The following is a 72089-nucleotide window of genomic DNA, read 5'->3' as shown; positions in this document are numbered from 1 at the left end:
GGTGGGCATCCTTGTCTTATTCCAGATCTTAGAGAAAAGGCTTTCAGTTTCCTGATTCCATATAATATTAAATGTGGGTCTCTTACATATGGCTTTTCTTGTGTTGAGGTATGTTCTTTCTATACCCAGGTTTTAAAGAGTTTTTATAATAAAGGAATATTAAATTTTGTCAAATGCCTTTTCAGCATTAATTGAAATGATCATATGGTTTTTGTCCTTCATTCTGTTGCGATGATGTGTCACATTGATTGATTTGTTTATGTTGAATCAACTTTGTATCCCTCAGATAAATCTCATTTGGTCATGATAATGATATGTTTAATGTGTTGTTAAATTTGGTTTGGTAATATTTCGTTGAGAATTTTTGCGTCAGTGTTCATCAGAGATATTGGCCTATAGTGTTCTTTTTTGATGTGTCTTTGTCTGGTTTTGGCCTCATAGAATGAGTCGGGAAATATTTCCTCCTCCTCTTTTTCAGAATAGTTTGAGTAGAATTGGTATTTGGTAAAATTCAGCACTGAAACCAACAGATTCCAGGCTTTTCTCTAATAGGATAATTTGTACTATTGCTTTGACCTCATTACTTGTTATTGGCCTATTCAGATTTTGGATTTCTTCATAGTTTAATCTTAGCTAGTTGTACATGTATAAGAATTTATTCATTTATTCTAGGTTTTTTAATTTACTGGCATGTATTTACTTATAGTAGTCTGTAATAATCCTTTGAATTTCTGCAGTATCAGTTGTAATACCTTCTTTTTCATCTCTAACCTTATTTTGTTGTTCTCTTGTTCTTAGCTACTTTTTCTAAAGATTTTCTCTATTCTATCTTTTCTAAAAGCATCTTTTTCATTTTGTTGCTCTTCGTATTGTTTTCATTTCAAATGTATTTGTTTCTCTTCTGATCTTATTTCTTTTCTTCTACTAATTTTGGATTTTATGTGCTCTTGCTTTTCTAGTTCTTTAAGAGGTATCATTAGGTTGTTTATCTGAAGCTTTTCTACTTTCGCGATGTAGGCACTTTTTCCAGAAAACTTTTCTCTTAGTACTCCTTTTGTATTTCATAGGTTTTGGTATGTTGTATTTCTAATTTTACTTTTAAGTTTCTCTTATTGATTTTCAGTTTTATTGCATTATGGTCAGAGAGGATACTTGATGTGATTTCAAGTTTTTTGAATGTTTTAATACTTGTCTTTTGGCTATATATGGTCTGTCCTTGCGATTGACCCATGTGCTGAGAAGAAGAGTGGGTATTCTACAGCCATTGGAAGACAAATTATGTAAATATCTTGAAAAACTGCCTTTGAAATTTATTTAGAACCCTAGAACACTTCATATTTTGGTGCTGGAGCTAGCTCGAACTCAGGTTCCAACTGTCGGGATGGATAGCTAGTGTAAATGCTCCCTTTATGAGCTTTGGCTGGATTCTCTCTTGTTTTCTGCTGTCGTGTCTGGACTTGGTTCCTCCTGGTGGATTCATGGTCTCACTGACTTCAAAAACGAAGCCGCAGACATTCGTGGTGAATGTTACAGTGCTTAAAGATGGCATGGACCCCACCACTGAGTGATAGCAAGGTTTATCATAAAGAGTGAAAGAACAAAGCCTCCACAGTATAGAAAGGAACCCGAGTGGGTTATTGGTACAGGCTGGGGTGGCCAGCTTTTATTCCCTTATTTTTCCCCTCCCATGTTCCATTTCTGTCCTATCAGAGTGCCCTTTTTTCAATCCTCCCCGCAATTGGCTACTTTTAGACTCCTGCTGACTGGTGCATTTTAGAGAGCGCTGATTGGTGCATTTTACAGAGTGCTGATTGGTGCGTTTTTACAGAGCGCTGATTGGTGCATTTTACAATCCTCTTGCTAGCTGCAGAGTGCTGATTGGTGCATTTTACAATCCTCTTGTAAGACAGAAAAGTTCTCCAAGTCCCCACTCCACCCAGTAAGTCCAGCTGGCTTCACCTCTCACTGTTACTGTGCAGCACTGAGTTCCAAAGTAAATCCCACTATCCCTTCACTCTCCCTCTCCCACACACATGGATTCTCTTTCTGTGCCACATGGCTGCTGCCAGGGGATAGAGGAAAGATGCCTCTTCAATGCCTCTGTCCTTGCTATGATGTTAAAACCAGGTACTGTGATTTCTCACTTAAATTTTGGTACATATGATGGTGATTTCTTGTGTGGATAATCCAATTTGGTGTTTGTGTAGTGGGGGTGGAGGATGATAACTAGAGGGCTCTGTACAGCCATCTTACTCTACCCTATTCCTGACATTTTTATTTTAATGAGGGTAACACTACTCTTCTTATTATTTAAAAAATTTAAAAAATTCTTTAACATCTAAAAAAGGATAAACATGTATGCTAAATTTGACATTTTATTCAACTTTTATTTTAGGTATAGGAGTACATGTGCAGGTTTTATATGCAGGTAAATTGCGTATCACAGGGGTTTGGTAAACAGATTATTTAATCACCTGGGTAATAAGCATAGTACTCAACAGGTAATTTTTTGATCCTTACTCTTCTCCCAACCTTCACTCTCAAGTAGTCCCTGGTGTCTGTTGTTGCCTTATTTGTGTCCATGTGTACTCAACATTTAGCTCTCACTTATAAGTGAGAACATGCAGTATTTGAATTTCTGTTCCTGTGTTTGTTTGCTTAGAATAATGGCCTCTAGCTCCATAATGTTGCCGCAAAGGACATGATTTTTTATGGCTACATAGTTACATAGTGTTCCACAGTGTATATATATACCACATATTCTTTATCCAATTTACCATTGATGGACATTTAGGTTCATTGCATGTCTTTGCTATTGTGAATAGTTCTGTAATGGACATATGCTTGCATGTGTCTTTATGGTAGAACAATTTATATTCCTTTGGGTATGTTCCCAATAATGGGATTGCTGGGTCAAATGATAATACCATTTTAAGTTCTTTGAGAAATCATCAAACTACTTTCCACAATAGTTGAACTAATTTACATTCCCATCAACAGTGTGTAGGAGTTCCCTTTTCTCTACCACCTTGTTAGCATCTGTTATTTTTGACCTTTTAGTAAAAGCAATTTTTACTGGTGTGAGATGGTATCTCATTGTGATTTTGAGCGGCATTTCTGTAGTTATCAGTGAAAGAGCATAATTCAAAATAAGAAGGAGCAGCTATGAAAAATACATGGCCAATATCATACTGAATGGACAAAAGCTGGATGCAGTCCTCTTGAAAACCAGAACAAGACAAGGACGCCCTTTCTCACAACTTCTATTCAACATAGTACTAAAAGTCCTAGTCAGAGCAATCAGAAAGGAGAAAGAAGATAAAAACATCCAAATAGGAAGAGAAGAAGTCAAACTATCTCTCTTTGCAGATAGTATGATTCTATAACTATAAAATCCCGTGGTCTCTGCCTCAAATCTTCTTGATCTGATAAACAAATTCAGCAAAGTTTCAGCATGCAAAATTAATGCACAAAAATCAGTAGCATTTGTATACACCAAGAACATCCTGGCTAAGAGCCAAGTCAAGAATGCAATCTCATTCACAATAGCCACCAAAAGAATGAAATAGCTAGGAATACAGCTGACCAGGGGGGTGAAATATCTCTACAATGAGAATTCCAAGCACCGCTCAAAGAAACTGGAGATGACACTAATGAATGGGAAAACATTCCATTCTCACGAATAGGAAGACTCATTATTGTGAAAATGGCTATACTACCCAAAGGAATTTACAGATGTAATGCTATTCCTAGCAAACTACCAATGACATTATTCAAAGGACTATAAAAACTATTCTAAAATTCATATGAAATCAAAGCAACCTATAGCCAAACAGCCAAAGCAACCCTAACCAAAAAGAAACTTGACTTCAAACTATTGTACAAGGCAACGGTAACCAAAACAGCATGGTATTGGTACAAAAATATACGTAGACCAATAGAACAGAATAGAGGGCCCTGAAATAATGCCATACACGTGCAATCATCTGCGCTTAGACAAAGTTGACAAAAACAAGCAACGTGGAAAAGACTGTCTTTCAATAAATTGTGCTGAGATAACTGGCTAGCCATATGTAGAAGATTAAAACTGGAACCCCTCCTTATACTATATACAAAATCAACCCAAGCTGCATTAAAGACTTAAATGTAAAACCCAAAACTTTAAAAACCCTGGAAGAAAGTGTAGGCAATACTATTCTGCACAGAGGAATGAGCAAAAATTTTATGACAAAGATACCAAAAGCAACTGCAACGTAAGCAAAAATTGACAAATGGGATTTAATTAAACTAAAGAGCTACTGCACAGCAATAGAAACTATCAACAGTAAACAGAAAACCTACAGAATGTGAAAAAATATTTGCAAACTGTCCATTGGACAGAGGTCTAATATCCAGAATCTACAAGAAATTTAAACAAATTAGCAAGCAAAAAATAACTCTGTTAAAAAGTGGGCAAAAGATCATGAACAGACAGTTTTCAAAACAAGACACACACATGGTCAACAGGCATGTGAAAAAATGCTCAAATTTGACATTTTAATGATAAATTGTATGCATTATTTTAAAATTTTTAAACAACATACTTAAAAGGGAAGAGTAAATAGATACAATGTGATAACATTTTACACAAGGGTCTCACATTGATGAGATTCTTGAAAGGGTATAATAAGTAACAAACTCCAACTTCTATACAGTACGATATGTATCTTTCACAGTGAGATTTTAAGGAAAAATAAGTAAAGACAAATTATTCACCATAGGAATTGATTTATTATTCATAGTTCATATATATAATAAAATATTAGGCATTTTAAAAATCTTGAAGTATTTATTATATCTACTATATAAAAATGAATGAAAAGGCATATTATAAAACATGTAATATATAATCTTCATGAGAAAGAGAATACACAAAGAACTCTGAAAGGATTTTAAACAAGCCATTACAGAAATTTTCACTGTAAGGGATTGCAAGAAATTTTATAGAGATCTTTATAGTTTATTTTGTGCAATGAATTTCTCTTGCTTTCACCAATAAAATAAATAATAAAGCCATTTTCATTTAAAAAACCATTCAGAATCACCTATGAAAAATAATATTAAAATATGTCAAAATAATTAAGACATTTCAAATAAATATTGTTTTATAGAGATAATATGAAAATGGAATTATAAAAAAAATTTAATTATTTATTCAATTTATTTATTGCCTACTGTAAGTTTAGCCCCTTTGTTGGCACTGGGAATATAACAAGCAATGCATAGTAAGAGGAAAACCAGGTTTATGGTGAATTGGAAGACAAGATGGTGTGAAATTACCACTTGGCCTTGGGGACCTGATCTGACCCACTAAAGAGAAGCTTCCAATAGAAGGTTAAGTGGCCATTTTTGCTAAGAACCACATAAGACACAATACACATTTAGAATCACCTTAGGGCCCAGTTAAAACAGTAACTCACATAGCACCAGGGAGAGGACAATCTTCTCTGCATTGTACAAAAGAAGTTTTGGCAACATAAGTTGTTAGGACAGCCATATGCAGAAGCTTTCTTTGCCTTGTTGACAACAGGAGAAAACAGCAATTTTACTGCTATATACGCTTCAAAGGTGTTAAAAAAATACCCTATAGAAAGGCCCATCAAAAGGGCAAGTTACCTTCAAACATTATATGGAGAAAAGCCAGACACCCAAGAGGAAGGCTGGGCTTGTGGAAGACCAGGACAGGGAATGCATGCTGGTGGTTTCTGAGCACCAATGAGACACACCTTGTGACACAAGAAAAAAATCTGAAAGGATAATTTACAGGAAACCAAAGCTATAGCATGAGCAAATGTGAGCCAAAGCCAGTAAATACATTTATGACTAATCATTTACAGCCACGAGATGATAAGGCTTAAGACATTTGGATCACATGAAAGAGAAGGTGAAAGGAATTATTCTAGAGGGAATACTCTGGGAAAGATAAACCCCGAATTTTGAAGGCAGCATCCCAAAACTTGACATTTCTGTTAAGCAATGATACTTCTGAATATGTTGACTAGTCCTTAATTATTTTACTTCATTTTTACTTCTTAGGGATTGGGGTTCTAAAACTCTGACATTTGTAGCTCAAGTTGTTTTAAAGTTACATAAAGGGAAAAGGAAATTGAAAAGATTGGTGCCTTAAAATGTCTTTTTTCTGAACAGCTCTTAGTATTGATGAATATTAGACTTCCTCAACCAGTAAGCAGTAGTCCATTGCTTACCATTGGAACATGAATCAACACTTTCACTGTGGGATATTGTGATAAATTATCACATGACATGCACCTCAATTGTACATTAGTTCACAAATGTCTTTCATTGTTATATTATTTTCAGGCCCTGATATGACATAAAAATTGTCCTGGCATTGTACCTATCAGTGATACAGGTATAGTTTCAATCCTGTAAAACTCTACTGTCCAATAGAGTAACCACTAGTCACATGGGACTATTCAGCACTTAAAATGTAACTAGTCTGAATTTACAAGTACTGTTAATATAAAATTGACACCAGAACTTGAAAATGTAGAATCAGAACAACAAAAGGAAAAGTTACGTCTTTTGATTTTTTATAATGAACACTTGTTGAAATGATAACATTTTGGATAAAGGGTGTTAAATAAAATTCATATTTAAATTAATTTTACTTTGTTTTTACTTTTTTAAAAGTATCGCTACTAAAATGTTTTAAAATACTTTTGCGGCTTGCATTATATTTCTAACAGATGGCATCACTCTAAGATACAAGAGAGAAAAGCATCTATTTAGATCAGATAATTACATTTCTCATCCTTACTATGTTCTAAAGGTAGGTAGAAGGGATTCTGAGTTATAAAAATTTAAGCACTTATGCAAACTTCTTGAAGAGTATCAAGTTCTTTAGCACTTTGTCATCTCTTGTGTTTGCTGTATCTTATTTTAATGAATCTTTCAATGCCCTCAGAAAAAGTTAAATCAATTTATTTTACATTATCTTGAAAAACAAATAATTTCATCACTTTGCTGTTGTATGTGCAGAATTAAACCCTGAAGGAATTTCACTATGATTGTTGTTATGAAAGTTGTTTTAAAAAATGTTTTTTTAAAACTGAACTTATAACACAAGTGGTTTTTTTGCATTAATGATGGTGTATTTAAATTCAAAGCCCAAGGTAACCTATTTCTTCCATCCTTGCTAGTGTTTATTTAGCATAAGAAAAAAATGAACAAATTCTAACAGGGTTAACATCCCTGTTTTCTTTGGAAATAGTGTGGCTGATAATCAGTGTTGAGAGACTCATTGGCATGTTCTGCTATACGAGTAACTGTTGGCCGGGGAAGGATGATGATTATTTAACACCAGTGTTTGACAGAAAGCTTGTGTTTACAGTGTGAAAAGGTGCAAGCATCTAGAAAAATGCATGTTCAGATGTTAGAAAGAGTCTTTAGGGAAGGATGTCTGCCAGATCAGCTTCTAACTGTTGGAATTGGCTTTCACGTGAACACAATCTATTGGGGTCTGTTGGCGTCTCCGTCTCCATTACATGCTGTCACATGGCAAGGCATAAACGAAGGCTGCAGTTTGAACTGCATAGGCTGATGTAACTCTGTTGTGCCAGGAAGCATGGAACAACTATTGCTGTTTGTTGTCACCTTAGAATAAAGTAAAGGCTGACTTCTGTTAAAAAAAAAAAAAAAAAAAAAAGGGACAGGGATTGGTTTAGGAAGAACAAAATTATCTGTAATGTTAATTCATTTTATAATCAAGCCCCAGAGTATTTATCCATGGTTAATTTATCTTTCCAGTAGATTATGAGCTTCATGAAGGAAGAGATTTTTGACTGTTTTCTTCAGTTTTAACTCCAGTTGTGTAATATGGCCTGGCATTATAATAGGTTCTCCATAAGTATCCATTAAATCCAAACTGTCTACCATTGTCTCAGAACTTGCTTTGCCTTCCTTTTATATATTTCTTCATGTATCAGCTTTTTGGAACTGGCTGCCCAAATGGTACCTATATGGCCTTCTACGATTTTTCTTGATGTCTAATAATTAAAGATCAATTAACTATTTGTATTGTCATAGTCTTTCTTAGAGCCACTCTAAACCTTCTTTGGTGTATGATTTAATTAAAAAATGACCAGTTGTCTGATCCATCTGCTCACCATTACCATGGTGAAATTCTTGTGTACACTAGAAAACTGGGAGCCGTATGCCTTACCATATGTTGACCATAGAGGATTATTTAAAACAAGGACCAATTCTGCATTTAATAGAGGATTACTTTCTATTTTTTGGTCTTTAAGATAATAATGCTCTGCATTTCTGATGTGCAAGTTTTAATTTGTATTATAAAGGGCAGGTCTAGTCTTTGCAAGGATTACTAAAAAAGAGAATTACGTAAGTTTTGTGGGTTTAGTTTTGCATTGCTGTGACCACTGAAGGAGTAATTAAGCAGAGAGATAGGGAAGCATTGCTCCAGGGAACCTGGTTATGAGTCTGGTAATTCTGTATTTGATATTGTGCAAGGAGTGACTTCAATAAAATAAATGAAACAGAATCGATGTTTTCTAAAGTCCGAAATGACTTTTTTATTATTTTTTAAATTTTATTTATTTATTTTTTTTGAGATGGAGTCTTACTCTGTCACCCAGGCTGGAGTGCAGTGGTGCGATCTCGGCTCACTGCAACCACCACCTCCTGGGTTCAATCAGTTCTCTGCCTCAGCCTCCCAAGTAACTGGGATTACAGGCGCCTGCCACCACGCCTGGCTAATTTTTGTATTTCTAGTAGAGTCGGGGTCTCACCATGTTGGCCAGGCTGATCTTGAACTCCTGACCTCGTGATCCACCTGCCTTGGCTTCCCAAAGTTCTGGGATTACAGGCATGAGCCACTGCACCTGAATGCCTTTTAAGAATGAAATTTTAAGTACATGTTTTGGGATATTAAACCCTACAGGCTAATGGGTTTTTTGAAGTACTTTCACCTGTCTTGTAAGAACTCTCAGCTTATTGAAATTAATTCAGCAAACAATTTCTAGCCCAACCATGTAGCAGGAACCATGACATATTTGTTCAAAGAGTAACAAGTCATAAGATCCCTGTCCTGAAATATCTCATTCTGAAGTAGGAAAGGCTAAAGCACACATGCAACATACACCTACAGACAAAGCAGTACAGGAAATGCTGACCTCCTGATATGGTTTGGCTGTGTCCCCAACCAAAATCTCATATTGAATTGTACTCCCCATAAGCCCCATAATCATCACGTGTCAAGGGCAGCACCAGGTGGAGGTAGTTGGATCATGTCGGCAGTTTTCCCCATGCTGTTCTCATGATAATGAGTGAATTCTCATGAATTCTGATGGTTTTATAAGTGTCTGGCATTTCCCCTGCTGGCAGTCTCTCTGTACTGACACCCTGTGAAGAAGATGGCTGCTCCTCCTTTGCCTGCCACCAGGATTGTAAGTTTCCCAAGGCCTGCCCAGCAATGCGAAACAGTGAGTCAATTAAACTTTTTTTTACATAAATTACCCAGTCCCGGGCATTTCTTCATAGTTGTGTGAGAACGGACTAATATACCTCTTGTAGGAGCAAATGGCCGTGGAAGCACAGAAGAGAACATAGCTTTATCAGGTGTGCTTAACAGACAAGGCAATCTTTAACTTGAGCATTGAAATAGGGAGGGTTTTACTTCTTTAGGTAATCTGTAAGTTTAGGGGTGAGGTTACTGGCACAGGACATATAAGCAGAACTGATGAAAAAAAAAGGAGTGATGAGTCTAGCCATACCCCTAGTCTAGCCATGACTAGTGTACAAATCCAGAAGGCATATTCCAATTGCAGTCTATATAAAGGACTGTGCCTTGCGTAGCTCCGAGGGACAGCATTCACATAACCTGCCGTATGAATATGCATACTGGAGGTGGGAAACACTGTGGCATAGTGTTCAGTCAACTTTGGAATTACTTGAAGAGTTGTGGGAAGTGAGTCCATACAAACCTATAGTCAGAAATTTACAAGATTTAGAGCTAGGGATAAGTAAATTGCAAGCAAAAGAGGCTATTAGATCATTAAAATAAAATATGGATCACTATGTTTTCTTTTGAAACTTGTAATTCAAAAGCTAAAAGTAAAATTTGAGAGTACTTTGTTCATGATTTACTCATCATTGAGCATTAATAAATATCTTAGCACTTAATACAAATACAACTGCAATTACCTGTAACTGTATTTGTAGGACTACCTGATCATGTAGTATGATTATGGGCTATTATAAAAGTGAAAGTTTAAGATTCTGTGTAAACACCTGGAAAAATAGAATACAGGCAAAAAGATATAGGGTTTTTTGAGTACTGTGAATTAAGATGTATAACAATATCATCTAAGACATTGCAGGCATTTTTGATTCATTAGTTCAAATACTGCTGTTTGTATCCAAGCCCTTCTTTTCCCCCTCCCTCCATGCCTCTTTTCACTGAATTGGATATTCCTTAGCTTCCTTCTAATAACAGGATAAGTGACATTCATCTCTTCAAGGGGAAATAGCAATTTTTAAAGTAGCAAATACAGTCTTGGTAGAAGTGGAAATCTGAAGCATTACTTATGTGGTCGCAGGCAGACTCTAAGTAGGAAACAGCTGTCTGGTTGCTTCTCAAATTGGTTGTGTGTTTGAAGCGCTGTGTGGATATTGGTCTGCCCTTGCTTTCAGATGAATCATTCTCCTAATGGACTATCAAGTACTTGGATAAATCCATCAGTAATGCAGACCATGGCTCCTGTACTTTTCTGAAATGCCTTCAAACCAATTTGGTAAATTACACCCGATGTGAGAGTTAGATGGTATGTCACGAAAGATCAAGCTTTTTGGTAAAATGTCATTTCTTTCAAAGACTTGTATTCCCCATTTAGAGATAAAGTCTTTTGAGAGTGGAAGTATACCATTAATACATATTTTATCAGTTCAAAAAAATATATAGCATTCAAAAAGTTAAAGAACACATATAAAAACTGGATTAAAAATATTCTTGACCTGTAAATTTCTTAAACATTACATTTTTCGTGTATAATATTAATCTGCCATAAACAGGTGAGTTGATGCACAGCTATAGTAAAAGTAGAAAGAACAATAGTGTATTTTCTGGAGTATTAGTTTGTATTTTTAGAACATTATTAAAGTAAATGTTATTTTTTCTGTAGCTTTGAACTATGCTATGGAGTAACTGTACTAAACTTAATATCAAATGCAAAATATGTTTGTGCTTATTAGAGATTCCATAGCTGTTTATCTGTCAAAAGTACACTCGCTAAGCACTATTTATTAATCTTGAGATGCCACTTTCAAATACTTTGAAATATTTGCAAGGTGGTGCGTGTTTGTTATTAGAAAAGCAATACATGTTTAGGGAAAGAAAAGTTGGAGAATGTGGAGAAAGGGTAATACATTTAATATTCAACTTATAAAGGATTTTAATATAAAGTATAATTACTATTCTAAAAAATCAGAATTTGAAGAATAATTTGAATTTATTAAATCTGGTAGTAAGAAATTAAATGAAACATGAAAAGCAATAATTGGCAAAATGCTGTGTCTCCTCAGCTCTTCTATTAGGAGCCTACCACCCTTCCCATGTGGGAGAGAACAAGCTAGGGAATACTTTGGCTTTCTGAGAACTGTGTCAGCCTTAGCAATTTACTTTACTATACCCATTATATTTTGCATAAAGTTTTATTTTATTCACCATAAGTAAATTTAAAGCAACTTTTGGGTTGTTCTCATTATTTTTGCAGAGGAAAAGAAAATTAAACTCCATTTTATCTTATCCGAACAAAGATAACCATTAAGATAGGTATTGTTGAAGATGAAAAGGTAACTTTGGAAAGTTTTTGACAGAATATTTTAAACAAGCAGAGCATCGATTGTCTTCTTTAAGCCTTCAACTAGAGAAAAATCTTCATATGCAAGATAGCTTTATCTACAGTTTCTTACCATACACCTCAGATTTGGGTCTGAAGCCCTCATCTGAAGGAAGAGGACAGTTGGCCAGGAGGTTTAATTTGAAATAGCTTTTCATAGTTTGTAGAAAAGGTCACTGTGATAGCCACAATATAAACAACTAGAAGAAAACAGCAAGCAACTGTATGGGCACTCTCTGACCCACCATCCTAAGGGTACACCTTGAGTCACTTAAGGAAGATTTTACTCCTATTTTACAAACTTTGTTCAACTTAGTCATTTAAAAACATGTTGAGACAGCTAACATCAACAATCAATTTAACTAAGTTAGATGCTAGATTTAACTAAGTTAGATTTAATTAAGTTAGAACAATTGTAACCAAGTTAGAAAGTCAACTTGATAAGCTTCTCAGGTGGTATCTCATTCCTATTGCTCCACCATAAGGATGCTGACAATGCTAAATACTTTTATTGAATAACTTGTGAAAATAATCAGTTATTCAAAAATTATCTCTGAAACCATATGATCATTAAAAAATAATGTTTTAAAGCTATATTTTTTTGATGGAGAATGATCACTAAGACATTATAATGAGTTAAGCACACAGACAGTGGAGTCAAGAATGTTAGTTCTTAAACTATAACTCTGCCTCATAAAAGCTTTGAGACCTTGAGCAAGTTACTGAACATCTCATTGCTAGGAATTTTATTTTCTTCATCTGTCTGGGGAGATAGATCATGGTAATTATCTCATAATGTTGTTGTGACAATTTCATGAGTAAACATATATTTTTTATTACATTAAAAATCAAGACACAAAGTAGTATGTGGAGGAGTATGCTTTCATTCATCCAAATATGATGTATATGTATGCTGGTATATGTATATACATTTTTTTCTATAATGATATACTAAAATTTTTCTAACACCTACATGAAATGGTCCTGAAAAAATGGTTTGAATGGTGAGATGAAATTTATGTTTGTTTTTAGGCATTTATGTACAGATTTATTTTATTATATGCTGTATTAGTTCATTTTCATACTGCTATGAAGAAATACCCAAGATAGGGTAATTTATAAAGAAAAAGAGGTTTAACAGACTCACAGTTCCATGTAGCTGGGGAGGTCTCACAATCATGGTGGAAGGCAAAGGAGAAGCAAAAGCAAGAGAGTGTGTACAGGGGAACTGCCCTTTATAAAACCATCAGATCCTGTGAGCCTTATTCACTATCACAAGAATAGCACAGGAAAAACCCACCCTCATGATTCAATTACCTCCCACTGGGTCCCTCCCATGACATGCAGAGATTATGTGAGCTACAATTCAAGATGAGATTTCAGTAGGGACAAAGGCAAACCATATCATTCTGCCCCTGGCCCCTCCCTAATCTCATGTTCTTACATTTCAAAACCAATCATGCCTTCCCAATAGTCCTCGAAAGTCTTAACTCATTTCAGCATTAAGTCAAAATTCCATAGTCCTCATCTGAGACAAGGGAAGTCCCTTCTGCCTATGAACCTGTAAAGTCAAAAGCAGGTTAGTTAATTCCTAGATACAATGGGTTAGATACTTCCTAGATACAGGAATTGGGTAAATATACCCTTTCCAAATGGGATAAATTGTCCAAAACAAAGGGGCTACAGGCCCCGTGCAAGTCTGAAATCCAGCAAGGCAGTCAAATCTTCAAACTCCAAAATGATCTCCTTTGACTCCTTGTCTCATATTCAGGGCACATTGATGCAAGAGGTGGGTTCACATGGTCTGGGACAGCTCTGCCTCTGTGACTTTGTAGCGTACAGCCCCCCTACTGGCTGCTTTCACAGCTGGTGTTGAGTGTCTGTGGCTTTTCCAGGTGCACGGTTTTTTTTCCAGGTGCATATTTCCCATTTCCCCCTTGTCTTGGCAATTAACATTTGGCTCCTTGTTATCTATGCAAATTTCTGCAGTGGGCTTGAATTTCTCCTCAGAAAAATGGGTTTTTCTTTTCTGTCACTTCATCAACCTGCAAATTTTCAAAACTTTTACCCTCTGCTTTCTTTTTGAACATAAGTTCTAATTCCAAACCGTATCTTTGTGAATGAATAAAACTGAATGCTTTTAAGATCACCCAAGTCACTTCTCAAACGCTTTGCTGCTTAGAAGTTTCCTCCACCAGATGCCCTAAATTATTTATCTCAAGTTCAAAGTTCCACAGATCTCTAGGGCAGGGGCAAAATGCCACCAATCTCTTTGCTAAAGCATAGCAAGAATCACCTTTGTTCCAGTTCCCAACAAGTTCTTCATCTCCATCTGAGACCACATCAGCCTGGACTCTGTTGTCCATATCACTATCATCATTTCATTCAAAGCATTTAACAAGTCTCTAGGAAGCTCCAAACTTTCCTCTATGCTCCTATCTTGTTTTGAGACTTCCAAACTCTCCCAACCTCTTCCTGTTACCCAGTTCCAAAGTCACTTCCGTATTTTTGGGTATCTTTACGGTGGAGCCCCACTACCCAGTACCAATTTACTTTATTAGTCTATTCTCTCACTGCTTTAAAGACATACCCAAAACTGGGTAATTTATAAAGAAAAAGAGGTTTAATAAATTAACAGTTCCACATGGCTGGGGAGGCCTCACAATCATGGTGGAAGGCAAAGGAGGAGCAAAGTCATGTCTTACATGGCAACAGGCAAGGGAAGAATGAGCAAAAGGGGAAAAGCCCCTTATAAAACCATCTGATCCTGTAAAACCTATTCACTGTCACAACATTCACTGTCACAAAAACAGCATGAGAGAAAACTGCTGCTGCCATGATTTAATTACCTCCCACCAGGTCCTTCCCAGGACACATGAGAGTTATAGGAGCTATAATTCAAGATGAGATTTGGGTGGGGACACAGCCAACTCATATCATATGCTTTTTAATTTTTATATAAATAAGTGCATTTAAAATAATAAATAGCTTTAAAAGTTTCCTATTTGCACAAGACTCAGCTTGAGACATGTACTATCCCAAAGCTGCGGATGTGTTATATTCCTGGCAAGGATGGAATGCACTTATTTTTGCCCCTTTATTTGTTTATATTTAAGAATTAAAAACTCTACAAATGCTTTTTGTTCATTGAATAAAAGACATAGAGTCCTAAATTGCAAATTAAATTGTCCTATGGAGACAGGTATTAGGCATAAACCTAAAAGAGTGGTTTTCTTAGGATGCATTAACTTGAGTGAAAATTAAAAATTGGAGAAAAGAACATAAACAACTATATTGTACAGAAGAAAAAAAATTTCCATAAGGAAAATAAATAAATAAATAAATAAAGGCAGCAGTTGTCACTTAACAAACGTGACTGAGCTACCCAGAGATCATATCATATGGTTACTCAGAACTTATTTCAAGTTCATTGCATCCTTGATGTATGTACAATGAAAATATGCTTGCAGCTGGCCTAAGCAATGGATACAAGAAAGCCAAGTTATGCCTTTTCTAATAGAGTTATTGTATTAGTCAGGGCTCTCCAGAGAAACAGAAACAGTAGTTTGTATGTTTCATGGGTCTGTGTTTTAAATACACACAAAAAGAGAGAGAAAAACAGAGAGAGATAAGGAGAGAGATTTTAATAAATTGTCTTGTGCAATTGTGCATTGGCATATCTTAAACCTCCAGGCAGGTCAGCAGGCTGAAGACAGAGAGAAGAGTTAAAGTTGAAGTCTTAAGTCTGAATGAAGTCTGGAGGCAGAATCTCTTATTTTTCAGGAGACCTCAGTCTTTTTTTCTTAAGATCTTTAACTGAATAAATGAAGTCCACCCACATTATGAGTGGTCATCTGCTTTACTCAAAGTCTATTGATTGAAATGTTAATCACATTTTTAAAATACCTTCACAGCAACATCGGACTGGTGTTTCACCAGACATCTGAGCACTATAGACAAGGCAACATAAGATATAAAATTAACCATCACAAGTGAAATAAAGACCAATACTAGATTTCTCTTTGAGATTACTTAAATATGTTTATTTATTTATTTGTTTTAGAAGGAAATTCTGACATCATGCGTTCACGTATAAAAAAAGAAATCAATAATCAACTCTTATTGAAAAGGCATCTCCCTTTGACCAATATGTCCCCAAATCCTGGCCTCCCTTCAACCTCCTCAGCCCCTGGTAACGATCATCCTAATCTGTACTTCTACAAGAGGATTGTATCTCTTTATGGTAGCAGATTCCACATATGAGTGAGATCATGCAACATTTGTCTTTCTGTGCGTGGCTTATTTCACTTAGTGTAGTGTTCTTCAGGTTTATCTATGTTGTCACAAATGATATCTTTTTGTTATGGCTGAGTGGTATTCCATTGTGTATATATAGCACATTCTCTTTATCCATTCATCCTTTGATGGACACTTAGTTTGATTCCATATCTTGGCTGTTGTGAAAAATGCTGCAATAAATTGATTGTAATTAATAATATATTGTATTCTTGAAAAATGCTAAAAGAGTGGATATAAAGTGGTCTCACTAAAAAAAAATTTAAAACCCAGGATAACTATGTGATGTAATGCATGTATTAATTAACTAGATATAGCCATTCTATTAATACAATGTATATATACTTCAAAACATCATATTGTATACATTAAATACATTTAATTCTTCCTATTAATTCAAAAATAAATATATACGAGGTACCTCCCCACAAAAGACACAACTTCTGGTTACTGGATTTACATTTTACAGGAGTAGTGTATTTTATACGCTCATCCTATAATCACATATTCAAGACTTTCTGGGAAAGAATTGGGAGCTTCAATACTTGTATTGTCTGTAAGAATGGTGTTAACTCAAAACACATGATTTTAATTTTATAGAATGTCATACAGATAATTGAAAAATAATGAACAGCAATATTTAAGACAAATATTTAAAGCAGTTTCCATGTGTTTCTCAGGTTTCCTCTTCTGTCCCATATCCATCCTTTCTAACTGTGGACTTCAATTTTGTCCTCTGATTCAGCCATCTGGTGACATAAATTTTCTTTCCCAGTCTCCTTTATCTAAACTTGCCTTTATAGCCTTCATTTATACCAAAAAGCCAATTACTGATAAAGGTTTAGAGGATTGTATCTCTTTATGGTAGGAGAGACCAGGGTCTTGAGCTAAAAGAAAAAGTTATTGAAAAAAACCTCTGTGTTAAAAGAAGTAAACAGTGTTGTTTTCCTGTGGATGTCCCGAGAAAATATACCCGTTTTGGCTCAACTGATGAAGAATAGTATGACTTTCTGCCAGAAGTAAAATAGAATTAAGCTAGATCTGAGAGGCAGAATTGTTTTGGTAAATTTATGTGCTTCTCCAAGATTTAGTGCTTGTTTTTTACCTTATTAAAAAGAATGTATAATTTACATAAAATATGTCAAGCATAATAGTTGGTATAAATGTTTCATTAATTTTAGCTGTATGATTTTATTCTTCCTTTTTTTGCCAGAGAGCCAACTGATGGTAGCCCTTAATGTTGACTTTGAACAAATTTTATCAAATTTTGTCACTGCCTGGAATTATTTCGAGTAGGACTACTTAGTAGGTCTATAACACTCTACGTCATAATAGCAGGATTTAGTTAGAATGCCAATATATGTCTCAGGTCTTCATTGTGATAGCAAAATCTCTGAGCACTTTCCATTGGCACTAGAATATGTGATTAAGCTATCCATTAGCATTTTCTATTTCCTAAATATTCAGTGTATCATATACTACCATACCTTTGCATGAATTACTTCTTCATAGAACGATACTTTTCCTAGAGAAGGCATCCTGCCTGTACCGGAAAAATATCACTAGTAAGATTTCAAAAGACAGCTCATTTTATTATTAAACAACTTAATGCTAAGGCATGTTATCTCTTAAAACAAAATATGTGCTCTCCCATAAAATCTGCATGGATTTCTCCTGAAGAAAAAAACCTTGCTTATTGATAATGGTTATCAGGTATTCATGGAAAAACATTTTTTAAAGGTGCTCTTTTTATTTTTTAGATGAATTTGAACTAAATTTGATTGTTTTTTGACTTGCATACCTTTTTTTTTGTTTGTTTTTGTGAGACAGAATCTCATTCTGTCACCCAGGCTGGAGTGCAGTGGTGTGATCTCTGCTCACTGCGACCTCCACCTCCCGGGTTCAAGCGATTCTCCTGCCTTAGCCTCCTAAGTAGCTGGGATTACAGGCTAGCTAGGACCACCATGCCCATATGATCCCCAGATTCTAGCTGCCTTGAACTTCCCAAATTCTCATCTCTGTATGCTCAACTCAGTAAGACCATCAGAATTTCAACTGGAAACTCTCTATAACTAACAAGCTAAGCTGGGGCACTGTAGATCTCAGTACATTCATTTCTCTTCTCTCAGATTACAGCCTTGTGGTGTTTGTTTTCCAATATTGAAAAATGATTGATTTATATATTTTATCTGATTTTTTAATTGTCGGATATTTTCAATCTTTATGGTGAAGAGCAATTACGAACCAATCTTCCTGTGTGAACTTCTGAAGACGGAAAAATGACTCTATGTGCCAGAAAGGTTAATAGTTTCCCTTGGAATAAATCAACATTAATTCATTACATGTAAAATTTGAAATTTAGTTCTTTAAACTTTTAAGCTCAAATTATATATGTTATTATACTATGTTTATGTATAGTAAAATAGAAAAAAACTATATCATTTTATAGTAATACAAAATTAATTTTTGTTGCACAAACTAAACTCATTTTATAAAGAATTAGTCCCATGTATTTACTTAGTTTATCAAATATCTATAAACATTTTCATGCATTTCAACTTTAATATAAGTTTTATTTTTATTATTTTATTTTATGTATTTATTACAACTTATTTTGTAATAAATTGAAGTGCTAAACAGGAATAACCAGCAGCCTAACAAGAAAAACATTCCAAAGCCTTAAATAGCTCATGTAATATTACAAATTACGTAAATACATATTATCAATACAGATATTTTAATTATCCCAGTAGTATGTACAAACATCAACAAATATATTCTTAACTGACATAATCAGAAATCCCAATCCAACAATTGTATATTTTAATTCAAATTAAAATAATAGATTACTTAACAAATCAATTCTTATTTGTTTATTACTATATTAGAGATGGGATTTCAGTATGTTACCCATGCTGGTCTTGTATTCTTGATCTCAAAAGATCTTCCCAACTTAGTTTCCCAAAGTGCAGGTGTTATAGGCATAAGCCATGATGCCCGGCCCTTCTAGGACTAATCTTGATCATTAAAAATCTGTGAATATACTGGCATTTGACCTCTAGATAAAATTTATTTTATTTTTTATATTTAATTTTAAAATGTAGTGGGGTTTTAAAAGATAATTTCACATTATTGACATTATTTATTAAAGATTGGAGTTTACTTCTACTCAGGATGCTTCTTTTGTTATATATTGACATTCTATAGACAACAGGGTCTCCAAATCTGCATATCATTTATATGGCATTCTTTAGTCTGACATAGTTAGATGAAATTCTTCAAAACCTATTTATACTTAGCAAACTTATTGATTCCTCAGTGGAGTCTGCATTTCTTTAGCTTTAGGCAACAAGTCTGTATTCATTTGAATGACATCCTATTGAATCTTGAATATCTCTCATATTTTTTCTTCCTTTGAAACCACACCTCTAGTGATGCTAATAAAACTTTTGTAAACACACAATCTGCTCTAAATTTTTCTCCAAATCTACCTGCCATTTCTGAATTATATTCTTCTCTTTATTTTGAAAGCTTTTACCTATCATTAGTCTTATGGCATATTTTCCCTTTTTTATGATTTTATTGGGATTACTGACAGGTGTTCTGAAATTATACCTATGAATTCAATGACATTGCAGAATATATTTACTGAGTTTAGTGTCCTAATCTAATCTACACAATTACATGAGTTTTTATACTTTCTTCATCTAAGTTTTACTTTTGCTTTATTCATTCTGCTCTTTCTAGTGTTTGTAACTGGAGAACACAGGTGTAAAATTTGCTACATAGTTTTCATTTTTTTCTTAGCTATTAACAATACACTCTCTTCATCAAATAGTAAATCTATTCTTTCTTTCTTTGTCTGAACATGGTTTATAGTCTATAAACACTAATAATTGCCTCAATTTTCATTTATTTTGTTATGATGCTACTGCAAGTAATATTTTTTTGACATGATGTAGAAAGTGCTTTTGACTCACAGGAAAAAAAATGCTTTAAAAATTTAGCCAAATTTCTGGAATAATGACAACAAGATGGTGGAATTGGAGTTCTTCACTTCTCCTGAAGTCCTACACATAAATATAACTAGCAACTATTTACAGGCAAGAATAACATAATCAGTATCCCAGAAATTGGGAGTGAGAAAGAGACATCTTTTTAGACTGCAAAATCAAGAAAAGCCACAATCCAATAATTATTAAGCTACCACAGGCCAGTGATTACCCATGGATAAATCATCTGGTCCCACCCAACCATAGTGGTGGTGAGGTGATCCAGTTAAGCTCCAGGGCTTGCATTGTCTTTCCTAGACTGACAAGTAACTGCAAGTCACCCAACTTTAGCTGCAGAGCAGTGACTCCACCAAACCTTAGTGTTCTGCTTAAGCTTACCATAGGCTGGGAGGCAAGCTCAGGTCCACACATATCTGTGGAGCACAGCCTCTGGCCTTGCTCATCCCGTGTAGCTAAGCAAAAATGCAAGAGACCTCACCTTATCTCAGAGTGCATTACACAGCCCTGCCTCACTACAGATTTCAAACAATAGTACCACTTGGAAAGTGAGGACAACCTGTGATTTTACCTGAACGGAAAGAATCACAGAGCTCAGCTAGCAGTCTCCGCCAGACCATGGAATACAGTCAGCAATACCATTTAATTTCATAGCATAGAAAGTGTACCACTACAATTACACAACCCAGCACAAAGATCTATCTGTATGAGATTGCTACCAGCTATTCCTTCCAGAATCCCAGGCAAAACTAAATAGTAAAGATCTAGCACCATCTAAGAATATTTACAAAGACCAAAAGAGGGACCATATTCTCAAACAAACAAGCATCAACGTCAGGACATGAGGATTATGAACAAACAGAGAAATATGACACCACTGAAAGAAACTAATAAAACTCCAGTGATAGACCCAGAGAAAAACATTTAAAAATTATAAAGAAATTAAGGGAACTATAAGAAAATATAAATAGAAAATTAAATAAAATTTGATAAATAATTCATTAACAAAATGAGAAATATGACATGTAAATAGAAAAAATAACCAAATAGAATTTGTGGAGGTAAAGAATACGATAACTAAGCTGAAAAAATTCAACAGAAAGCTTCAACAGCGAACTTGACCAACCAAAAGAAAGAATCAGTGAGCTCAAAGACAGAGTGATTCAATCAGAGGTGAAAAATAATGAAAGAATAAAAGGAATGAAGAAAGTCTAGGGGTGTTATGAGACATAGAATGAAATAACCTTGGCATAATAGAAGTAACTGAAGGAGAAGAGAAAGGAAAAGGTGTACAAAGCATACTTCAAAAAATAGTGGCTGAAAATGTCCTACATCTAGGGAGACAAAACAACATTTAGGTACAAGAAGTTCAGTGCTCATCAGTGAAATACAATCCAAATACACCAAGACACATCAGACTTAAATCATGAAAACTTAAAGCCAAAAAAACTGAAAGAAACAAGATATAATAATTGTATTACCTTTAAAGGAGTCCCAACACAGCTGTGAGATTTATTTGCAGAATCCCTTAAGGACAGAAGAGAGTAGGAGGATATATTCAAAGTGCTGAAAGAAAAACAAAAACTTGTCAGCCAATTATACCCAGCAAAGTTACTGTTTTTAATGAAAGAGAAATAAAATATTTTCCAAACAAGCAAAAGCCAGTAGAATTCATCTTAACTAGACCAGTCCTACAAGAAATGCTTAAGGGTGTGCTACATGTGAAAGTACAAGGACGATTTCTACAATCATAAACACACATGAAAGTATAAAACCCACTGCAAACACACAAATGAGAGAAAGAAAAGACTCAAGTGTTATCACTGCAGAAAATCACCAAACCATATGCCAAGGTGGGTGGATCACCTGAGGTCAGGAGTTCAATACCAGCCTGGCCAACATGGAGAAACCCTGTCCCTACTAAAAGGGAAAATACAAAAAAGCAAGGTGTGGTGGTGTGTGCCTGTTGTCCCAGCTACACAGGAAGCTGAGGCAAAAGAATAGCTTGAAAGATTGAGGCAGACATTGCAGTGAGCCGAGATTGCACCACTGCACTCCAGCCTTGGAGGCAGAATGTGATTCTTTCTCAAGAAAATAAATAACTTATTAAATAAAGATAAATAAGAGAGAAAAAGAATTTAAAAATACAAAACAACCAGAAATCGATTAATAAAATAACAGGAATAAGTCCTCACCTATAAATAATAACCTTGAATGTAAATAGATCAAACTTTCCACTTAAAAAATATGGACTGGCTCCATGGATTAAAAAAAAAAAAAAAGATCCAACTGTATGCTGCCTACAAGGAACTCGCCTCTATAAAGACACATATAGACTAAAAAAAGGGGATGAAAAAAGATATTCCATGCAAACAAAAACAAAATATGAGCAGAAGTGGCTATACTTATATCAGATAAAATGGACCTTAAATGAAAACAGTGAAAAGAGACAAAGAAGATCATTATATAAATATTAAGGGATACATTCAGTAAGAAGGCATAACAATTTAAAACATATTTGCAACCAACAATGGAGCACCCAGATACATGGAGAAAATATTAGATCTCAATAGAGAGACTGACTCCACAATAATAGTTGGAGACTTTAAAACCCCACTGTCAACATTAGACAAGTCATCTAGATAGAAAAATAATAAAGAAGTATTGGATTTAAACTGTGCTGTAGATGAAATAGGCCTAATATATACAGCACACTTATTTCAATAGCTACAGAATACACATTTTCTCATCAGCATATGGAAAACTCTTTAGAATAGATCATATGTTAGGACACAAAACTCTCAACAAATTTTTTTTAAATTAAAATTTTGTTGAATACCTTTTTAGACCAAAATGCAACAAAACTAGAAGTCTGTAAAAAGAGGAACTCCTTAAAGTATACAAATAAATGTAAATTAAACAATATGCTCTTTGAATGACCAATGAGTTAAAAAAGAAAATAATAAGAAAATCAAAGTAATTCTTGAAACAATAAGAACCAAAATACAACATATCGAAACGTATGTGATAGCAGAAGCAGTTCTAAAAGCAAACTTTATAGAGACAAGTGCCTATATATAAAATAGGTTTCAAGTAAACAATCAAATGATGCACTTCAAGGATCTTGAAAAGCAAGAACAAACCAAACCTAAAATTTGTCGAAGGAAAGAAATAATAAAAATCAGAGCAAAACTAAACAAGATACAGACTAAAAAAAAAATTCAAAACATCAATGCAACAGTTACACTTTTAAAAAGATAAACAAAGTTGGTAAACTCCTAGCTAGACTAACCAAAAAGGAGAAAGAAGACCTAAATAAATAAAATCAGAAACAAAAAAAAGAAGACATTACAACTGATACCAGAGAAATACAAAAGATCATTAACCCATGTACAAACAACTATACACCAAAAAATGGAAAACCTAAAAAAAAAAAATAAAACTCTGGACAAATATTACGTTTCAAAATTGAAACGGAAAGAAATAGAAAACCTAAACAGGCCAATAATAAGTAATGATATTTAATAAATAATTTAAAAATCTCCCATTGAAGAAAAGATCAGTACCGGATAGCACCACTGCTGAATTCTTTTGAACTTACATAGGAAAACTAATGGGAGTTCTTCTCAAACTGTTCCAAAAACTTGAAGAAGAGGAAGTTTTCTCTAACTTACTGTATGAGGTTAGAATTATCCTGATACTAAAACCAGACAAAAATGCAACAAAAAAGAGACCTACAGGTCAATGTCTGATGAACAAAGACACAAAAGTTCTCGATGAAATTCTAGCAAATCAAATTCAACAGTACATGAAAAAGATAATACACTATAAGCAAGAGGGACTTGTCCAAGGAATGTAACAATAGTTTAATACATACAAATCAATAACTGTGAAACATCATGTCAACAGAATAAAGGACAAAAAACATAAACATCTCAATAGATGCTGAAAAAGCATTTTATAAAATTCGACCTTCCTTCTAGATAAAAACTCTCAACAAATGTGACATAGAAAGAACATAAAAAGGTTATATATAATAAACCCAAACTGAAAATTCTACCAAATAGGGAAAAGCTGAAAGCCTTTCCTCCAAGAACTGGAATAAGACAAGGATGCCCACTTTCACCACTTCTATTAAACATAGTACCAGAAGTCCTAGTCACAACAATCAGGCAGATAAATAAATAAAGGGCATCCATGTTGAAAAAGAAGAAGTCAAATGTTCCACTTTTCAGATGACATCATCTTATATTTAGGAAAATCTAAAGGATCCACCAGAAAACTCTTAGATCCAATAGATGAAGAGTAAAGTTGTAGGATGCAAAATCAACATACACAAATGAGTAGCACTTCTATACACCTATAATGAACAGACAGAAATCAAGAAGAAAATCTTGATATATATATATATATATACACACACACATATATATATACACACACATACATACATATATATATATATATGTATGTGTGTGTGTGTGTGTGTGTGTGTGGTGCCATAAAAAAAGAATGAATTCATGTCATTTGTAGCAATATAGATAAAACTTCAGGTCTTTATGTTAACTGAAGTAAATTAAGCACAGTAAGACACATATTACATGTAGGAGCTTAAAAGATTTATCTTATTTAAATAAAGTGTAGAATAATAGATACCAGAGGCTGGGAATGTTTTGTATGTGAGAGAAGGGGTGAAGAGAGGTTGGTAAATGGGTACAAACATTAAGTTAGATAGACGAAATAAATGTTAATATTCAATAGCACAATAAGGTTAGTATAGTTAATAAAAATGTATTGTATATTTCAAAATGCCTAGAAGAAAGGACTTGAAATGTTCCCAACATATAAGAATGATAAATACTTGAGGTGATAGATACCCTAAATATTTTGACTTGACTACATGTCCCATACATATAACAAAATTTCACATTCATCTCATAAGTATGTACAAATATTATGTATAAATTAAAAAATAATTTAAAAAAGAAAGTGCTGAAGAAAGAATGAACTGCCAACCAAGAATACTTTACCCAGCCAAGCTGTCCTTTAGAAATGAGAGAAACATAACAAGTTTCCCAGATAAAAGCTATAGGAGTTCATTAACAGTGGGCTTGCTTTACAGGAGTTGCTCAAGGACATTCTTTAAGATGATAAAACAGAATAATGCCAATTAATAATAAAGAATGAAAGTTAAAAAACTCAATTTTATTAGTGATACATAGTTATACTCAGATTTCTCTAATACTGCAAGGATAGTGTGTAATGCAATTTCATTCCTATAGACAGCTTCAAGAAAAAAGACATTAAAAACAACTAACTATAGCTACATCAAATTGTTAAGGGATATATATTACAAAAATAAATATAAGTTTTGGTAACAAAATTATAAGAGGTAGGGGAAAGGAGTAAAAATGTAATAAGTTACTAAAGGCAAGTTGCTATTGGCTTAAAGTAGCCTATTTTAAGGATATGTAATTCTCACAGTAACCACAATGCAAAAATCTAGAGTAGTTGCATAAAATATATAAAAGAGTCAAAGCATACCATTAAACAACAAAGGAAGACAGCAAAAGACAAAGAAAGAAGAAAAGACCCTACAAAACAAACAGAAAACAAGCTACAAAATTTCAATAACAAGAGTCTATCAAAAGTTTCCTTGAACGTAAATAGATTAAATTCTCCAATTAAAAGGTAAAGTGACTGAATGGATTTAAAAGAACAAGATTTCATCAGATGCTGCTTATAGGAGCACCATGTTAGTGGTAAGGACACACATAGACTGTAAGTAAAGGGATAAAAAAAATTTCATGCAAATCAAAACCTGAAGAGTACACATAAAACTATACTTATATCATACAAAATAGACTTTAAATTAAAAACTATAAAAAGAGACAAAGAAGAAATATCTCAAATAGACAATCTAAAGATAAACCTCAAGGTTTTAGAAAAAAACAAAAAACAAACAAACAAACAAAAAAAACTATGCCCAAATCCAAATGAAGCAAGCTAAGCAGAAGGAAGGTAATGACAAAAATCAAAGCAAAAGTAAAGGAAATAGCGACTTAACAAAAAAGAGGAAATATCGACTAAATTAAGAGTTGGCTTTTTGAAAAGATAAACAAAGTGGACAAAACTTTAGACTAACTAGAATAAAAATAAAGATAATCAAATGCTATCAGAAATAAGAGACGTTACAACTGTTACCATGAAAATACAAAGGATTATAAAAACTTCTATGAACAATGATATGCCAACTAATTGGATAATCTGGAAGAAATTAATAAATTCCTAGACATATGCAACCTACCAAGACAGAACCATGGAGAAAGAGAAAATCTGAACAGATAAGCAACAAGTAAACACACTGAATCAATGACAAAATATCACCCTTCACAAACAGCCAAAGACTAAATGGCTTCATTACTGAAATCTATCAAACATTTCAAGATAAATTAATAAGCATTATTTTTGCTCTCTTCCAAAAGACTTGAAATAGGAAGAATACTCCCAAACTTATTTTACAAGGTACATTAGTCCATTTTCATGCTGCTATAAAGAACTGCCAGAGACTAGCTAATTTATAAAAGAAAGAGGTTTAACAGTCTCACAGTTCAGCATGGCTGGGGAGGCCTCAGGAAACTTACAATCATGATGGAAGGCACCTCTTCCCAGGGTGGCAGGAGGGAGAATGACTGCCAGCAGGCGAAATTCCAGATGCTTATAAAAATAAGTTCTCAGATCTCATGAGAATGCACTCACTATTACAAGAAAAACATAGGGGAAACCACCCCATGGTTCAACTCCCTCTCACTGGGTCCCTCCCATGACACTTGGGGATTATGGGAATTACAATTCAAAATGAGAGTTGGGTGGGGGCACAGTCAAACTATATCACAAGGTTAGCATTACTTTGAACCTGAAGTTCAAAGACAAGGACACTACAAGAAAAGAAAATTATAGGCCAATATCCCTGATGAATATAGATGTAAAAATTATCAAGAAAATGTAAATAAACCAAGTTCAAGAACACATTAAAGGAATCATTCATCATAATCATCATAAAATAAAGTAGAATTTATCCCTGGGATGCAATGATGGTACAACATATGCAAATCAATAAATGTAATAAACCACTTTAAAAATTGAAGCATAAAACATATATGATCATTTCAAAAGATGCAGAAAAAGTAATTGACAAAACTCAACAATTTTTATGATATAAACTCTCAGTAGATTAAGCCGGAAGGAGTATACCTCAATATAATAAAGACCATGTAGGACAAACCTGTGGCTAACATAATTCTCAAAAGTGCAATGTTGAAAACTTTTTCGCTAAGATCAGGGAAAAGAAAGGATGCTTACTCTCACTACTTCTTTCCAACATAGTACTGAAAGTCCTAGCCAGAGCATTACACAAGAGAAAGAAAGAAAAGCCATTTTTAATAGGACAAGAAATAATGGAATTGTTTCTATTTGCTGATGAAATATCTTATATATAGAAATCTCTAAAGACGCCATAAAAAAAAAGATTGGAACTGATAAACGAATTCAGTAAAATTGCAGAACATAAAAATAAAAACACAAAAATTTAGTACCATTTCAATATATTCATAAAAAATTACCTGAAAAGAATACTAAGAAAACTCTCCCATTTGCAATATCAATAAAGAAATTAAATATTTATGTGTAAATTTAACCAGCGGTGAAAGACCTGTATACCAAAAACTGTAAAACATTGATGAAAAAAAACTGAAGTAAACACAAATAAATGGAAAGATAGCCTGTGTTTATGGATTGAAAGAATTAATATTGTGAAAATGTGAATAATATGCCAAACAATCTACAGAGTCAATGCAATCTCTATCAAAACAGCAATGTTGTTTTATACGAAACTGGAAAAAAAAATCCCAAAACATATCAACCATAAAGGGCCTTGAATAGCCAAAACAATTTTGACCAAAAAGAACAAAGCAGGAGACATCTACTACCTGAATTCAAAACATATTATAAAGTGATTGTAATCAGCACAGCGCGGGACTGAAATAAAAACAGACACATCAACATGGTAAAAAACCCAGAAGTAAATCCACATATTTAGGGTCAACTTATTTTTGACAAAGATGCCAAGAACACACAGTAGAGAAATAATAGTCTCTTCAGTAAATGAAATTGAGGAAACTGGACATTCATAAAGGGAAGAATGAAATTAGAACCATATTTTAGGTGATATAGAAAAGTGAACTCAAAATGAACTTAAATGTAATACCTGAAATTGTAAAACTACTAGATGAATATATAGGGGAAAATCTCCATGACATTGGCCTGGGCAATGATTTTTTTTGTTATGGCCAAAAACACAAGCAACAAAACCCCAAGTAAGAAAACAAAATGGCATTGAACTAAAAAGTTTCTGTACAGCAAAGTGAATAACGAACAAAGCAAAGAGACACCCCACAGAAGAAGAGAAAATATCTGCAAACCATAAATCTGATAAGGGGTAAATATCCAAAATATATAAAGAATCCAAACAATTTATAGCAAGAAAAGAAATAACCCCATTTAAAAAAATGGGCAAAGGACCTGAATAAACATTTTTAAAAGAAGACACACAAATGACAACAGGTACATGAAAAAAATGCTCAGCATTACTAATCATTAGGAAAATGCAAATTAAATTCACAGTGAGTGATTATATCATACTTGTTAGAATGGCTTTTATCAAAGTGCTGGTGAGGATGGAGAGAAAAGGGCACTCTTTCACATTATTGGTGACAATGCAAATTAGTATAGCCAATATGGGAGATAGTTTAGAGGATCCTCAAAAAATGAAAAATAGAACTACCATACAGTCTAATAATTCCACTTCTGGGTACATATCCAAAGGAACTAAAATCAACATATCAAAGTAATATCTACACTCCCATGTTCATTGTAGTTTTAGTCACAATAGCTAAGTTTAGCAAACAACCTAAGTGTCCATGAATGGATGAATGGTTAAAAAAATGTAGCATATGTACACAATGGACTACTATTTAGACTTGCAAAATGAGGCAATCCTGTCATTTGCAACAGGCTGCATGAATCTAGAGGGTGTTATGCCAAGTGAAACAAATGGGGAACAGAAAGACAAATACCACATGATCTTACCCCTATGTGCAATCTCATAAAGTTGTACTCATAGAAGTAGAGAGTAGAATAATGCTTACCAGAGACTGGGAAGGGTAAAGATAGACGAAGATGGGAAAATATTGATCAAAAGATACTAAGTTTAAAATAGAAGAATAGGCTTTGCATTCTATTTCACAGTATGGTGGCTATAGGTAACAGTGTATTATATATTTCAAAATAACTAAGAGTAAATTTCAAATGTGTCACCATAAAAATATGATATTACGGTAAGCTAGGTGATGAATATACTAATTAACTATTTATTCATGCCTCATTTTACACATACATAAAAACATCACACTGTACCCCATAGGTGTGTACAATTATGACTTGTCAATCAAAAATAATATTAATAATAAATTAAAAGTCCCAACATTAGCAAAAAAACCTTCAGCCAACTTTAGGGGGGAAATCATTTTTAAGTAACTGTATTTATTTAAAGACATATTTTTACTGTTCATTTGAGGCGAAAATTATCACAGAAGTGCCAAGTAAAATAAATAATGTCATTAGCCTACTATTCCAGGATATTTGAATTTACTCAGAATTACCCTGTAGCCATCCTGGTAACTAAACCTAGTTTGTGGTTGAAAAATCTCTAAATTCTATGATATTATTAGTGGGAGTTGCAAATTTTCTTCTTGTTCTATGGAATTAGATTTTTTTCAACCTTGCTAAAATTTTTGAAAAAGGAAATACTTTTAACTTTCTTAAATCCTTACAGTTTAAATATTACTTTATAAACAGAAATTCCAAAATACCGTTGTAGGGACCAAAAAATGCAAAAAGAATACATATTACTAAACAAACAAACAACAAGTCAGTGAATGCATTGCAATCTATTAGTGTTTGTCATTTAAGCCCAAGGAAGGGTATCATGTTATTCATATGAGACCATTAGATATCTTGTTATAGTGCCATTGAAATATTAAACTGTCCTAGAAAACAAATTCCTTTCTGTGAACAAGAGTAATTTATGGACCTTAAATCAAGAAGGAAGAAATTAATAAGGATTCTGAAAAACATTTTATTGCTGGTGTATTTACAAATAGTCAATATTCTCATCTAAAAAAGTTTCATCGTGATTATATGCAAAGCACCACGTCTTTGTGATTATCATGGAGGGTGAGGCTATCACAGATGATAAACAATTCCTAAAATACTTACATGATTCATAATGAATTAGTAAAACAAGAATGGATTATTGTACATATCGTTGCCCAAATTAGGTTTAATATACGAATATGTATTTTATTATTAAATGGAAATATTGTTTCAGTCATAATGAATATCCTAAATGTGTTCAGATATTTTCACCAAATTAAAAACATTATTGCACAAAGCAAATTTTAATAAACTATGTATGTACACACTATGAGAACTGCAAATGACTTTATTTTTGAAAACTTAATTAGGCGCTTATATAGAAATAATATATTTCGAACACCTAGTGCTTGACACCTTAAGGTGAACTTTTGCTGAGATCTGAAAATGCTACGCATTGACAGCTTTGTGGATCAGGGCACGGCACAGTCTCAGGGTTCTCAAGTCTCACGCTGGTTCTGCAAGCCAACTTCTTCTGGTTCAGCACCTTTGCAATAGTATGACCAAACATTAGAGAACTCTGAGTTTAAGATACAGTCACTGGATTCTCTGCTTAGTCATTTTATAACCACAGTAGCTATTTGCTGGCACCATATTATTTTCACATCATTCCAAAAGAGATATATGATATCAGAATCACTAAGTTACTATATCACTTACTGTCACATATAAAATACATTTCAATTTTTTATACTTCTGATATTATATAATACAATATATTTAAATGTTTTATAATACAAGACAATAAGAAAAATAGCGTGTTATTTCAAAATACACGGAATTGTTCAGAAATGCATTTCGAAATAAATATCCTTATTTTTAATCCATTTTTGAACATGTCTTTGAAGATAATTAGGTAATCATGGAATTTTTACACATTACTTATTTTTGCTTTGAATATATAGAATTTTGATTGCAGCCATCCATGGGAAAAATTTTAGCCTGTTTTCAATTGCTAAAAAGTAATAATACAGAACTACCTTATTTTTCAAATGCAGATTGATGTTATATTAAGTGTTTGAAAACAGTTTGATTTCCTTAACAATCTGTGCCAGAGAAAGTGCTTTATAAACATTTTGAAATGTCCAAGCAGTATTTTCAGCTAGCAAAGATATCTTACTTTCCTAACCCCACCCCAAGAATACACTTAAAATGACATTACAAGGTCTCAATTCAGTGGGGTTAGAATTAATAATGTTTCCCTGTAACTGGTAATTGGCAAAAATCTGTTTACTTCTACTCTACTTTCCCTTTGTGCTTAAATGTTCTGTTGACTCCATCATGAACTTCAAGGTGAACTTCAGAGGTTCACTGAGAGGTTTATTCATTTTGGCAGAGAAAAAAGCTGACTCTATATGTAGCTAAACTTTAAACTACATTCCTGTACCTTGCAAAACCATCAACATTTTCTCCACAACTGGCTATTTTCCATTTTTGATATGAATAAAGCCAAAACAAGAGCTAGTTAAGAAACCAGAAATCTTTTCAGCTCTGGAAAAGTAGAAAGAGAAAAAGAAATATCCAGCAGAAAATATTGGTTGTATGCTCACCAAATCAATCCTTCAATCTAATTTCATTTTTAAGACAAATTGGATTATCTTTCCCTTTAAAAAGCTGTTGAATTCACTGTAAATACAAAATTCAATTTAATTTACATATACTAATCAGGTAATCTTTCTATTGGTATTGGAGAAAAAAAGACCAAATATAATTCCAAATGTCATATTACACTGAGCTGTATGTCACCTGTGGATGCCAATTTAAAGTCTGAGGCATAGTATATTTGTATTCATCCTTCACCTCTACTTATTAGATGAGTTAAGCGAAGCCCAAATTTGAAAGCATGGTTATAAATTACTGTCTTTTGATTTTATTTATGAACCAGTTTAGTAAAACATAAACTTTGTTCCTGAATAGTTGAAATATGGTAGTTTTAACATATCCCATGTCAACCCCTTTATTCTTATGTGTATTATTATGAAACGTTATTATCTGACAGCTTCAGGGGAATGTTAAAGATATGAGAAAATACTTGTGTAATTCAGTCAATAAAGCCAAAATATTCTTAGTAACTTAAAGAAATTAGGCTTCTTATGTTTGGGTATTTTAAACAATGAGTAGAATAGAATTGCCTTAAAATTCTGATGACAATTTCTGGATCCTAGGATTGAGCTCTAAACTCTGGGACCATGGCTACAAGTGAAGCATTCTAAGAGGGTATTGCTGTGAAAATTAAGTGTAGCTGATCATTGTAATGCTTTTAAATGCCCTGCCATTCTTAATTCACATCCATCAATTGCAATCATTAATCTAGTTGAATGCAATGGTTTGGGTGAATACTTAATATTGATTCTAGCTGAAATTTCACTGTAATTATAACTTAATTGTAAGCAGTATGTGTAATATTTAAATATAACCTAGTTTAAACTGTCAATTAAGTGACGGCAGGGAAAAAGGACAAATCCTGTGACCCAGACAGGAATCATAAGGACATATTCTCTGAAACAGAGGAAGAAAAAAGCCAAAGGGTCAGAAAAAAAAAAAGACAAGAGGAGTGAATATTTATTGGCACATGTAAGCTTAGTGTTGCCACTAACATGTTTAAAGTGCTCTTAGACAAAAATGTAAAAACAGGCACAAACAGAGGACAGGCCCTTTGAGTATTAGAAGACGACCTTAATTTCAAATTCCCAAAAATTTTCTGATAAAATTCAGGATAGTCCTCCTACATGGAAAGTTCAAACACTTATTTAATTCATTGCAAAATCCTACATTTGAAAAGACAAAACACATCAGTTAATTTACCTCCTGTCCCAAATGTGTTACTTGGATTTTCATAAGTCAACTTTGTGAAAGTGCCTTAATTTCACTGATTCTAGTTTTCTTCATTTGAAAATGAATGTTTGAAAATGAAATAATCCCCAAAGCAATGTAAACCTGCCTGCCTTCTAAACCACCACTTTCTGCTATTTTTTGTTTTAGCTACAGGTAGCCAGCATGCAGTTTTCAGTAAGATGAATCAGTCTTATAACTCTGAATCCAGGCATCTGTTGAAGCCTTCAGCTCTGATTCCAGCAGTTTAATTTGAGAATATTAGGTCTACTTATAGAGATGTCTCAGTCTACTTGAAGAGTTGTCTAAATCTGTGATTCTCAAAATGTGAATCCCCAACCAGCAACATTGGCATCACCTGGGAATTTTATAGAACTATAGATTATCAGGCCTCACCCCACACATACCAAATAAGAAACTCTGCTGGATAAGTCCAGCAATCTGTGTCTTTCAGGTGATTATAGAAGTTTGAGAACTATTTTCTCACAAAACAACAGGTATTAAATGCAAAATAGATGACAGAACAAATGCCTTAAACTTGCCTCTCCCCTAAATCCCACCAAATTGACCATAGATATTAAGAGCAAAAATAAGAAACAGAAGAACAAATAAATAAATCTATGGCAATACCAATTATCTGGGACTCATCAATATGCTATATCTGTGAGCAGTTTCTGGAAAGAAAATATAGACAGGACAAAAATGATGCCAATATCCAATAGATATGAGGAATTACTTACTACATGAAAGTAAAATAGAAAACCTTTAAAAAGATATGTTTCCCCCCTTCCTTGGAGTAACTTTAGAATCTGAACTCCAAGATCCTTGCAGTGGGACCAGAGATCATAAGGTTGCTAATGGGAATGTGATGTAATTATTATTTAAAGGCTCAGGAAGAGCTGCTTAGTCCCATTTCAGATATAAAGCCACAAACATCACTTTGAAGCAGTTCTGACATTCTAAATGTTCAGAGTACTGGAGATTTTTAAATTCATGGGTCCTACTATTGTGGTACAGTAATCGGATGCTACATGTTTATGTCAAAGGAGTGACAGGTGCATAGGCTATTCATATCACTAATGTCAAATGCATATGTATACACATTACATAGGTATATACATATATTGCATATAGTATAGGCATTATATATGTATATGTGTTGTATAAAATATATATACTATATATGTGTATATATATTCCTCAGATCCTAAACATTTAAAGAAATCCATTGCTCAAGAAAGAGAACAAGAAGAAAAAAAGAAAGAAAACAAACTCATACCCTCAAACAACTATTCAAAGATGACTAAACATCTGTACATGTGTGGTAATAGTGAATACAGCAGGCAAAATTTATTGGACTTCATCTCATAACGCTGGAAAATATATAAATAATATATAAAAAGAAAATATTATGAATAATAGAGAAAATTAATAAATTGTGTATTAGAACTTTAGATTTGGTCATTAAACAAGTAGCGGGTTCTTTGTAAAGCCTTATAAGCAAGACACAGCTTTGAAAGTCTGAGAAACTGGAAGAATTAAAGAAGCACAGAGAAAACACATAAGTTGTAAGAACAAGGTAATTAGTATAAAGAGAACATTAAAGTATTAAAAACAAGATAATTAAATTTATACTAATAATTTTGAAAATCTCACTGAAATGGTTAGCTTTACAAGAAATATAATTTACTTGAGGTAATACAGTTTAGTAATGGAATTAGTTCGGTCTGAATACAAAGTTTTTTGTATCAGATGCTGTTGATTGCCAACTTGAAATCTACCCTACTACCCACTTTTTTTTCCTGGCAATTTGGGAGATGATTTTGATTCAGATGTCTACCTTCTTTTACAAGGCCAAGTACTTCAGAGGAAGCAGCCAATTTCCACAGCCCCAGGGAGAGAATTGTAATAGGTTTAATCCAATTCCAGAACCATGTATTAACTCAGCCAGCTTTCTCCCACTGACTTGAAATAACAGCTTTGTCATTTTTGAGATCACACATATGTGCAGATCTATTTCTGGAAGCTTTTTTTTTTTTGTAATTGTACCTCCTTCTTTGGTTATGCCCTGTATTAATATAATATTCTTTTAAAAACAGTAACTTTTTATTAAGTTTTAATATGTGGAAATAGAAGTCCTCACTTAGTTGTTTCATTTGATACTAAACATTTTTTATTTTTAATTTTTATGGGTATATATTAGGTGCATATATTTATGGGGTACAAGAAATGTTTTGATACAGGCATGCAATGTGAAATAAGCACATCATGCAGAACGGGGTATCCATTTCCTCAAGCATTTATCCACTGAGTTGTAAGCAATCCAATTACACACTTTAAGTTATTTTAAAATGTGCAGTTATTATTGACTATAGTCCCATGTCATGGTATCAAATAGTAGGTCTTGTTTATTCTAACTACTTTTTGTGTACCCATTAACCATTAGCACCTCTCCCCCAGGCCCCACTACACTTCCCAGCCTCTGACACCCATCTGTCTACTCTCTATGCCTATGACTACTACAATTGTTTTGATTTTTAGATCCCATAAGTAAGTGAGGCCATGTGATGTTTGTCTTTCTGTGCCTGGCTTATTTCATTTAACATAATGATCTCTAGTTCCATCCATGTTGTTGCAAATGACTGGATCTCATTCTTTTTAATGCCTGAAGCTGAATAGTACTACTCTGTGGTGTATATGTACCACATTTTCTTTACCCATTCATCCTTGATGGACACTTAGATTGCTTCCAAATCTTATCTATCATAAACAGTGCTGCAACAAACATAGGAGTGCAGATATTTCTCTTTGACATACTGATTTCCTTTATTTTGGGTATATACCTAGCAATGGGATTGCTGGACCAAATGGTAGCTCAGTTTTTAGTTTTTGGAGGAACTTCCAAACTCTTCTCCATAATGGTTGTACTAATTTACATTCCTACCAATAGTGTATGAGGGTTTCTTTTTCTCCATATCCTTGCCAGCATTTGTTGCTTGTCTTTTGGATAAAAGGTATTTTAATTGAGGTGAGATGATATTTTATTGTTGTTCTTATTTGCAGTTCTCTGGTGATCAGTGATGTTGAGCACCTTTTCATATGCTTGTTTGCCATTTGTATGTCTTCTTTTGAGAAATATCTACTCAAATCATTTGCCCATATTTTTTTATCAGATTATTAGATTTTTTCCTATACAGGCATTTCAGCTCCTTATGTATTCTGGCTATTAATCCCATGTCAGAGGGGGTAGTTTGCAAATATTTCCTCCCATTCTGTGGTTGTCTCTTGACTTTGTTGTTTTCTTTTCTTTTTTTTTTTTTTTTTTTTTTTTTTGAGACAGGGTCTCACTCTGTCACCCAGGCTGGAGTGCAGTGGCACAATCTCATATCACTGCAACCTCTGCCTTCTGGGTTCAAGCAATTCTTTTGCCTCAGCCTCCCAAGTAGCTGGGATTACAGGTGCACGCCACCACTGCCTGGCTAATTTTTGTATTTTTAGTAGAAATGGGGTTTCACCATATTGGCCAGGCTGGTCTCAAACTCCCAACCTCAGGTTATCCACCTGCCTTGGCCTCCCAAAGTGTTGGGATTACAGGCATGAGCCACCATACCCAGCCAGCTTTGTTGTTTTCTATCCTTTGCTGTGTAGAAGCTTTTTAACTTGATGTGATCCTGTTGGTCCATATTTGCTTTGGTTGCCTCTACTTGTAGCGTATTGCTCAAGAAGTCTTGGCCCAGATCAAGTCCTGAAGATTTTCTTCAATGTTTTCTTATAGTAGTTTCACAGTTTGAGGTCAGATTTAAGTCTTTATTCCATTTTGATTTGATCTTTGTATTTAGCAAGAGACAGGAGTCTAGAGTCATTCTTCTGCATACGGACATTCAGTTTTCACAGCATATTTATTGAAGAAACCCTTTTCACCAGTGTGTGTTCTTGGCAGCTTTGTCAAAACTGAGTTCACTGTAGGTGTGTGGATTTGTTTCTGGGTTATCTGTTATGTTCCACTGGTCTTTGTGCCTGCTTTTATGCCAGTACCATGCTGTTTTGGTTACTATAGCTCTGTAGTATAATTTGAAGACCAGTAATGTGATTACTCCAGTTTTGTTCTTTTGGCTTAGGATAGCTTTGGCTATTATGCATCTTTTGTGGTTCCACATACAGTTTAGGATTGTTTCTTCTATTTCTGTGAAGACTATCATGGACATTTTGACAGGGATTGCATTAAATCTGTAGATTGCTTTGAGTAGTGTAGACATTTTAACAATATCAACTATTCCAATCTATGAACGTAGAATATTTTTCCCTCATTTGGTGTCCTCTCAATTTCCTTTATCAGCATGTTATAGTTTTTATTATAGAGGTCTTTCACTTCATTGGTTCAGTTAATTCATAGGCATTTAATTTTATGTGTGACTATTTTAGATGGGATTGGTTTTTTATTTGTTTTTCACATTGTTTACTGCTGCTATTTAGAAATGCTGCTAAATTTTGTAGGTTGATACCGTGTTCTGCAACTTTACTGAACTTTTTTTATCAGTTTTAATAATTTTTGTGGATTCTTTAGGTTTTATTCAAATATAGGATCAAATCATTAGCAAATGAGAAAAATTTGACTTCTTCCTTTCCAATCTGGATGCCTTTTATTTCTTTCTCTTGTCTGATTGCTCTAGCCATGATTTCTGGTACTATACTGAAAAACAGAGGTAACAGCAGGCATCATTGTGTTCCAGATCTTTGAGGAAACACTTTCAGCTTTTTCCTCATTCAGTACAATACCCGCTGTGGATCTTTTGTATATGAATTTTATGTTGAGGTGTGTGTTCCTTCTATCCCTAGTTTTTTGAAGGTCTTTATCATGAAGGGATGTCGAATTTTATTAAATGCTTTTTCAGCATCAATTGAAATGATCATATGGTTTTTATCCTTCATTCTGTTGATATGATGTCATGTTGATTGACTTGCATATGTTGAATCATCCTTGCATCCCAGGGATAAATCCCATTTTGACATGATGAATGATCTTTCTAATGTATTGTTGAATTTGGTTTGCTAGTATTTTGTTGAGAATTTTTGCATCAATATTCATCAGAGATATTGGCCTGTACTTTTCTTTTTTTGATGCGTCTTTGTCTGGTCTTGGTGTCAGAGTAATACTGGCATTCTAGAAGGAGTTTGGAAGTATTCCTTCCTCCTCTATTATTCAGAATAGCTTGAAGAGGATTAGTATTAGTTCTTCTTTAAATGTTTTGTAAAATCTGGCAGTGAAGCCATTACGTGATGGGTTTTTCTTTACTGAAAAACTTTTTTATTACAGAGTCAATCTCATTGCTTGTTATTTGTCTGTTCAGACTTTGGAGCTCTTTCTGGCTCAATCTTGGTAGCTTGTATATATCCATTTCTTCTAGATTTTCCATTTCATTGATATATAGTTGCTTGTAGTGGCCACTAATGATTATTTAAATTTCTACAGTATTAGTTGTAATTTCTCCTTATCATTTCTGACTTATTTATTTGGATCTTCTCTCTATTTTACTTAGTCTGGGTAAAAGTTTGTCAATTTTGTTTAACTTTCACAAAACCAAATTTTTGTTTCATTGATCTTTTGTATTTTTTTATTTCAATTTCATTTATTTCTGTTCTGATCTTTATTATTTCTTTTCTTCTATTGGGGGGATTACTCTGCTTTTTCTAGTTCTTTAAGATACATAATTAGACTAGTTATTTAAAGTTTTTTCCTTCTCTTTGATTTAGGCATTTATAGCAATAAATTTCCCTCTGAGTACTGCTTTTGCTATAACCCATAGGTTTTGGTATGTTGTGTTTCCATAAGCATTTGTTTCACTAAATTTTTCAATTTTCTTCTTAATTTTCATATTGACCCACTTGTCCTTCAAGAGCATATTGTTTAATTTTCTTGTATTTGTATAGTTTCCAAAATTCCTCTTGTTATTAATTTCTAGTTTTATTCCATTGTGGTCAGAGAAGATGCTTGATAGTATTTCATTTTGTTTAATTTTTTAAGACTTGCTTTGTGACCTAATGTGGTCTATTCTTGAGAATAATTTATGTGCCGAGAAAAAGAATGCATATTCTTCAGCTCTTCGATGAAATGTTTTGTAAATACTTATTAGATCCAATTGGCCTGTAGCACAGATTAAGTCTGATGTTTCTTTGTTGAATTTCTGTCTGGAAGATCTGTCCAATGCTGAAAGAGGGGTGTTGAAGTCTCCAATTATTATTGTATTAGGGTCTATCTCTCTCTTTAGCCCTAATAATATTTCCTTTATATATTTGGGTGCTTCAGTGTTTGGTGCATATATATTTAAAATTATTATATTATCTTGCTGAATTGACACCTTTATCATTATATAATAAGCTTCTTTGTCTCTTCAAATAGTTTTTGTCTTGAAATCTATTTTGTCTGACATAGGTGCAATGACTCTTGTTCTTTTTTGGTTTTCATTGGCATGAAATATCTCTTTCTATCCCTTTATTTTCAGTCTATTTGTGTGTTTTTTGGTGAAGTGTGTTTCTTGTAAGCAACAGATCGATAGGTCTTGTTTCTCCATCCAGATAGTCAGTTTATGTCTTTCGATAGGAGAGTTCAGTCCATTTACATTCAATGTTATTATGGATAGGTAAAGACTTACTCCTGCCATTTTGTTATTTTTTTTGTTATTGTTTTGTAATATTCTCTTCTTTCTTTCATTGCTGTCTTCCTCTAGTGAAGGTAATTGTCTCTGGTGATATTATTTAGATTCTTGCTTTTTATGTTTTGTGTATCCATTGTATGTTTTTTGGTTTGAGGTTACTATGAAGCTTGCAAATAGTATCTTATAACCAAATAATTTAACCTGACAACAACTAAACAATATTTGTATAAACAAACCAACAAGCAGACAGAAAACTAACAAAAATTCACCTTAACTTCATCCCTCCACCTTTTAATTTTGGTTGTTTTTAATTTTTGTATTGTTGTACTGATTATGTCCTGAAAAGTTGTTACTTTTGATTGGTTCATCAATTATTCTTTCTACTTAGGATAAGAATAGTTTACACACCATAGTTATAGTGTCAAAATATCCTGTGTTTTTCTATGTACTTACTATTACCAGGAAGTTTTGTACCTTCAGGTGATTATTTATTGTTCATTAATGTTATTTTCTTTCTGATTGAAGTACTCCCTTTAGCATTTCTTGTCAGACTGGTCTGGTATTGATAAAATCTATCAGTTTTTGTTTGCTGGGAAAGTGTTTCTCTTTCATGTTTGATGAATATTTTCACCAGATATATTATTCTAGGGTAAAAGTTGTTTTCCTTCAGCACTTTTAATATTTCATGCCTCTCTCTCGTAGCCTGTATGGTTTCCACTGAAAAGTCTGCTTCCAGATGTACTGGAGCTCCATTGCATGCTATTTGTTTCATTTCTCTTGATGCTTTTAGGATCCTTTCTTTATTCCTAACCTTTGGGAGTTTAATTGTTAAATGCTTTGAAGTAGTCTTTTTGTTAAATCTGTTTGGTGTTCTATAACCTTCTTGTAATTGGATATTAATATATTTCACTAAATTGGGGAAATTCCCTGTTATTATTCTTGTGAATACACTTTCTACCCCTATCTTTTTCTCTACTTTCTCTTTCATGCCGGTAATTCTTAAACTTGCCCTTTTGATGCTATTTTCCTGACCCTGTAGGCATGCTTCATTGTTTTTTTTCTCCTGTTGATTTGTATTTTCAAATAAAGCCTGTCTTTAAGCTCATTAATTCTGTCTTCTTCTCGATCCATTCTGTGATTAAAAGACTATTATGCATTCTTCAATGTGCCAATCACATTTCTCAGGTCTGAAATTTCTACTTTATTCTTTTAAATTATTTCAATCTCTTTGTTAAATTTATGTGATAGAATTCAGAATTGTTTTTCATGTTATCTTGAATTTCTTTGAGTTTTCTCAACACAGCTATTTTGAATTCTCTGCCTGAAAGATCTCCTATCTCTGTTTCTCCAGTATTGGTCCCTGGTGCCTTGTTTAATTTATTTGGTGAGGTCATGTTTTCCTGGGTGGTGCTGATGCAAGTAGATGTTCTTTGGTTTCTGGGCACTGAAGAGTTAGATATTTATTGTAGTCTTTGCTGTCTGGGCTTATTTTTCACCATCCTTCTTGGGAAGGCTTTCCAGATATTTGAAAGAACTTGGGTGCTATGATCTAAGCTGTTTCTGCTTTAAGGAGCACCTCAACCCAGTAGCACTGTGATTCTTGTAGACTCATAGAGGTACTGTCTTGATTGTCTTGGATAAGATCTGAGGAATTTCTATAGATTACAATTAAGAGATTCTTGTTCTCTTTTTCTTTGTTTACTTTCTCCCAAACATACAGAGTCTCTCTCTCTCTCTCTCTCTCTCTCTCTCTCTCTGTTCTGAGCCACCTAAAGCTGGGGAGAAGGTGGAGTGACACAAGCACCCCTGTGACCACCACCACTATTACTGTGCTGGGTCAGACCTGTAGCTAGCACAGTGCTGGAGCTTGCCCAAGGCCTGCTGTAACTACTCCCTGGCTACTGTCTCTGTTTGTTCAAGGTCCTGGGGCTCTACAATCAACAGGTGGAAAAGCCAGCCAAGCCTGTGTTCTTCCTTTAGTGTGTCAGGGTCCCTTAGGCCCTGAGTGGGTCCAGAAGTGCCATTCAGGATTCTTAGGCTAGATTCAAAAACTTTAGAAGTCTACCTTGTATTTTATTATATTGTGGCTGATCTGGCACTTAAAACACAAAATGCAGTCCTTCCCATTCTTCCCTCCCCTTTCCAAAGGCAGAGGAGACTCACCGAGCAACCACTGCCACCCTTGGCCACAGGGAGTACTGCCAAACTACCAACCATGTTCCCTTAAGGGCCAAGATCTCTTAAGTCAGCTTGTGGTGAACGTTGCTGGCCTGGGACTCACCTCTGGCCCATGGTAAATCCAGAAATTGCCATCAAAGAGTCATATCCTGGAATTGTGAGCTCAAAGAGTCTGCTTAGCGCTCTACCCCCTTGTGACTGTGTTGGTACATTAAACCAGTAAGTCTCAGAGGGTCACCCAATGCCCTTCAGTAATAGCTGGGTGGTTATTCAGGGTCCAAGGGCTTTTCAGTAAGCAAGTGATGAATGCTGGTAGAACTAAGTCCTTTTCTTCAAGCCTACGGTTTTCCTTCTTGCCCAGGGTGTGTCTAGAAATGTTATCTTGGAGCTAGGGCCTGGAATGGGGGCTTTATCGCTCTTATCAGTGCCCTATCTTGCTGTGGCTGAGCTGGTACTCAGGATGCAAGACAAAGTTTTCCCCACTCTTCCCTCTCCTCTCCTCAAGCAGAAGAAGGGGTCCCTTTTGGGACCACAAGCTGTGCAGCCTGAGATTAAGGAAGGGGTTGTGCCAGCACTCCCTTGGCTGCCCCAGCTAGTGTCTCAGTTTGTTGTGTGCCCTCCCAGTCCACTGTCTCTGGGCTTAGTTCAGCCCTAGAATTGCCTAAGAGTTGAAGTCCTTGTGACTTAGACTGTCTTTCAAATTTACTGAGAGACGGAGAGCACTTTGGCCCTGCATAACGAGGTTTGTAGGCACACAAGTTCAGACCATGGGAAGGTGATTCTCCTCTGGCTAAGGCTGATTAAAGGCTTCCTCTGTGGGTAAGCATCAGCTGAGTTTGGTTCAGCTTTTCTTTGTGCTCTAACAGGACTGAACTGAGTTCAGTGCCTTACAGTTGCTGTGTTCTTCCTCACCTAATGCCCAAAGATGATCTCAGCACACTGCTGCTGCATGGAGTGGGGGAGTGATGGTTTTGGCGATTCAGGACTGCTTTTTCTATCTCTTTAGTGCCTCTTTCAGCAAAATGAAGTTAAAACCAGGTACTGGCCAGGCGCAGTGGCTCATGCTTGTAATCCTAGCACTTTGGGAGGCTGAGGCGGGCAGATTATGAGGTCAGGAGTTCAAGACCAGCCTGGCAAATATGGTGAAACCCTGTCTCTTCTAAAAATACAAAAATTAGCCAGGCATGATGGTGTGCACTTGTAGTCCCAGCTACTTGGGAGGCTGAGGCAGAAGAATTGCTTGAACCTGGGAGGAGGAGGTTGCAGTGAGCTGAGATCATGCCACTGCACTCTAGCCTGGGCAACAGTGCTAGACTCTGTCTCAAAAAAAAAAAAAAAACCCACAAAAAACAAAACAAACAAACAAAAACCCAGGTACTATGAGTGCCTACCTGATTTTTGGTTCTTATAAAGTGTTTTTTTCTGTGTAGATAGTTGTTAACTTGGTGTCTTTGCATGGAAGATGTTTGGTGAAGCTCTCTCTTCTGTAATTTTGCTCTGCCTCTTATGATATGAATCAGTTTTTGAGAAGCAATAATTTTTACACCAGGGAATATAGTTTTTACAATTTGCTTTTGAAATCTTTGAAATGGGCCTACTCGTTTAAAGCTTCTTGATATGTTTAATTCTACCATTAATGTTTTGTTTATGGAATGTCTTATGTTCCCTTCATTATTTACAGATCTTATTCTCTTGTCATGCCCAAGAATTTTAGAACAAAGTAAAATGAAATTGTTTTAAATGATATGGAAGATCATTAATGTTAAATTATTTTAGTTTTAAATACTTGTGTTTGCATTGATCATGTTTGAAAAAAATCCATTTATGATCATTCCCTCTGTGTACGATAATTTTCTCATTGTTTTATTTTTATTATTTATTTCATATAGGATATTTACCACATAGCTTTCCTCTTATTTTTAGTGGAATTAAAGAAAACACATGAAGACATGCTAGTCTTCTGACTGTCATTTAACTTAAAATTTTAAATGTCATGAATTCAGAGAGCTACTTCTATAATAGAAGGGTATGAGCATATCTTTGAAAATGTGTACAATCTTAGGCTATTAGAGTGAGGGGGTGGGGAAACAGGCAATTTAGATGAGATGGCGAAGACTTCTAAAGGTTAGTAGTCCAATCTAAAGTGTACATCATTCTGCCCCTGTGCCGTCCTCACTGAGCAGAGTACAGAGTGTAAGGGGTGAAGCCTCTGGATGATTTGTCCCCCATCAAGGCCATAGGCATGAATTGGAGATCAGGTACAGTACTTTAGTTAAGCAAGGTATGACAGGCAAAATGAAAGAAGGACCCTTGCTGTAGGGGAATTTGGGAGCTAGGTGAGACTCTAAAACAAGATCTAAAGACAATGATAACACGAAAGATAATCCAGTTGAATAATCTAGGAATACATAACAATTGAAAATGTGTTGGAAATTCTGTAAGAGATCCAGCAGAATTACATTGTATTGTTGATTATAGTGCAGAAGTCCCAAGATCAAATTTGATGAAGTACCAATGTGATGAACTGATTCTAAGCCCTTCTGGTTATGCACATGTTAGTGATACTGTGGGAAGAAAGGAGATTACTGGTAATGTGAGTGAGTGAGGTTGCTTATATTTATTCTGATTTATCATTAAGTTGGCTTGGAAACTGCATCAGAGCAGCTTTTGCTATAGTTAAAAACTCAATGGCTTAATTAAAGCCATTATCTAATTATAGACTTAGGGAAGGCAGATCTAAAAAAGTTAGGTAATAAAGTTCAGGGAGAAGCTGACTGGCACTATCATGTTTTGCTTTTTCAGTAAACTGACTTACAAATTGCTTCCTATTTAGCTGAGTGGATTAGTCATGAAGTTGATCTGACTAGTGTAAATATATTTAAAACATTGATTCACTTCAATTCTATTTTTCTCCAATAGAAAAAGTCCGTGGTTAGCTTTTCTTGTAATTTGTTTACTTTGCTGATTTACTTTAAGATTTTCCCTAAAGAAATGACTTACAATGTCAGTGTCTTTCTAGGAGTAGAAAATACCATTGACTTTGAGTAAATTTGGTTCAAGTAAAGGTGACAAAAAGACAATGCTCAAATATACAAAGTAACTGCTTCAACAAGAACAAAAAGGATTATACAGATTTAGCCACAGTGCTTGAATCTTCCCAATTCAATCACATTAGAATAATTATGTACAATTCAGTCTACATGAAGGTGGTCTAACTGTGAATATAATATTGTGTTCTTAATTCTTTGTTAATCTAATTCATTTCCTCATATGACACAATACCCCATGTTCACAAATTTACTTTTGAATCAAGAAGAAAGAAAAACTTGAGTTCTGGAACAGCGTGTCTTCTTTCACATTCTGATATTATCTAGTTCTTTGGTAGGGCAGCATAGAGGGAGAGCTGACTCACTGGGGAAATTAAAAATATGTGACAGCACTTTTTAATACAAAGCTTCCCAGGAACCAGGCAAATTGGGATTGGCGGTATCAACATCAGCTCATGTTGGGTGGATCTGCTTTGCTCTGGGTGGTCTTTATGCTCTTCCTAGTGGGCAGCTTGTTTGGCTAAAGGCAGAGAAACAGCGCTTCAAGGATTTTGAAATTATCAGGAAGATAAGAAAAGACGAAAGAAAACGGACAGAGGAAAGTACTCTGCTTTAGGGTTTGGGCAAATTAACAAGACGTTAATTTAAAGAAAAGAGCAACAAGTAGGTTTGGGGAAGGGAGATTTTTGTATTTAAATGTATTATTGTTTCTTCCTATAACTCTTGAATCTCTGGATTCCCATGCTTATTCTATTTAATGCCCTAAATCTTATGAAGCACAAGGATTCACTTTTCTCTTGCCTTAACCTACTGCAATCCCATCCACATGAGTTCAGAAGTAGAGAATGATGCCTCCAAAAGATGTATATCTGTATTTAGATTCAATGTATCAATGCAGGGCCCCTTTAGAGATAGTCTGTACAACACAGTGAGGCCAGAGGCTAGATTGACAGCTGAAATGTTACCTACCTGCTGCCCATTGTGCTCATGAACCCATTGAATGAGTTGAACCCATTGAATAAACACAGGGAAAACAAAGCTATTTTTCTCCTTAATTTCAACCTGCAATTTTTAAATATGAAATGAAGAGAATCTTGTGTCTTGGCATGAGTAAGCATAGACAACATGTCATGAATTCTTCCCCAAAAAATTGGTTTTGGTTCTGCATAAACTTCAAAATTGGTTCTGTAGGCTGTACAGGTAGCATGGATGACTCAGGAAACATTCTGTCATGTCAGAAGGCCAAAGGGGGACTAGGCATATCTTTACATAGCAGGAACAGGAGGAAGAGAGAGAGTGAAAGGGAAGGTGCAACACACATTAGAATAGAACACACACTAGAATGATCCCATTCTGTATGAATGATCAAAGTCCATATCCTCTAATAAAAATCAGAGAACCAGTATTTTAGTTCATTTTTTTAGAAATAAATCTACAGGTGCTTAAAGTATATAAGACAAAGCACTTTGTGAAAATATGCTATAATGAACAACACTGAATAATTAGAAGTATTTTTTTAAATTCCTTTGGTACTTCGGGGTTTAAACTAAGATATTACTGATTGACATTGAATAACATCATGATCAGAGTTATATGGTTAATAAGATATTTTTGTTCTTAAATATCTAATGTTTATAGTATCTCTGAGTATTACTGGCAGGGTCAAATATACAGCCTAATACCAAAAGATAAAATCAAGAGTGCTGTGAAACAAAAAGAGATGGCATATGATGCAAAGAAAAGGGTGTTTGTGTGTGAAGATCTGAATTCTACTTGGGATGAGGTAACTCACTGGTTTCATTAACTTTGGAAAAGGAGTCTAACGTTAGATTCCTGATCTGTAAAATGAGGGTATTAAGATCTGGCCTGTTCATCTCAGAGGGTTATGTGAACATAAATGGAAATAATAAATCTTTAACATTTTTATAAACAAAAATAATTTATAAAGAAGTAAAAGGTTATAAAATAGAGCTGGGATACGGAAGGCAGTGTGTATATAAGTTTTAGTCTCTGTTATTTTATTTTAATTATTTGAGATGGAGTTTTGCTTTTCTCACCCAGGCCTGGAGTGCAATGGCATGATCTCAACTCACAGCAACCTCTGCCTCCCAGGTTCAAGTAATTCTCCCACCTCAGCCTCCTGAGTAGCTGGGATTACAAGGCACCCGCCACCATGCCTGGCTAAATTTTTTGTATTTTTAGTAGAGATGGGGTTTCACCATTTTGGCCAGGCTGGTCTCAAGCTCCTGACCTCAGGTGATCTGCTCTCCTCTGCCTCCCAAAGTGCTGGGATTACAGGCGTGGGCCACCACACCCAACCTAGTCCATGTTCTTTTAAAAGTATGAAACTTTTATAAATTTATTTTGGGGAGAAGAAAGCAGCAATGCTTACTGAAGTGCTTAATCAATTCTTAAATTTTCAACTTGCAGTATACAAAGAATATTGAGACAGTTTAGAGAGCTGAATCAATTACCTGCTCTTCCATCAAAGTAGATATAATATTGGAGTATAGCAGCCCTTATTTATCCAAAGTGATACCCTCCAGTACCTCGAGTAAATGCCTAAAACCACAGATATACCAAACCCTGCATATACCATGTTTCTTTCTTACATATAAATACTATTATAAAATTTCATTTATAAATTAAGCACTGTAAGAGATTAACACAATAATAATAGAACAATTATAATAATATGTTATAATAGAAGTTATATGAATGTGGTCTCTTACTCTCAAAATGCTATAATATTTTCAGATCATGAAATCATGGAAAATAAAACTGCAGATAAGGGGGAACTTCTATAGTATTATATCTGAGCTAGTGAGAAAGGCTTTGGTGACAGCCATGAGGGAAGGTAGGCATCTCTGAAGTCTAGACAATTCAATGGTTATCAAAAAACAATACAATTCACTGGAAACTTTTTTCCCTCAACAAAATATCCTTTTAAAATAGTTTACTATTAAACTTTTTCATATGTTTATGTAGCATTTACAATTTTATACAGAAATTTTGAGGCTGATATTTTATATGTTTCAAATAAATGTTATTTGTCATAATCATTATCATTATTGTTGCAAAGAAAAGAACACAGCTTATTTCTCGAAATTCCTACTGAGTCCAGTGTTCTTATAACATAAAAGAAATTCATTAGTTTTATATATGTAATACACCTACACATAAAAATATAGCTAATGTTTAGCAGGCATTTCCCATGTACAGAGGACATTTTTTGTGTTATATGTTTTGTCTCATTTAACTCTCACAACAACCTTCTGAGGTCTATTCCAAATGTGCATATGAAATGATGCTCATGAGATGAGCCATAGCAAGGTTAAGCGACATGCCCATGATTCTATCATCTGTAAATGGCAGTCAAGAGTAAACTCAGGCAGTTTCCCATCAGAGACTCTACCCTCTGTCACTCTACTGTATGGCCTCCTCACAGGATCTCTTTATAAACAACAGACTTTTAAAGATAGACTTCTAATATGGTATGGCACTGTGTCCCCACATAAATCTCATGTCAAATTTTAATGCCCAGTGTTGGAGGAGGGGGCCTAGCGGAAGGTGGTTGAATCATGGTGGCAGACTTCCCTTTTGCTGTTCTCATGATAGTGAGTTCTCAAGAGATCTGATTGTTGTAATGTGTGTTGCACCTTCCCTTTCGCTCTCTCTCTTCCTCCTGCTCCTGCTATGTAAAGATATGCCTAGTCCCCCTTTGGCCTTCTGACATGACAGAATGCTTCCTGAGTCATCCATGCTACCTGTACAGCCTACAGAACCAATTTTGAAGTTTATGCAGAACCAAAACCAATTTTCTGGGGAAGAATTCAAGCTGGCTGCAGAAATTTGCATAAGCAAAGGGGAACTGAATGTTAATAGCCAAGACAATGGGGAAAATGCCTCCAAGGTGTTTCAGAGACCTTTACTGCAGCCCTTCCCATCACAGGCCAGGAGGCCCAGGAGGAAGAAATGCTTTCATGGGCTAGTTCCAGGGCCCCACTGCTCTGTGCAGCCTTGGGACATGGTGCCCTGTGTCCCAACTGTTCCAGCTCCAGCCATGGTTAAAAGGGCCCCAGACACATCTCAGGCCACTGCTACAGAGGCTGCAAGCCAGAAAACACCAAGATCTCCATGCGGTGTTAAGCCTTCAGGTGTGCAGAGGGCAAGAGTTGAGGCTTAAGAGCCGCCATCTAGGTTTCAGAGGCTGTGTGGAAATGCCTAGAAGTCCAGGCAGAAGTCTGCTGAAGAGGCAGTGTGCCTAGATGTTCAGGCTTAAGTCTGTTAAAGGGGCAGTGTGCTCATAGACAACATCTAGTAGGGCAGTGTGGAAAGGAAATGTGCATTTGGAGCCCCCAGACAGAGTCCCCACTGGGGCACTGCTTAGTGGGGCTGGAAGAAGAGAGCCACCATCCTGCAATCCCAGAATGGTAGGTCCACCAACAGCTTGCACTACTCACATGGAAAAGCCACAGACACTCAACGCCAGCCTGTGAAAGCAGCTGCAGTGCCTGTACCCTGCAGAACCACAATGGTGAAGCTGCCCAGGAGATTATTTTGGAGATTTAAGATTTGGAGTTTTAAGATTAGCTCCAAAATTATCTACTTTGACTCCATGTCTCACATCCAGGCCACACTGATGCAACAGGTGAACTCTTAAGGCCCTGGGCAGTTTCACCCTCGCAAGCTGGCATTGCTGGGTTTCAGACTTGCATGTGGCCTGCTCTGCTGGGTTTCAAACTTGCATGGGGCCTGTAGTCCCTTTGTTTTGCCCAATTTATCACTTTTGATCGAAAAAATTGACCCAATTCCTGTATCTTTATTGTACCTTGGAACTAACTAACTTGTTTTTTATTTTATAGGCTCAGAAGTGGAAGAGATGTGCCTTGACTCAGATGAGACTTTGGACTTGGACTTTTGAGTTAATTCTGGAATGAGTTAAAACTTTAGAGGACTGTTGAGAAGGCATTATTGTGTTTTAAATGTGAAAAGAACATGAGGTATGGGAGGGGCCAGGGGTGGAATGATATGGTTTGGCTCTGTGTCCCCACCCAAATCTCATGTCAAATTTTAATCCCCAGTGTTGGTGGAGGAGCCTAGTGAGAGGTGACTGAATCACAGGGGCAGACTTCCTCCTTGTTTCTCTTGTGATAGTGAGTGAGTTCTCATGAACTTTGGTTGTTGTAAAGTGTGTGGCACCTTTCCCTTCACTCTCTCTCTTCCTCCTGCTTCTGCCGTGAGAATAAGTGCATGCTTCCCCTCCTGCCATGGGAATAAGTGCATGCTTCCCCTCCTGCCGTCAGAACAAGTGCATGCTTCTCCTTTTGCCTTCTACCATGTTTGAAAGTTTCCTGAAGCCTCTCCAGCCATGCTCCCTGTGCAGCCTGCAGAACTATGAGCCAATTAAACATGTTTTTGTATATAAATTACCCAATCTTAAGTAGTTCTTTATAGCAACCCAAGAATAAACTCATACAATCCCCATTATCATTCAGCTAAGTATGGTTGGGTTTTTGGAGCCTCAAGCATGAAGGTGAACTGGCTATGGCTATACCAGCCTGAAAGGATTGAACTCTCCCCTGGAATCCCAGAACAAATTCCTTCAACTGAAAATGTCTCTCCTGTCTCGAGGAGCAAGTCCCCACAAATTTATTTTCTCACTTTCATCCAAACTCTGCTAATTCTGGAAAGAAGACCAAAGATTTGTCAATAACAGGCAGTCTTAGGGCAGTGTCTGTTCCCTGAGCTGATCATAGGAGCATGTTGGGAAATTTCATCAAATGTAAAATCAAAGCCTTGTATTAGAGTTAGCAAAAGTTAGCCGTTGGCAAATTGTGAAATTGGTTAAGTGTGCCTGTGGCACCTTCCCACTTTCATAATTAATTTTTATGCCCTCCCACTTGGCTCTTATAACCTTACAAGTACAAATAATTGGTCATTTGTGTGACTTTCTGTTTATTGCATGTCTCTACTTAACTTGCTATAATTTGCATATGTGTGGAGACTACACTTGTCTTTTTGGCTACTATATCCTTCTATCCCCTAATATTGTACCTGATTATGGAATATGCCAATTTATTGAATGAATATTTTTTTAAATATCTTGACTCCTTTTTGGAACATTATATAGCACAAAAATAATTGTTCAATGACTGTACCTTAACTGAATGGATTGTATGAGTAATGGAAGTGGTTAAGATATGAATCATTCTGGGATTGCATCTCCACAAAACTTTTCCAAGACTTATCATAAGAGGGAGGGAAGAGTGAGAACTCCCAATACACTGTATATTCACAAGAACTGCAAAACTTTCAATGGTGTGTTTCTTTACTTGTAGCAGGCTTCAGGTTTCAACCTGTTCTCTCCAATGCCTGCCACTGTCTACCTCATCTCTGTGATTTCTGTCTCCATGTAGTTGGCTGTGAAATAGGATACAGTTTCTTCTTCTTCCCTTGCTATTTTTGTTTAATGGACACAAGTCCCTATTTAATCACCTGGAAAAGCTACCAGAAAGGGAAGAAAGCAAGCCACATTGAGAGTATACACTACTCTTACTAATATAATCTTAGGCCATTTGTACTGTTTTTGTTTCTGGGCCATATTGTAAACTCTTTGGTATGGAACAATAATAATCAAAATTGCTTACATGTATTGAGTACATGTTATTTATTATACTCATTTGACACTTTAAACTGTTTTGTCATTTAGTCTCAAAATGGTTTGGATTTACAAATGAGTACACTGAGGCTCAAAAAGGAGTAGGCCGTTTTCAAAGGTAATTCAGCTAGTAAGTGACAGAGATGGATCTGAAATCCGGGTCTTGATTATCCCAAAACTTTTGTTCTCACTGTCCAACGACTGATTTAAGACAAAACGTTGCTGGCTTCTAATTTCAAGTGAAAAAGTGTTATTTCTAAGGATGTCCAGAATGGATGAAATGCAATTTATTAAACTTCTCCTCTTACATATTTTGGCAATTCTCTCTCATCTTTTTAGTATATGAAGCAGTGACTCAGAAAACAAATTCCCAGAGTGAATGAATACCTGTAGCCCCCTAGTGGCCTAAGAATGTTATCCACTTCACAGCGAACTGGGATAACTCAGAAGCATTTCCTCATCTGACTGCCTGTCTCCCTAAGAGAGACCTATGTAACAAAAGAATTTCTTTTTCTTTTTTTTTACTTTAAGTTTTAGGGTACATGTGCACAACATGCAGGTTCATTACATATGTATACATGTGCCATGTTGGTGTGCAAAACATTTCTAAAAAGAAAAATTCTGTTTAGTAGAACTTGAGAGACATCATAACCTTTTTTAGAGCATCTTTTTTTTTATTTTTTATTTTTTATTTTTTATTTTTTTTTTGAGACGGAGTCTCACTCTGTCGCCCAGGCTGGAGTGCAGTGGCGCGATCTCGGCTCACTGCAAGCTCCGCCTCCCGGGTTCACGCTATTCTCCTGCCTCAGCCTCCCGGTAGCTGGGACTACAGGCGCCAGCCACCACGCCCGGCTAATTTTTTGTATTTTTAGTAGAGACGCGGTTTCATAGTGTTAGTCAGGTTGGTCCCGATTTCCTGACTTTGTGATCTGCCCGCCTCAGCCTCCCAAAGTGCTGGGATTACAAGCGTGAGCCACTGTGCCCGGCCTAGAGCATCTTTCTTTAAGTATCCATTGGTGGTGTGTAAGCCCCCTCCTCAATTGCTTGCCACTGCATGCTCTTTCTGTGCTAAACAAAATCCATCCGATGAATAGAGAAGTGTGGGTTTGGGAAAATGCTAGGTTAACAACAACAAAAAAAGGTCGACTCAAATAATCAGAGTAGTAAGTGACAAGAAGAAGGCTCTAAATCAAATGTCCTCTCATTTATTGGTTCACCCTTTAAACACCTGTTGTATGAGAGTTTACTATGTGACAGGGACTGTATGACATTGTTGATTTAAAGACAAGAAGATTCAGTTAGTGTCATTAAGATGCTTACTGTCTAATGAGAAAGACGACATACCAGAAAAATTGTAACAATCTATGCTAAGTGCTATAAGGTACCCTGAAAATATAAAGGGGCCATAGAAGAATAAGCTCCTAAATTTGCCTGAAGCTATCAAAGAAGGTTACACTAATTAGATAAATTCTGATATAAAACATGACATTTGGAAAAGAGCTAGCCAGAAGCAGAGCTGGGCAGAGAACTCCAGGCCAAACCCAAATGCAGAAAGAAAAGAATGTTGGTTGGAGAGTCACAGGTAGTTGCGTATTGCTGGTATACTTGTATTGCAAAATGTATTATCCTGAAATTTATGGAAAATACTTGAAGTCACTGGAATCATAATATTCCTTGCATTTTAGACTAATAGTCTGTCAGCAGTATTTCTATTGCAATGAAACGCAATAGAAAGTATTAGGGCGTGACCAAAGTTTGTAAAATTGGCTGTTAAGACAAAAGAGAGGAAAGAAGCTAAGGAGATAGAATATAATAATGTAACAAACAGCTATTGGTATGTTTTGATGGAGGCTTGGGAGCCTAAAGAAAATAATGAGTGACCGTGTCTCTTCTAATGGGAAACATGATAAACAATGCTGTAACAGCCTTTGCCACCATCACCACTCCACCGCCAGCTTTTCCCTTTGCCAGGCCAGCTCATTCAGCCCCCAGCCCCTGAGAGTGGTCTGTATTGCTCAAAGCTGCCACTCTTCCCCTAGAGCATTGTTCTCTGCTGATAAAAACCACTTAGCCCAAGAAGTTACACTCCTCCAATCTTCATGCTAAGGCCACCTTCAGTTCAATACTGCCTGATGTAGATGACAGACTTGCTTCAAGTTAGGACTAACGCTGTGGTGTTCTTTGTCCTCTAAAGCAGATTCCATGAGGTTATACAGTAGCCAGTATCTAGTTGAGTCCACGTTCTTCTTATTTAGCTTCTTACTTACTTAGCTCTTGACCTATTTTAATTTCCTCTTTCCAATTCTTTTGGTAGTATTTTCAGAAAAAAATAATCACTTTGAAAACGATCTCTGTTTCTGGTTCTGCTTTTTGGGAACCCAGCTTAGACATCAGAAGTGACCTATCCCTCAATTTACACTTTGCCTTTCTTCCTCTTCAGCAAGTAGAAAATATATGAGAAAATGTGATAAGTAACAAATAAAGGAACATCAATCTTTGGAGAACGTGCCATTCCGAGCATGAGGACTCTCAGGAACTGTTTCTGTTGCTATCTTGATCCCCGATCCATCGTTGTCCCAGTCAGCAACTCTGACCATGACTTTATTCATTTACTAAGCATCAACATATCTGTTCAGTTGATGTGATCGTGACCCATATTTCTGACTATATCTCAGCCTATCATGTACCTTGTTGCTGATAAACTTCTGAATCAGCCATGTCCTATGACACTGGCTGACCCTGGTGTCTGCCTATTAATCACACTTCTCTAAAAATTCTGCCTAAAACACGCCCTGACACAAATTGGTCCTTTGCAATTGTGTCTTGGGCTTAGGCCCCACAACACTGGCCTTCTAATGTTGTAACTAAGACTGCTTTCGTTAAACAATGCCTTCCCACAGGAACATTCATTTAAACCCCATGTATTTGGTAGTTCCTCTCTTCTAGTCATGTGCTAACTGCTAGGGGTATAGAGATGAAACAGAATAAATAAATCTTGGTCCTTATTTGAAGTAAATATGAACACACACATACATACATACATATATATGTATATAAATACACACATATATATATCTGGTGAAAAGATGGGCTGAAAAATGAATAAACCTATATTAGTAAACCTATACTAATTAAACCTACATAATTAAACTGATATTAATATACAAATATTGAGCAGCCAACATTTAAGAGTTTACTGGATGAGCATATGCTCTTCTTTAGTCATACTGACTTTGGGTTCGAATCCTGACAAATATACTTTAATAAATATGATAGCAAATTATTTAGCCTGTCTCTGCTTCAGGTCCTCATTTTTAAGATTAAGATAATAAAGTGCTTAGGATTGTTTTAAAAATTTAGAAGATACTTAGGATAGTGTCTATTGTTGAGCAAGCACTCAGTGATTGCTAGCTACTGATAATATCCATCATTTGTTAGTCTCCTTAGACATCATATCATTTAATCATGAACGGCCATACATAAAGACTACTGTTCTCCCATTTGATAAATGATGAAATAAACTTTCATAGAACTTACACGATAATATGAAAGGCTAAAATTCAAATCCAGGTCTCAATTTGTACTATTGCCTCCAAAGGCAAGATGGACCTACAAACAAATAATGTCAGTATAATATTCTAAGTAATAGATACAGTTACCTATATAGTCCATGGGACAAATAGATATAACAATTAACTTTACCTGAGAAGCTGCCCAGAGGAAATGATAGTTGTCATGGGTGAAAAACAAGAAAATATGGGCCATTCCTCCTCATCTTTTTTGAAGGAGAAAGTAGGAATGGTATACACTTAAAACTTGGAGGATAAAGTGAAAACCATCTAGGAAATATTGGTAATATCATCATTGCTTCCATATGGGAGAGCGTAAGGAGTGAAGCTGGAATAGTAGACATTATATACTAGAATAAGAATGGTGTATTAGCTAGAGTTCTCTAGAGGGACAGAACTAAGAGGATATATATATATATACCAGAGAGAGTTTATTAAGGAGAATTGACTCACACAATCACAAAGTGAAGTCCCATAATAGGCCATCTGCAAGCTGAGGAACAAGGAAGCTAGTAGTAGCTCAGTCCGAGTCCCAAAACCTCAAAAGTAGGGAAGACAACAGTCCAGCCTTTAGTCTGTAGCTGAAGGCCTGAGAGCCCCTGGCAGAGCACTGGTGTATGTCCAAGAGTCCAAAATTAAAAAAAAAAACAAAAACTAAGTCTGATGTTTGAGGGTAGAAAGCATCCAGCACAGGAGAATAATGAAGGCCTGAATACTCAGCAAGTTAGCTCCTTCCACCTTCTTCTGCCTGCTTTTCTAGCCACACTGGTAGCTGATTGAATGGTGCCCATCCACACTGAGGGCATGCACGTCTTTCCCCGTCGACTGACTCAAATGTCAATCTCTTTGGGCAATCTCCAGAAACACCCAGATACACCCAGAAATAACGCTTTGCATTCTTCAATCCAATCAAGTTGACAATATTAACCATCACAGATGGGAAACATTTAAGAATTTTTGGCAGAGTAGTGAATGATCATATTGATTTATTAGAATAATTAGATCAAGAGCTGTTTGCCAAATGTTCTAGAAAAAGGTAAAACCAGTTTAGGGATACCTATTAGAAGTTTGCTTCTGCAGTCTAAGAACTATTGAAAGCAGGAGTACTTTATGGGCGATGATGACACAGAATAGGTATTTGAAGAAATCTAGAAGATGACGTAGAGATGATACTAAGAAATTTCTGGGAATACTACTGAGATGATAATTTTTATATGTTTTACCTAAAATTTCTTAAACTAGTTAGGTGGATTTTATGCTTCACATGACCATTACAATTTAAATAAATAAATGACTGTGATGGCCATGAAAATGTGCTTGCAGACCTCCAACTACAGGAAGCAAATCAATTGACAGCACCAGCTGCTCTGCTTTGAAACCTGTGGCTTCCTGAAGTAATGCTTCCAAAGGGCTATTCTCAGCCAGTGATTTGATATAGTAGGAAGACTAAGGCAGGCTCACGGCTGGGAGACGCCAAACTACTCCCGTAGACAACTTTGGCTCAAGGGCTCTCCAAAATTTTGCTGAACCTCCCTGAGACTGTCTGACAATCAGGACATTTCCTTCCAAGTTCCTCTCACTTTCTCCTTTATTTTGTATCAAATTGCATGCATCACAATCTGATGATCTCACGGAGCCTTCTTCGATTCTTTCTCAATTCCCCCCCACAGATTTGGGAGCCTCTTTCCATTGCTCCCCTTTCTTTCTAAGAGGAAACCCTTACGGAATTTAATGGAATGAACGACAACCCTTTTATTTATTTATTTATTTATTTTTTTGCAGCTGATGCCCTCATCTTTCTTTCTACTATCCATTCTGAATTCCTCACATCTTCAGCTATCATGTCTGCTGGTCTTTGTGGTTTACGACCCACACCTTCATACCTGAAGGGACAGAACCTTTGATAGGCACACTGTTCTGTTTGGGGTTGTGGCACATGTCCATTTACAATTACAATGGAACAAGGGAGTACTAGGGTGCTCCCATGAGGATCACCTGGGTTGCACAAATATTTCTCTTTGTTTCTATTTTGTAAAAGAGTCCCTACCCACCGCTGATTGGGGTACATTATCCCGGACAGTATGGTGATTTCTGTTTTTTCATGCTTGCCCTTGGGTACAATGTGCCTTAACTTGTAGTTCACTGAGACTCTGGCTGTGTCTCTTGGTAGAAGTTTGTCCCTTTTAGGAATCAGAACCTACAATTCTGTAGAAACCAGAGTTGTAAAAAGGTGAATTCCACAGTGAATCACTGCGAGCTATGGTAAATGGAAACATTCCTGATTCCATATCTTGTATGCTGGATGTATGTTGTATGTGGGGTTTTTTGGGAAGTGGGACACAGCACCACACAGAAGTCTCCAATATAATAAACTTCATGCTGACAGGCAGCACTCCCTCCTTTCAGAGGGCTTCCTCTGAGCTGGTCTTTCAGCTGTACCTTTAGAAGGCTATTCCAGCATTCCTGACAATGTTACCCATTGGATGATATAGCACGTGATATAACCAGCAGATTCCATTGCTTTGGGCCTATCGCCATAACTTTTTTGCTAACAAGTGGATCCCATAGTCAGATGCTGTGTTGTGTGGCATCCCATGCCTGTAGATCAGGAATTCTGTAAACCATGCATACCTAGAGCTTGGCACACACACACACACACACACACACACACACACACACACGCACACACTAAGTATCTGTCTCTTTGATAACAAACTGCTGGGCTAGTGACCAAAACAAAAGTGATGCAGTACAGTCCACTTGCCACCAACTGACCGTTTGATCTTATCAATGGATAGTGCTATGTTGGTGGCTCAGCATTGGTGTTTGTTCTGATGGGTTTGGATATTCAGAAGGAGCCAAAGCTAGATTGGCCTTGGTAAATGGGAATCTACGCTGTCAGGCCCTTACATAATCTCAGTCTTTGCCACCTGAGCCACTCTTTTCTTGTGTCCATTTTGCCAATTTTGACAAAATTTGGCTTCTATCAAACAGCTGACAGCATTTTGTCTGCTTGCTTGTTCACTGACTTTTCCATGGTGGATGGTTTGTGCTTGGCATTAACATGTGATACAAAATCTTTACACTTTATGCCCATGCTGGTATGTCTATCTATATGCTTCCACCTGAGACACTTAGGGCAGAAGGGTAGGATCAAGGCAGCGGGGACTGACAGGGATCCTTCTAGAAACACTTGCTATTAGGAGGAAGTTTTCACTGATATTGTGACAAAGAAGAGATTATCGAATAGCCATCTATACATAGCTAAATATTGGGATTCTGAAGGGGCTGGTGTAGCACTGAAATCAGGTCTCCCCATGGAAATTATGAATTTATAAGAAAAAGAATACAAAGTACCAAATGTAAAATTAGATTAAAAATGTAATTACTTATTTACTTTGAGAAAAAAGTCTCAACCAATGAATGGGCCTAAAGAGTCAGATCCTTTTTATTTAGGGAATTTTTAAAGCGTTTGCCAAAATTCTTACATAAGCAAAAATGTTGGGGGCAGGGAGTATAGGAGAAATCTCTGTACCCTCCATTCAACTTTGCTGTGATCCCAAAACTGCTCTAAAAATTGTCTACTGAAAATATTTATTTTCTGAATTTAACCTGGCTGCTGTCCCCAGCCGGAATACTCTATAACTCTCCCGTATCTCTCAAAACTCATAGAGCCCATGTAGGCCTGTGAAGGATCTCAAGTCTCAGGCATTATTAGCTTCACAGCATCTACTCCTAAGCTGGTGAGACCAACTACAGACCAACTACAGCTTGAGCTGGTACCAATGGTATCTCATCCATTGGTTTTTAAGTAGTATTGCTCAGTGATTTTCCTTCCTCTTTGGAATTTTTTTTTTCTCTTAACTTTCTTTATCTAGCCACCAATTTTGGAGTTCTTTGAGGCTTGGGCCTAGTTCTACTTCTTATTCTGTACTCTCTCATTAGACATTTATATTTCAGTTACCTGTTAATGCACACACAACTTACAAACAATTTCCAGACCAGATGCCTCCTCTGAGCAGCGCATCCAAATGCTATCAAATCTACATACAAAGTCCAGAGTGATCTTTAAAAAAATATAAATCTGATTAAATCACATCCCTGATTAAATCTGGTCAATGTTTCCCCTTTCTCATAAGAAAGATAATAAATTATTCAGCAACGATTACAAAGCTGTGGATGGTCTGGTCCTCCCACTTTGTGAGCTCACTATTGTGAGCCTCATCTCACAATACGTTTTTATTCCGTCTACTTATGACGTAGAGTGGTCCCTTAACACACAACATGTGCTTTTCTGCCATGTCCTTCACAGGTGCTAGAATACGGTTTCCGCTATTTTCAGGTAACTTCTCATCATTCTCAATATTTCAGTTCAATCATCATCTGGGAAAGTTTCCCCAGACCTCCTTATTAGATGTTATTACCTGATTAACCATCCTTATAATGATGGCAGTTTTACACGTTTCATGGTTGTTTGCCATCTTTCCCACTATATGGTAAGCTCTATGGTAATAAGAAAATTTTTACTTTTGCTATTCTTGAATTATCAGTGCCTAGCACAGTCCTTGCCACCCAACACTCAATGTATATTCATTAATGAATGGATGAAATGTATGTAGTGCTGTTATTGATAATTTTTATGTGCAAGAAAGGTATATTTAAAATACTTGTTAGCTACCATCTTAGTATTTAAAAGATCTTGCCTTGAAGGTAATTTTAAAAGGCCTTTTTTTTCCCCAGTAAAATAGGGCTCCTAAGGTCTAGTAAAATATGTTTGTTTATGTGTACAGAGTGGAATTCAGGGAGTAAACTGCATGAGCTAAATGTGTTATCTACCAATTTTCCTAATGGTAGTATTTGATCATAAATGTTGGTTGTCACTGTGGTCATCTAGTTAAATTTCTAAATATATTTGCTATACACATATCAGGTTCATTAGAGATGATTTGCTGATCTGTTTTACTTTAGGTAAATAGACATCTAGTGTTCCAAAACATGCAATTGAATTGATTTGGCAGACTGCTAAAAGAATACTTAACACATGTTTTCCCACCCAAGGGTATACACTCTGAAGTCATAGCATCAGCCAAATTGGATTCTTCGTGAAAAGCACAGGGGAAGCTGGTTCTATATTGGCTAGACTGGTGTTAAATGCAAGACTTATAGGAAAGTGAAGGGTGAGAATAGAAGTCAGTAAGAGAAGGATATGGGTTTGGTGTCTTCAACTATAGATTCCTATTATATTTTATAGAGTTTAATTACAATATCTCAACATTCTTTACAATAATACTACAGAAAATATTTTTATCCTAATTTATAAATGATGAAGCTGATGTTCAGTTATTAACTGGTGTTCAGGGACTATCTAAATAGGTGATGTTCAGAAAATATTGGTGGCACCAAATTCCTACATTTTATCTTTTGTCCTTAAATGTCAAGGGAAAATTTCCTTCAACATTGAAGGTTATGGTAAACACTGCACTATGGTGTTCTCATGGTATCCATCCCTTTCTTCATCACATCATATTGTAATTATCTTGCCATTCATCTGTATATCACAGTTGAGTGTACATTTTCCAAGACTCAGATTGTATCTTCCCTGTTCATCATTTTATCCTTTATTGGAAGAGCTTGGCTTTAAAAGGCTGCTGAACAAATGAATGTCTAAGAGAACTTGGCATGAAATAATTTGGTTGAAATAATTAGTTATATTTCTAACCCCAAACCACATTTTGTCTTTCACATCCTGTCTCTTAAAAGGTATCCTTATTATTATTCAGGTATGGTGAGGCCAACAGATCAGGAGATGATTACCATTAAAGAGTTTATTAATTTATTACTCATAATTCCCAAGAGGAGGCAGCATAGAGAGTCACCAGGGCAGGCTAGGAGGCAGAAAGTACAAAGGGAAATGTGAGCAAGGGGCTCTATTTTAGTTTTTGTAAGTAGTCAAGGCAAGGCAGGGTAAGCAGGTTTAGGATTGGTTAGTTTGAAAAAATTTTGCAGGCCCTGGCCCTAGAGTGTGTCCATAAGTGTTTGGTATATGGCTGTGGGGTGATTAGGCCAGGGAGACAGAGACTCTGTGTGTATTAGTCCACTCCCATACTGCTATAAAGACATACCTGAGACTAGATACTTTATAAAGGAAAGAGTTTTAATTGACTCACAGCTCAACATGGCTGGGGAAGGCTCAGAAAACTTACAATCATGGTGGCCTGCAAAGGGGAAACAAGGCACCTTCTTCACAAGGCGGCAGGAAGGAGGAGTGCTGAGTGAAAGGAGAAGAGCCCCTAATAAAACCATCAGATCTCATGAAAACTCTTTCGCTATCATGAGAACAGCACTGCAGAAACTGCACCCATGATTCAGTTACCTCTACTTGGTTCCTCCCTTGGCACATGGGGATTATGGGGATTATGATTCAAGATGAGATTTGGGTGGGGACACAAAGCCTAAACATAGCACTATGTTTGGGAGCTCTGTAACAGCCCAGTAAAGAAGGTGGTTGGAGTATGGACTTCAGGTTGGTTTGCATAAGAAAGGTGCACTTGCAGGCAGGTTTTTATTTTTTTGCTTGAGTTTACTCAATTTTTTTTTTTTTTTTTTTGAGACAGAGTCTCGCTCTGTCACCCAGGCTGTAGTGCAGTGGCGCAATCTTGGCTCACTGCACCTCTGCCTCCCAGGTTCAAGCAATTCTCTGCCTCAGCCTCCTGAGTAGCTGGGAATATAGGCCCCTGCCACAATGCCTGGCTAATTTTTGTATTTTTAGTAGAGATGGGCTTTCACCATCTTGGCCAGGCTGATTTGAACTCCTGACCTCGTGATCCACCTGCCTTGGCTTCCCAAAGTCCTGGGATTACAGGCATGAGCCGCCTCGCCCGGCCTGTTTATTTATTTTTAAATTATTTCATTTTGTTTTTATTTTTTCAAATACAACCTTAATGAAACCATTTAAAATGGCTTGATGAACATCATTCTATAAATATATTTTATGTATAAGTACATGCATTTAATTTATTCTTGTTTTCTTTTTCTTAGTTTTTACTTTAGTTTGGGGGTACATGTGAAGGATTGTTGCATAGATAAACATGTATCATAGGGGTTTGTTGTACATATTATCACATCATCCAGGTATTAAGCCCAGTACCAGGTAGTTATCTTTTCTGCTCCTTTACCTCGTCCTACACTATCTCTAGAAATTGGGTAGCCCTGCAAGGAGTAATCTTTCCAGAGTCAGTAAGGCCCAGATGTCAAAACATCAGAATAAGAAGACTTGCTTACTATACCATGTCAAAGAGAAAAGAATGAGTGCTGAATTTAAGTACTGCATATGAAAAGCACTATAAAGTTGCTGTTATTCATATACTCAAGGATATACAAGAAGTCTTAGAGATGATATTTCATCTTACTATATTCTGAGAGTATCAAATTTAAATATTTTCAGGAAAATTTCTTTTCTCCTCTGACATTATAATATACTTCAATGTATCACAGTAACATCTTACATCCATGTATTGTATTTTGGATAACGTTTGTATCTAGGTAGGAAACTTAATACTAACCCTGCTGTAAGTGAAGAGTGGATAGGCAGAGGTTAGGATCTGGGGAAGTTGGGATTACTAACATTCTAAGGATTGTGTTCATTCAAAAGAAGTGCTCTGTCATACTTCTTGCCATGAGGGTCACTGATGAAACAATACATGATTAAAAGACATGTTGTATTAAAGAATAAAATGTCAATAAATATTAACAGCAACAGATTTTGTTGGTCTTTTTTCACGACTTCTGTTCTCAGTAAAAATATTATTATCACTAAGCAAATATTTTCATGGCTCTCATGATCTGAGCAATCACTGAGCTCCCTAAAAAATTTAAGCAACGTTTTCCTCTTTATCTGGAAAAATCTTTCACTCTTTTTCTTTCTTTTGTATTTAGGTGAAATGTATGTATTTGTGTGAGTGCCTGCATGCATAAGTTTGTGTGCACTTGGTGAATGAGGCAAACACTATTGCCCCAATTTGTATTTTTCAGTTGTTTCTTGAAATCCAGAGTGAAATATGCTAAACTGATTTGTTTACCATTTTTAATATTTTGAAAAATGAATTTGAGATGGAAACTTGCAGGGAAGAATTTTAGTCTGACACAGTTGGAAATGTTTAAACACTCAACACAATGAAGTTCACAATGGAAAATCTGACAAATCTTTTACATTAGTAGCAATGTGAGGCTCTACTGAAATTACCAAACAGGCAGCAAATGCCATAATAAAAGCACAGTTTCTGGAAATTGTGGGGAGAAAGCCTATAGCCACTCTTAGAGAATTGTATCTCTAATTGTGTATTCCTACCTCAAAGGAGAGCCTGATTGTAACAGTGTGTTCCTCTATTGTAGTTTATCCACTTAGTTTGCAAATAGCCATGTTAGATTAGCATTGTGCTTAAGGCTTGGAGTGCAGTGTTTTTTGTTGTAAAAGAAAAAAAAAGGAACATAAAGACCCTCTTTTAGCAATTTAGGTTCCATGTCTTTGAGTTAGATGGCACATGATGAATGTTCGATTTGTTTTCACAGATAGTGAAACAAATTTGCTAAAAAGCAAATCAAAGAATGACTTCCCAACACGAAAAAAAAGAGGAAAGAAAAACATGAGCCTTTTTGGTATTTTTGTTGTACATAAGCAGGATTTTTCTGAAAGGCAATGAAATAACAAAAGTACCATCACAAGCACTGTCAATATCTTAAGTTGAAAATAGGAAAGCATATAGCCAGCAAAAACTCACTTTTAAAAACATTGTCACCATATAAAAGGTCTGGAAATATCTACTTAACATCTAATGCATCTCAGATACATTAATTCATTATTTGCTTAAATATTTAGTGAAAGATTACTATGTGCCATGTGTTGCTCTGAGATACACAGTGAACACAAAAAGAACACATGCTCCAGAGGCATACATTTAAAAGCATTTCTCTCTTTGGGTAATTACTAATTAGTCAGCTCTAGAATGAAGCCATTTGCAATGTTGTTATTTACTTCTTTGTAGTGTCTTTTTCTTAGGTGGATTCGTGAGTGTTTGTGTGTATATATATATACTTTTGTGTATGTGAGAGAGAATAATATATGGGTGTGTCTGGCCAGGAGAAAGTAAGGATTTTTATTTAATAACTACAGATTTTGTAGCTACATACATTCAAAGAATAAAAGTTATAAGTGAGGATAAAATACATTTTAAATAACGGCTGGCTCAGTAAAACCTAGATCTTCTCCTCCTTGTTAGATCTGATATTTTCCATCCTCCATTTTCATGATTCTGTCTCTTCTATACTGCAGTCAATCTCAAACATGACTGTCTAGCACAATCATCTGTGGAGATTTAAAAATTACTGATCTTGATCAAAGGGGGGTACTGATCCAAAAGTACCCCCATCCTGATAATTTGATTTAATTAGTCTGAAGTGAAAGCTGGCATGAGGAATTATAAAAGTTCCACTCATAAATCTCATATTTCACCAAGGTTTAAATCCACCTCTCAAAAACACCAGCTCTCAAAATGTGGTCCTTGCAGCTTCAACATCACTTGGATATTACTCAGAAATGCAAATTCCAACCTGGCACAGAGACTCATGCCTGTAATGCCAGCATTTTGGGAAGCCAAGGTGGGAGGATCGCTTGAGCCCAGGAGTTTGAGAGCAGCTTGGGCAAAATGGTGAAACTCCGTCTCTATAAAAAATACAAAAAAGCTGGGTGAGGTGGTGTGCCTGTAGTCCCAGCTATCAGGAGGCTGAAGTGGGAGGATCACTTGAGCACTGGAGGCCAAGGCTCCTGAGGCTACACTGGGTCTTGGGTCAAGCCACTGCACTCTAGCATGAGCTGTACTCAAAAAAAATTTTTTTAAAAGTGCAAATTCTCATGTCTCACCCTAGACCTACAAAATCAGAAACTCTAAGGATAGGGCCTGTACTCTCCATTTTTCAAGCTCGCTAGATGATTCTGGAGCATGTGAATGTTCCAGCATTGTGGTAAGACTGAAAATTTAATTTGCTTTCCTAATCAAATCCCAGGTGATACTAATTCTACCTCTATGAACTACTATGAGAAATGCTACCAGAACTACTGCCTCATCCCAAGTCCCATCTTATTACTTCACGATACATCTGCTCACACTTGATGGAAAAGATTATTTAGGAAAAAATGTAACATCTGAATATCTGACAGATTCAGCTAATGCAGAAAATCAATACTTTATTCTTAACGATATGTTCTTATCTGATGGTTTACTAGATGGGGGGGTAGGTAGTTTTAGAGTAGAAATCAAGTTTAAATTTATCTCCTACTAGCACAGATATTTCATTTGGAATATAGATTGGTTTAGTTGTTAGTCTCTTGCAGGCAGGAATAAATATTCAGGTATTCGAGCCACAGAAAATGCACCTGACTCAGAGCCAGCTTTTTTGTTTGGCTTCAAGGTAACTCCCAAGTTTTGCCAGACATACTGACCACCTGTGAAATATTTGATCAATCTGCTGATCCAGCTGCGGTCTCTCTGTGCTATAAATTCCAGCTCTCTTGTGAGAAGATAGAGGGTGTTCAGCAGGATGACAGTCTGATATGGGCCAAGTCAGCAGGAGAGAGTTGACTTAAGTTCGGTTGGCACAAATAACTCAATTTTCCCTATTTTCTGGACAACCAAAGCACACATTTTAGTACTACCTTATACCAGTTCATGGTATAATAAGGTCCCTTTGTTCATGTGAAACCAGGTCAGATTGCTGGCATAATTGACTCCCATAAAATGTCTTAGACTAATAAACCACAATTAGTTTCCATTTTATACTTCCTAGCATCTGGCTTCTTTAGGAGTACACATCTGCAGAATTTGACGTACCTTCTTTTTGTCCAGAAAAGGTCGCATGACTTTTCATTTGTCTCACAGATTGTGGGACTAAAAATGGGGCAAAGAGAGAATTTATGATAGGCTTCTAATATCAGTTAAGAAAAATGATAGGGTTCTGGTGTCGGTTAAGAAAAAATTAGCCACAACTTAAAAAAATAGAAACTCAAAGAATTTTAGTGAAGTAAATAATCAAAGACATCAAACAGCCAGGGAATATAAAACGTGTCTGATCATCAGAATTACCCAGGAGATATAAAAATAAAGATATCAGGACCCATCTAGAGATTTTTCTTTGGGTGGGGCTTGAATGGGGGCCAAGTGATTCTGATAATTTTCTTAAACCTCTCTATCCCCTGCTATCTCACTACAACTTTGTGATACACTGACTTAGACCAGCCTTCTCTAAATACTGAGTAATCTTTCCTTAAAAAACAAACAAACAAAAAAACAAAAACCACTTTTTAAATATCACACTCAAATGGTCTCTTAAAAAGATAATTCTGAATAAAGAAAAGTTAATCGATGAATTCCTGTGAGACTTTGATCCTAGTCCTGTCTCAGCCAATGAGTAGCTGTATGACTTGCTTTAACACGTATTTTAACTCAGAGTTCTCTCTAGTAAAATAGTAATAGGAATTCCATAAAATCAATGTAGGGATAAGATGAGATAAAGAGGATTAAAATATTTTGAAAATAATAAAGCACAATATATACTTTAGATATTTATTAGAAGTAGCAGTATAAAATAACATTTACTAAGCTTGAAGGATAAGATTCATATTACTTATGTTGTAAGATATTAAAAAATGATTTTAGAAATCTTGATTTAGGGCAGTACAGAAATCAAATTTATATAAAACAAAAGATGAAACACACAGCATATATCTGGCTAACCAGAGTTGGTACATAAATATTATGTGATTGTTTATTAATTCAAAAATATTCATATTAAGCTCCTATTTTGTGCCAGGCATCTGCTGAAATTACCAATTCTTGACAAAACAAGTTTTAACATTTGCCATTCATTAGCAAAGGAACAACTGAAAACCTGACTAAAAACTTCTGTTGGACTTAAATACTTTTTAAAGCAGAAATTTCAAATTGTTTAGCATGACACATAAGAAACTTAATAATATGGGCTCTACTTTTTTTCAAATGTCATTTACAGGACACTCTCAAGACATACTGACTTTTGTCTTTAAATTGGATAAGGCGTCCCTTCAAGATTTTGATCATTTGCATAAAGACAAGTCATATTGCTGGAAAGAAAATCACTATTAATTTCTCTACAAAGAGATGTCAAACTTTGGTATTAGGTTCTAGGAAAATAATACGTTTCCTGGAGATGGACTTTAAGTTTGAGGATCCTTCGGGGCGGCTCCTGAACTCTGCTAATCAACTGAGGAAGCAAGTCAAAGCCAGGCCATGCTCACGGCCAACTCAAATGCAAACTTCCCTCTGAAAGTTTTTACCAGGGAGAGCTTGTCTTCCCACAAGCCCGTATTGATATTGCTGTTACAGCAAATATAATATTGTTCAATATTGTCTTTTCACATTTCTCCTCTATTTTAACCATAAGTTCAAAGGCAGGATCTTATGTAATCATTTCTCTGTCACAAATACTGATGGCTATCCTTAGCACACCATAAGTCCTAAACAAATATGTGAGAAAGAAAGGAAAAAAAGAATGAAAGAAAGGAAAGAAAACAGACTTAGCTCATAGCCAAATACCCACTTGTAACTTACATTATGGATTTTGTAACAGTTAACCAGGTGTTCCAAATGATGAGGCTATGAAAACAAAATGTGTTTAGAGATAAACAGACATTTCTTCAGATAATTAAAAAGAAAAAAAAAAGGTGAAGTCAAGTGTCACACTATGTTTGAGGTCAGCATTGTCAGCTCCTTGGGCAGACAGCCAAAGAGGAACAGGGAATTGGGAGAGGCTCTGTTGGCCTCCAGGTGTGTTTATACCCACTAAAACTATTGCACTGACAGTACACAGGAGAGATAGCCAAACCAGGAGAAGTTTCTAAATCTAGTCCTAGGAATACCTAAGAGAAAACTGTGGGCACTGATTCTAGGAGATAATAGATGGAAAATGCTAGTAGATGCTTCAAGTTTCCTTATTCAGAACAATGGAAAGTTTGTTTGGAAACCAAGCATCACTGGAGGTTGTCCTTCCACCAGACCGTCTGTTTATGTCAAGGAATTTGAGTTGCTGAGATAGTCGAGGCTTTTTCCCAACATGCCACTCTTGTAGCATCATGTTGAGATCAAATTGAAAACGGAGTTGTCTTTAGAAAAGGTTACAATGGAGTTTCTCTCTCGCAATTCATATTCATATCTTCAAAACAACTTCAGTCCAGAGGTCACTGCTGGTCGGCTGGTGGCTGTGCTGGTGGCTGTTCAACTACTGTAAAAAAGTAAAGATCTATTATCTTTAGTAATACATATTACTACTAGCAAAAACTTGCTGCTACTACATAGATATATGCAGCAAATTAAATACATTGGAGGGTCATGCAATATTTGTTTCTTAAACAAATATGTGTTAACAACGTATTTTGTCTCAGGCATTATTCTATGACTTTAGTGTGTAGCTGTGAACCAGATAGAAGTAGTACCTATCTTTATGAGGCTTACATACTCATGGCATAGACAGACCATAAATAAATAATTGTAAGAAAATAAGACAGGCTATCTTCACAGCAAATGACATACTAGGCAACTTTTGATAGCATAGTCATTCAGAGTAGCTCTGAAAGAAGAGTAAAAAGGAATATTTGAACTGAGACCTGAATAATAAGAAGGTGTTACATATGCAATGACCTGCATGATCCGCAAAGAGGGAACATCAAGTGCAAAGTTCCTGAGGCAGGAACAAGTTGTACCTGTTGAGATGACAGGACCTGAGGCAGGAACAAGTTCTGCCTGTTAAGGAAGGTGGAGAAAGGTGCAATGGAAGAGGACAAAATAGGGCCTTTCTAGATAGATATAAAAATGTGGAATATTTTTATGTAATAAGGAGGTTTTGGAAAATTTTAAGCAAAGTAATGGTATAAAAAAATTTATGTCAGTGAATTTCACTTTGCCTGCAAGAATAAATGAAAAGAAAATGAAAATTAATTGTTGCTAACAGGGAACAGAGAATGTTTCCTGGTGGAAGGATTTTGAATTGCATTTTAAAGAAAGTGTAAGGGTTCAGAAGATGAATAAAAAGGAGAAAAGGCCCTTCAACTTTGAAGATACCTTAAAGCAAAGCAACAAATTATGCAGTTGCATAGATGTGTAATATGAGTGGGATGTATATATCAGAAGTGGCCACAAAAAAACGTGGGCTTAGGTAATATAAAACTACTTACAAATATTTCGTCCTTGCAATGTACCAGGTATTGGGCATACCTATTTACCTTGACTGACTGCCAATCCACCGTGTTTTCTGAGTATGTTTATCCTTCATTTCTTAAGTATTTTATCTCTCTTCAAGCCTCAGACTTTTAACACATTGTTTCCCCTCTCACTCATAACTGCTTCTTATACTATTAAGAAAATAGAAGCAATCAGAAGTTAAATTAATTTTACTTCCTCCACGAGATCTACTAATGTCCTTCCACTTACCTGTCCATGTTCTATCTTTAAAAACTTTTTTTTTAAGCTCAGGGGTACACATGCAGATTTGTTATATAGGTAAAATCACATCATGAGGGTTTGTTTTACAGATGATTTCATCACCCAGGTGGTAAGCCTGGTACTTGTTGGTTATTTTTTCTGCTCTTCTAGATCTTCCCATCATCCACCCTCAGGTAGGTCCTAGTGTCTATTTTTCCCTTCTATGTGTCCATGTGCTCTCATCGTTTAGCTCCCACTTATAACTGACAAAAGGCAGTATTTGGTTTTCTGTTTCTACATTAGTTTGCTAGGGACAATGGCTGTCCAAGTTCATGCAAAGGACATAATCTCATCCTTTTTTATGGCTGCATAGTGTTGCATGGTGTATTTGTATCAGATATTCTTTATCCAGTCTACCGTTGATGGGCATTTGGATTGATTCCATTCACTATTGTGAATAATGCTGCAGTGAACATACACGTGCATGTGTCTTTATGATGGAATGATACATTGCTTTGGGTATACACAGTAATGGGATTGCTGAGTCAAATGGTATTTCTGTTTTTAGGTCTTTGAGGAATTGCCACACTGTCTTCCATAATTGTTGAACTAATTTACACTATCGCCAACAATGTATAAGCATTCCTTTCTCTCCACAACCTTGCCAGCATCTATTATTTTTTGACTTTTTAATAGTAGCCATTCTGACTGGTGTGAGATGGTATCTCACTGTGGTTTTGATTTGCATTTCTCCAGTGATCAGTGATGTTGAGCCTTTTTTATATGCTTGTTGGAAGTATATGTCTTCCTTTGAAAAGTGTCTATTCATGTCCTTTGCCTATGTTTTAATGGGGTCTTTTGTTTTAAATTTATGTTCCTTATAGATGCTGGATATTACACCTTTTTCAGATGCATAGTTGAAAAAATTTTCTCCCATTCTGCACTGTTGATAGTTTCTTTTGCTGTGCAAAACTCTTTAGTTTAATTAGATCTTGTTTGATAATTTTTGCTTTTGCTGCAATTGTTTTTGAAATATGCATCATAAAATCTTTGTCCATTCCTGTCTAGAATTGTATTGCCTAGGTTGTCTTTCAGAGTTTTTATAGTTTGGGATTTTACATTTCAGTCTTCAATCTATCTTGAGTTGATTTTTGCATATGCTGTAACGAAGAAGTTTAGTTTTATTCCTCTGCATATGGCTAGCCAGTTATCTCAGCCCTATTTATTGAATAGAAAATCCTTGCCTCATTGCTTATTTTTGTCAGGATTGTTGAAGATTTGATAGTTGTAGGTGTGCAGACTTATTTCTGGGCTGTATATTCTGTTCCATTGGTTTACGTGTCTGTTTTCGTACCATTACCATGCTGTTTTGGTTACTGTAGCCCTGTAGTATTCTTTGAAGTTGGGTAACATGATGCCTCCATCTTGTTCTTTTAGGTTAGTATTGCCTTAGCTATTTGGGCTCTTTTTTAGTTCCATATGAATTTTAAAATAGTTTTTTTCTAGTTCTGTGAAGAATGTCATGGTAGTTTGATAGGAATAGCATTGAATCTGTAAATCATTTTGGGCAGTATGGTCATTTTAACAATCTTGATTCTACCTATCCATGAGCATGGAGTGTTTTTCTGTTTGTTTGTGTCATCTCTGATTTCTTTGAGCAGTGTTTTGTCATTCTCATTGTAAAGAGCTTTTCCCTCCCTGATTAGCTGTTTTCCTAGGTATTTTATTCTTTTTATGGCAGTTGTGAATGGGACTGCATTTCTGATTTGGCTCTTGCCTTTTATCTTGGTGTATAGGAATGCTAGTGATTTTCATACATTGATTTCTTATCCTGAGATTTTGCTGAAGGGATTTCTCAACTTAAGGAGCCTTTGGGCTGAGGCTGTGGGTTTTTCTAGTTATAGGATCATGTCTTCTGCAAACAAGAATAGTCTGACTTCCTCTCTTCCTATTTGGATGCCCTTTATTACTTTCTCTTGCCTAACTGCTGTGTCCGGGACTTCCAATACTATGTTGAATAGGAGTGATGAGAGAGGGCATCCTTGTCTTATGCTGGTTTTCAAGGAGAATGCTTCCAGCTTTTGCCCAGTCAGCATGATGTTGGCTGTGTGTTTGTCATAGATGGCTCCTATTATTTTGAGGTATGTTC

This window comes from Gorilla gorilla, chromosome 2, assembly GCF_029281585.2.
Source record: "Gorilla gorilla gorilla isolate KB3781 chromosome 2, NHGRI_mGorGor1-v2.1_pri, whole genome shotgun sequence".
NCBI classification, from domain to species: Eukaryota; Metazoa; Chordata; class Mammalia; order Primates; family Hominidae; genus Gorilla; species Gorilla gorilla.
Note: the sequence above shows the minus strand (reverse complement) of the source record.